The sequence below is a fragment of the Pipistrellus kuhlii genome, unplaced genomic scaffold, assembly GCF_014108245.1.
Source record: "Pipistrellus kuhlii isolate mPipKuh1 unplaced genomic scaffold, mPipKuh1.p scaffold_m20_p_1, whole genome shotgun sequence".
In the NCBI taxonomy this organism is placed as follows: domain Eukaryota; kingdom Metazoa; phylum Chordata; class Mammalia; order Chiroptera; family Vespertilionidae; genus Pipistrellus; species Pipistrellus kuhlii.
This window is the reverse complement of record NW_023425404.1, coordinates 74,450,379-74,522,467: the sequence shown is the minus strand read 5'-3', so window position 1 is coordinate 74,522,467 and position 72,089 is coordinate 74,450,379. Positions and strand designations below refer to the sequence as shown.

The window sequence follows — 72,089 nt, the reverse complement described above, 5'->3', positions numbered from 1 at the left end:
GCTTCAGAAAGAATTGCAACCTTTGCAACACAAGCGCGCACAGAGCACAACACCCCCTCTAACCAAGGCCAGGAGTTGTAGCTAGTTCATTATTACCCAGCAACCTGTGACATTAATGGGAAAGTTGATTGCTGCTCCCTGGCAGGTCTGCCTAGGCTGAAGCCTAGGTGTGGTAAGTTTTGGAAGTGCTGCAATTGATCATACTCACAACTCACTGCAGATACACCCCAGACATCTGTCTGCACACCACCAGGGCTTCGTACAGAAATGAAACAGGAAAGCCTTTGAAAATATTTAACAAAAAGTCAACCCACCAACAGCCACAATCTAGCACTAGATGGAGGCAAAGAGAACATCTTTGAGATGTATGGTAACATACAAGAACTTCATTGCATCCCTAACAGTTGCCATTAACCTTCCTGTATGAACTGTTTTTCGCCACGGCAACACAAAATTAGTTGTTGAAAATGGCTGACATGGCTGAAAACTTAGATTTTGTTGGCTGGGTGTCTGTGGAAACTTGGCGTTTGTGTTTGTGGTTCTGCCCATTGGTGAGACAAGAGAGGGAAGGAGAGGGGACTGGGGGGTGGGGAGGGGAAGAGGGAGGGACACCTGTGCCTGGGAAAGTGTGTGGGATTCTGCTGGTGTTTCTTACTTAGCTGAGTCTTGCTGGTTAGAGCTGGTCTGTGGGTCAAAGTGTTGGGGGGCAGAAGTGGTAGAATGTGTGGTGTGCATGATATTTCTGGCATGATGCTAGTGGGGAGGGCAGGGGGGGCCTGCTGGGAGGCAGTGTGTGTGCCACGTATTTGCCTCTGACCGGTAATACAATGGCCACGTAATTATCCAGCTGAAACAGGCCCACATAGCAAAAAGTTTCAAAATAGATCAACCTCCCCGAGATGAGAGGGAGCTGGTTACTGAGGTCTGCAGCCATCATCCTTTTTTCAATACATTTTAAACAAGAGGATCTGGGGGAGTGATTCCAATTCAATACACATAATCAGTTTGCAAGTCTTATTTCCATTTGAAAACAGGGCCATTTGCAACCATAAGAGCCGGACACGCTGAAAGATACCGGGCGCTTTCTGAGCAGATGATGGGTGACAGAATCTGCAGGCAAGCTCTAAATATTTCTTCAAGCCTCAGACCTTAGGCATCAATCTCCAGCCCCAGTGGTATTTTGAAGCGAGTATTCCTGTTGAATATATAACTTAATTGCTTAGAAAATCTCAACTGGAGGATTGAAGGCGGGGAGGGTAGCTGAAGGGGGAGGGGGAGACCGACAGAAATGGTGAGAGAGAAACCACATTTGTGCTTCCCGGCGCTGCTTAAGAATCATTTAGAGAAGAGTATACGGGCGCTAGATTTGATAGAAAATTCAGACTTCTTCCTAAAGTAAGGGCCGCCAGAGGAAGTTGTCGGAGGCTAAAAGGCGAGCTGCGAGCTGCAAAGCCCGGCGTGGGGCGTGGGTGTGGCAGGACCCGGCGCAGAGCTGCGACCCCAGCCCGGCGGCTCCGCGGCCTCCCGGTGGCACCGCCCAAGCCCCGGGCGCTCCGGGCGGCCCCGGGTTTCAGTTGGTTGTCAGAGGTCTTGGGGCGAAGCGTGGGCGCTGGAAACCGGCAGCTGTTTTCTGGTTCTTTCTTCGTAGAAAGTTTTGGTTCCCAGGACCTGGAAAAGCAGTTGCTGGGACCGAGCCCTCTCCACCGCGGACTCCGCACTCCCCACCGCGCTCGGGCTCCCCCTCAGAACTGGTCCAAGCACCCCCGTCCCCTCCCCTGGCCTTCCCTCCAAGGCCCAGCACTCATCCTCTCAATCTGCACCTCCAACCCCCCGCCCCCAAACCTCCCCCGCACCCATTACAGTTTCTTCATCCGGTTTCTTCATCCGGTTCCACATCCACAACCACTTCGGTCGCCTCTGGCCTCCAACCCCTTCTGGAGACCCAGAAGCCCGGTGTGCCAAAGAGCAGAAATTCCCTGTGAATTTCTACCCCAGAACATGGAGATATTAGTTCACTGGGTTACCAAGATATTACAAACCGGAACTTGAAGGAATTTTTTAAACAATCTCTGATGAGTTTTCCTAAGGCAAAGCTACCAACCTCTAACGAGAAATTTCTAGTTACCTGGAACTCAGACTAGTAATATGTGTGTTCAATGCCCATTCCATTTTTGTTTTGAAAGGGGATCATTTATTACCTCTTGTGCTGGTTTTTAGACATTCTGACAAAGCATGTTTGCCCCGGGGAGGGGCCGCTGGCAGGGAGGGGGGTTCTGCAGAAGCCCTGCTGGCTTGCTCAATTTTCTGCTAAATTTGTCATAAAAGCCCCGTTCTTTTAAACAGATGTCAAATTATGGAGACCACAAAGACCAAAGACCTCTCTCTCACCAGCTTAAACTCTCTAGATTTCCCCCCTTTCTAGAATCTATCTCTGGACAAACAAGAGTGGTTGAGGCACTAATTAATTCTGAACCAAGGGTGAAAGGTCAGGGCCCCCACCACAGAGAGTCTCCAGTCCCTATTTTCTGCTGGGGGGGGGGGGAGAACTGCTAGCACTGAAGGGAGTGAGGATGAGGCTGGGACCAGTAGGACCCAGCCTGCTCCTTGGAAGGGGAGCTAGCTCACCCACCTGAGGACAGGGCGTGGCTTGGCCGGGCAGGCAGAGGGGGCACAGGAATGTGTCCCAGAGCAGCCAGAGCCAGAGCAGGCTCTCAGGCAGGAAGTCTCAGCCACCTGACCCACCCATACCGGTGCGATGACTGCATCCATGGCCATTCTTGGAGTGGTGGCTCATCTGTGCTGACTCCTTCCCACCCCCTGGACCTCCCTAGGAACCGAGGATGCGCGAGGCTCAGCACTGTTGCTTCATCAGGAGCAATCCCAGGCAGGAGAGAAAGCAGAGCATACTCCCTGCTCCCGTGGTAGATAGGGGGCTGTGTGTCTCATTAGGGTCTACAAGGTCACCAGTAAGAGCATCATATTCTTGTACTCATAACCCGACTTGACTATATTACCTATTTTTCATTATTTCCCTCATTTTCTATTTCTACGTTTTGATGCCCACGTTTCACTTGAGTTCTTGTCCAATTCCAGCCTCATAGCACCGTCTTACTTCACAGGCAATTCCGCATCGTTTCCCTAACGCCAGATCTAGGAAAAGCAGATGACATAGATGAGCTAAACCCTAAAGAATGAAAGCCAGTAAAACCCATGTGGGAGGCCATTTGCTGGATAAGAAGGCCAGAGGGACTCCCCCCCCCCCCAGGTCACCCTGTCAGAGGACTAGCGAGAAAAATGACAGAAGCAAAGAGAAGCCACTGCACAGAGAGATTCAATTAATGTCTGTAGACAGGGAGGCGTGAATATACTAGTAGCCCGGACCTGAGGCATGGGCCTGGCCTAGTCAGGCAGGGAACAGGGATGGGGAGGAAGCAGATGCGTGGATTATAGTTGGTCTCCGAACTGGGAGACAAATCTAGCAACCCCCTCCTTCCCCTGCGGGCGGAATTTGAGAAGAGGGACGTTCTGCCAGAGCAGTTAAAGGGCCATGGAGCTGAGGGCCAGGGACAGGGTTAGCCTGCGAGGCTCCCGCCCGCGCCTCCCGCCTGGCCAGCTCTGAGATGTAAACGCTGGAGAGCAACACCTTAGGAGGAACCTGGAGGGCAGAGTGGGAAGCCGCCGGGAGGAGAAATAATGCTTTCTGGAAACTTCCGTGGAAACACAAAAATCCTTTCTTTCGCACAAATGCCTCACCCCTCCTCTCCGCAGTTGAAGAGGAGCCTTTTAGAGAAAGGAGAGCCTCTGGGTCTTCCCCTGACCCTGGCGGGTGTTCAGCGCCCCCTTTCGTTCCCGACGCGCGGCCTGGAGGAGGCGCCACGTGGAGGGAGCCCGGGGCGCCCGGGCCAGAGGCAGCTCCAGGCTCACCCTGCCCCGCCGCCCGCCCCTGCGGGTTCGGAGCCACTTCCCAGGACGGAAGGCAGGTGCCCAAAGGGCTGCCGCTGTCCCTCCTCCGGGCCCCGACTCCCGGGGCGCCCGCCGCCTGAGCCCCGCTTCTGCGGCTGCAGGGTGTCTGGTCCGCGGAGAGAACAATATAATTCTGTCCCCTCTCCTCCTCCGACCCCAGCCGGGATGGGGCTGCTCCGAGGGTGCTGGATCCCCAGGAGCTTCCCTTTTTAAGGGTCTCGAACGCGCACTGTGGATGTATTGTATCTGAAGCACATTAACCCTTTTAATGCCCCGCCCGGCGCTGTGGAGGGGGCCTCCTTCGGCGGGGAGCCGCGGGAAGGCGCATTGCAGGGGCCTCCGGAGGCCGGCCGGCGGGGAGGTCCGGGAGCCCGCGGCCGCCCGCTCCCGGGAAGGACGGGGATCCCGGGCGCGCGGCCGGCCTCCGGTTCCAGGCGCTGGCCCGCCCTCCTTCTTTAACATTCTCCCATAATTTCCGAGGCAAAAGATTTTCAACTTTTGAGGAAATTATTCCATTTCTCCTAAATCTAGAAAGGGAGTCTCTAAAAGTCTGAATGTGTGTGTGTGTGTGTGTGTGTGTGTGTGTGTGTATTATTTTTCCTTCCCAGCATTCAAATGAATGCGAAGCCACGCATCGCGCCCTGCCACTCACTCGGGGTTGGTGTCTCCCGGTATTTCACACGGAAAACAAAACTGGGTCCCTCTTATTTGCACTTGTCCTTAACCTCTGCGGCCGCCGCTGCCGCCGCGGCCCGGCCGCTCTCTCCCTAATGGATTGCGCCGGGGCCGGTGACAGAGAACCGATTTCTTTTCTGTGAGGGTTTAGCACATCTTTGTGCAAGGCCCGCGGAGTGACCAGGGATTAGATTTGCATCTCTTAGACGCCCTGTGTGGTCTTTGTGCGGAGCTTGTAACTGTTAGAAATGACTTGTTAGGAAGCGTGTGGGCTCTCGTCGCCCCGCTTTTGACAGAGCGATTGTGAGATTCAGATCGGCCCCGCAGGACTTAGCGCGCGGATCCCACCTGAACCCTCAGCAATTAGACCCTAATCTCACGGCAATCATATTTGAGTTAGGATTTGTTGCACTTTGTTTACTTCAATTAAAAGCAGGGGAACATTTTTTTCTTTCTTTCTCCAGCGTTTAAAGTAACATCTCCAGAAGTAAAAACGCCAGGACTTCTTAGGAACGGTTTTGGTGGTGATGAGATTTTTATTTTTTATTTTTTCCCTTCGTTTCCTCCCAGTCCTCCCGCCCGCCCCGGCCACGCTGAAGCCCCAGCAGGGAGATGGATTCAGCTCAATTGCGGGGGCGCCCCGAGCCCTCTGCGCCCCCAAACCCCAGGCAGGGCACCTTGGTGCTGCTCCGGAGCGCTCCGTCCCCGCAGCGGGCTGCCCCGCGTGGGCCCCGGGGGCGGCGGGCCGGCGCCTAGGGGGAGCCGGAGCCGGAGCGGCTGAGGGCGCGGTGGCCGCGGCGGCGGCGGGGGCAGCGGGACCGGGGCGCGGGGTCCGGAGGCGCCCAGCGCGGGCCCAACGGGGTGAGCTTTGGGCCTGGGCCCGCGGCGGCACCGAGAGGGGCTCACCCTCCGGGTCCTCCTCTGTGCGGTGCGGCTGGGCGGGGGTCGGACCCCGTGCGGCCTGGCCCCTCGGTCCCGCAGCCCCGGCGGCTCCGACCTCTGTCCGGGGGCCCCGGGGCCGCAGGGCTGCAGAGGCAGCCGCCTCGGCCTCTGGGTCTCAGCAGGGCCAGGGCTTTCCACCCGCGCAGTCCCGGAGGGTCGCTGGCGGCTGCTGTCACCTTAGTCGTGTTTCTTGATCCCGGGGACGTTATCGCCTTCTTATCTGGTGCGGCTCTGTCAGCTTTATGCCCTCAGACAGCTCATCTGGGAGACACAAGACAAAGGCTCTGGGTTATAGTTGTTTTTTTTTTTTTTTTTCCTTCCCTCCACTTGATTCATAACCACTTATTTGCCCCTACTGAGTTTAATTCGGTTCCCGAAATTTCGGCTTCGCAATTACGGATCTCGGTGCCATTTGTTTGAGGGGGGAAGATGAGGCACCACTTTTTAAACTTTCCAATACACCTTTGAATGGCAAGTGCTCTCATTATCACTTGTCACAGAGGAAAAAATAAGTTTTTAAAAAATTTATTCCATAAGAATGAAGGAAAGCCGGCCCACCATCTACCTCTGTCTGCCTTTGCAGCGAAAACATTTTAAATACGGGAGAGTACTTTGCTGACACTAAACACTGTATAAATGGGAGGGATGCTAAGTAGTTTTAAGGAAGTGGTGCTCTCCTCTATTTTCTGAGATGGAGTCTATTTTAAAGAAACTCCTTTCTGGATAATTCTTAAAGCTAATTATTCTTAATTTTATTAAGTATTCTTAAGACTGGGGCAGGGGAGAGGGTCTAGGATTTAGGGAAGAAGGGGGAGCAAGACTGTGGCAATCTCTGAGATCTGCCAGGAGAAGTCTCGATCTATTTGATTGACGATCCCTGCTTGAAGTCAATCCTGTTTAGTGCAGTTTTTTCATTCGTGAATGGGGGCTGTATCAGAACCTCGGTGTGACCATGACAATTGGGTAATCACACACAAGGCATCTTTGCTAATGGAGAGATTCTGTAAATATGTTTCTAGTGAATACACAGATAACAGTCACCCAGGAAGGGTCAGGTGCCACAAAGCAGAGATTACTCTGCCAAGGGTTGCCAGCCATCTGAGGCTTGGAAGGACATTAACTGCCTTTGCATCCTCAGAATGCTCTCCTCGGTTTGTGATTTCACTTACTTGACCCTACTCCTGTTATTAAAAAGCTGGCAGGCACAATCAGGGCAAGCAGGTTGGCTACCTCCTCCTGGCAGCTCTCCAATATTCCCATTTAGCTGCCAGGAGACAAGGAGAGGAGCGAATTAATCATATAACCCCGCAGTAGCATCCAGAGGTACCAGGAAACTTAGTGGCAACAGGCGGGTCTACCAATCAGCCCGTTTCTAAATTCTCTCTCTCTCTCTCTCTCTCTCTCTCTCTCTCTCTCTCTCTCTCTCTATATATATATATATATATATATATATATATATATATATATCTCAAGATGTAAAATGTTCAAACTCTCCCAATGATTTGTCATTATATATATATAATGACAAATCATTGGGAGATAATTCATTCCTGGGGAGGACAGGGAGGGGAGTGATAAGAAATGACTTCCGTGTGGGAGTGGACAGCAGTTTCCTTGGAAAGTAACTTGTGAGTGTGTTACTTGATAATTCTAGTTTTGAAAACTGTCACAAATAGCAATAGGATTCTCATTACTAACAGGGAGCAAAAATCAGGAAAGGTGTCCTTTATCAGAAAGTAGCAAAGAAAAAAAAATCCAGAGCTTTTGATGAAATCTGGAGGGTTATCCAGTGACTTCTTATCACTGGAACCAACTTCTGGCCCTTCACAATTGCTCTAGTAGAGAACTTATTGCTCACTTGCTAAGATTTAGGTGCTCAACTTTCAGAGGAATGTGAAATTGTGTAAAAATAGTTTTTTCCTACCTCAAATTGAAACATGCAGGTATCTGCCACCCAGGGACATTGTAAAAGCAAAAATACGTCTCTGTCTAAATTCAGTGTTCCTTCCTCGAGGATGTAAAAGCCTAGGAGTATAACATGAAATAACCGTCAGTGTGAAACCAGACGTCCTGGGTCCTCTTTGTTGGCAGGATAGGCCATTTCCTCACACTCTGACATTGGAAGTGGCTTTGGGATCTCGAATGAACTATCATTATTGATGATAAAGCCACACCATTTACTAGTCGTTACTGTGAAACGTAGGCTGACTTCAACTAAAGTCTTCTCCAGGGGATTTGCTTGTGGGAAAGGCTTTGCAGCTCTTTCTGAACAGAAAAGTACAATTCACTGAAGTATGAGTGTTCAGGAAGACTAACAAAGTGTATTTTCAGGAGAATATTATATTTTCTGATATGTCAGGAGGTTTCTAGATGTGAGATGTAAAAAAAAAAAAAACCGTAATTTTCCCCAAAATGATATCATCATTACATTAGCATAGTCTTAAAGAATGGAGATTTTATTACTCATCTACATTACCAAAGGGGAAAAATATTTAAGAACCAGATGACAGATTTGTGCCTTATAATCTAAACAATACTGAATGGTGAACAATCTTCCAAGTTCATTTAAGTAGAAATGCAAGAGAATCTCTATAAAAGTGAGTTAAAAAAAAGTTATTGTAGAGATATGCCTAACCCCTTATTTTATTAGCTTATAATGCAAATCATTACTTATTCTTACTTCTAAGAGCAATTTTAGTGTAATGGATTCATTTCAGTTGCTCAAGAAACTGAAGCTCATGTCTTTTTATAAGTTCATGAAGAACTTTCAACTTACCCCACCCAAACTGGAAACACACATATATATATATACTTCTTGCTTTTTAAGTTATAAAGTTTGAACATTTTACATATTGACTAACATTGCCTTTCAGAGAAGTTTTTTTTATGTGTGTGTGTCTTGTTGTTTGTTTGTTTGTTTGTTTTTTTCAAGAAAACAGACATCAAATAGGCAGACGGAATTCTAAGCCAATGTGATTTGATAGTGGTCACATTTCACTTTTTTTTGTTTTTTTTTTAATCTGAACAATAAAGATTTATTTTTTTAAAAAGAAGAGTGGGTAATCACAAAATAAAAAAGGCAGGGGCCAAATCATACAGGATGCTGTATGTATGCTCTGTACGTTTCACATTCTTAAATTAGAGCTGTAGACAACCATATTACACCCCCCCACACACACACAGTTTGTGTATCTGTTATTAGTCAATACCAGTATGGTGTCTAGCACATAAAAGTTGTTCAATAAGTTTGCTGAATGAATGAATTTACAAAACACTTTCACTATTTCCCTTGTAATTTTTTCTGATATGCAACAATGTAAAGATATAGAAGTATGGTTAATATTTTTATTTTTTAATGTGAACAAAAAATTGTTAAAATTCTAGATGGGTTGACTCAAACTGACAGAAAAGAGACCCCATTCTATGTAATCAGCAAGAGAGAATCTCTTACATCCCCCTGCCTATTCAGATGAAAACTGAGGAATTGCTGTAATGTTTAAAACGAACAACCTTCCCAAAGCTTAGATAAAACACAAAATGAGCCCTAAAAAATAATGACTTGAAAAAATCCTTAGAGTTAATTTCTTTTTTCATTCCAGACATAAACTTTATAGGGCACACCCACTATTCAAGACCTTTAAAATCCTATACTTCTTCTGAAGTGGTTAGGGGACAAGAAAGTCACAAATCCTATCATTCTTTTGGGCGTGAGAGTGGGAACTGGCCAGTGTGGTATTATATACATAAAAGCATTTAAAAACTAGTGTTGATTGTTAGTGATAATACCACATAGGGCTGCTCTATGAAAGGTAGTCCGATGGCCAAAAGGAACTCATTCGTTACACAAAAGCAATGGCTGCTATTACCGTGTTCCCAACGTCTATCCCTTAGTGGACACCCTTCACACTTGAGTAGGAGCTGCAGCGTGGGAGCACAGTGGAACCAGTGGATAGGAGTCAGGAAGGAATCAAAAGATTGCACGTAGCTTCAGAAGTGAGATGCTTTGTGCCTTATACAAGGGAGGGCAAAAGTAGGTTTACAGTTGTGAGTGTGCAAAACAGTTTGTTCTTATGTTATTATTTCTTAATTATCATATCACTTATTTGTATTCCCATCCCAAACAGCTATGGGGACCTCTCTTTATTGATCTGGGAACTAGCTCAAGATTATATACATGTTAAAGGAACACTATACTGCAAATTCTTTTATATTTTGATGTGAAGCCTTTTGTCAATATGAGGGTATTATTTCAAGTGGACAATGTATGTTCATGTATCAAGGATATCCCTGGTTTCGGCCTAGGAGGCTCTCTAAAAGACATTTGCATCCAGGCAGCATTTACTCAGCAAGATGGGGACAAGGAGGTGTCAAACAGCAATAGAACTCCAGGAAATTAAATCTTAAATCTAAATTCCATTTATGTAAGACTAAAAATCTTTGTTTAAAGCACTCACTTGGCATGATGGTACTGATACCACTTTCTGTTTACATCAAAATATACATCTGTACTCTTAGTGGGTTACAGATATCCTTCAACTTGTGTTCCCAATAAGAGAGAGCTCTGAAAGGAATGTTCTTCACCAATGTCTGAACAATGATGACTCATTATCTATTATGCCCAAATTCTCCTATTCACTCACAGGTAGGTAGGAGTTAGTATTTCATCACCAACTTCATGCCACAATCAAACCATTATAGTGAGAAAGTGATTATAAAATTGCATTTAGAGGAAATAGTTGCTAGAAACCAAAAACAGAAGTTGATACCAATAACCCTGTTGTCAATATATATTCAGTTTAGACATTACGCAAAAGAACTAGGGATATTGCCCTGAGGTGTAAAGATTGCGATAGGAAAAGAATATGGTAGTCTCTTTATTAATTTACTTATTCAGCCAGTAAATACTCACTGAGTGCTTACATCAGGCAAGACAGCAGGCATAGAGAAAAAGATCCGTCTCTGACCTCAAAGACAACGCATTTGAGGAGACAGGCCTGTACATAGACAGCACAGTTCAATGCAACAAGTAAAGTAAGGCGAGGTCTGTGCAAACGCAGTGGGACCCAGGGAAGAAAACATCTCTATTTGGCAGGAAGAGAAAAAGGCAGTGCTTGAGCTCACCCTGGAAGGAGAAGCAATGCGTTATCAGGCGTTCCAGGAGGAGGAAACAGCATGTGCAAAGGCCCACAGACAATGAAAAGCATGTCATGCGCAGGGACTCATGCCTACTTTATATTGCTGGAACGGAAAGTGTGAGGAGAGTGTTGGAAGTAAAACTGAAGGAGTAGTATGAGTGAAATGTTTATCAGACTGAGAAGTACGGTTTCATCTCATAGCAGCTAGAAAGCCATTGAATTGAAGACATTTAAACACAATTAGATGTGCATTTTAGAAAGGCCATTCAGCCAGCAGACTGGAGAATGGATTGGAAGTAGGGACAAATTAGTGACAGTGAGATGATATAGTAGTCGTTTTTACCTGCTGGCATGGAGGAAAAGTGCTATCTCACTAAATAAAACAAATCCTCAAACTTGACAAGAATGAGTGCATGAGGATATTTCCCACAGAGGAATCTCTTTAAGGAAAATCACTGTTCACATCGGGTAAAGACCACTGATAAATTTTTGTATGCCTTGTACATATCTTCTAGGTCAAGGGTGCATTACTCATTGTTTTACTTAACTATATGGTTGACATCTACCTGAGCTGACATTTCTGTTCCTGCATTGAAAGGCTGTGTAGTGATGTAGAAAGAGTGCTACTAGGAGTCAAGAAAGAGTGCTACTAGTTCAGCTTTACATTTTAGTCTCTGTAGGGCCTTGGGGAAGTCACTTCACCTCTTTGGGGCTCCGTGTCCTCAATTATGAAGTGAGGGCACAATGCAAATTGTTTGTAATGCCACTTTATGTCATGCTGTGATTTGTGACTTTGCTTGTACTTATCAATCACTCCTAATATTTATCTCTTACTGCATCATCATGATCTTCCACAATTTTAAGAGGGACAGAAATATTTGAAAGATAATACCAGGATGTTATTTAGGGCAAAAATTCCATTTTTTTTAAGTTCCATTTTTTATTGCACTATACTAAATATAGTGCCTTCCTCCTGGGGACAGTAGGGTATTGGTAGCCATCTTGAAGCTGTGGACATGGGTCACACTTATCCTCACGTGAACAAAAAGAAAACTATTTAATCACTTTCAATGTCTATACCTAAATTAAGACGTTAGCTCTGGTTTTTAGGTTATGGATTTTCTTTTCCAAAATAATTGCTTCTCAGGGCAGATAATTGTATATTTTCAGAAAGCTGATATATGGATAAAATTGTGCTTCTTAAAATTACAGAAAGTGTACAGCTTATAATAACGTGCTCCTTATTTTAAATTCTGCATTTCCTGGGAAACTTACTGTTATTTAATGCTCTTTTTCTTTTTTTCCCCCACTTAAGAGCCTGTTTACATTAGTAATATATCTTCTAGAGCTCTGAGAGTTCAAAGGGTTTGTACCTACAGAGCAGCACAGCACTGTTACTATGCTTCAGAGACATGCAGGGGTCCCACGGCAAATCAAAATGTTTTTAAATGTATGACATGTGTGAAGTTGATGAAAATTCATGAATTTTCTCTGTCAGGGCTGCTTGAGTTAAATCATCAGAGAAAGGTGAGTGCAAAGAATTTTACTTAATTCTTTTAATTCTGAAATCTTTCCTGTTCCTTGCTCATAGTCCCTTGTTTTAGCTCTGTTCTGGTTAATAGTCTGCTTACAAAAGAAAAAAGAAGAAAAAAAAAGAAAAGAAAAGAAAAGAAAAAGAAAGAAAGAAGAAAATTAGCTGCAAGCTCTAAATTGCTTTTCAGAATTTTCTGCTTAAACCATTACTCAGATGTACAACTTTTAAAGACGAATTTAAATGTGGTTTGAGAATGTAATCACGTACTATAGAACATGCAAAATACATGTGAAAGACTACAAGAGTGCTGTTAATTTAACTGATTATACTTTATGCTTTAGAAATATTTTCAAATTTATCGTTTAAAATTGAAAAGAAAATATTGCAGGAAAATGTTAAGAGATAAGAAAGCCAAAAATGCTGTGGATATTGAAATCAGCTGTTTTTAAGTAAAAATCCATTCAAAGCCAAATAAAAGGCATTGTGTAGTGTGTGCCCGCTAAAACTGAGAACACAAGAGCATCCCAGTTAATTAGAAGCAATCAACAGGATGCTTTGCAACATTTCTCACATCAGCACACCATCTGATCTTCATAATACACACTTCCCACAGTCAGTGCAAAAGGGAGTAGAAATAACTATTAATATATGAATCACTAAAATATATGATGCATTTCAATTGTTTTTTCCAAGAATTATTTTTAGTTCATTGTTATGAAAATAAGCTCATGAAAATCCCCAAATGTTGTTCTATCTGTGTTTTGGGGAGATAATCTTTATGTTTTTTGTTTTAATTTTATATATGTTTGAGGAAAAACATCTATTTTTTAAAATAAAATGCAGTGCATGTATTTTAATTATTATATGATTTATGTATAGTAATTGTACTTGTGCAATAACTGGGATACTTTTTGTACTGTGGAGCCATTTATTGTGAGTGATTAATTAATATTTTACAAAATAACAAAGTACCGCATTTTAGCTGTTTTCATATTAACAGAATATTGACCTAAGTTAACCGCATTAACATCTATATCATATCTCTTAAGAGAATATGCAATACTTAACACTATTATAGTTCTAAATTTATTCAATACTTGGTTCTGCTCAAAAGTTCTACTTTAGTTTTATTTATTCTACACCAAGAATTGTTTTACTAGGGCAAAAATGTTGCTTTTGTCAAATTTTCATGAAGTTCATTGTGAATAACATTTGTGTGTGTGTGTGTGTGTGTGTGTGTGTGTGTGTGTGAGGTTCTTTGTTAGGTTGTCCTCTCATATTAAAGGTAGAGCTCCCTCTGGGCCTCTGAGGTGCTTCAAAACAGATTTGTAAGATGGTTTGTTAAAAATGTTTAACTTGAATTAGAAATATACACATCTTGATGGTAGTTTTATCTCCCTCATAAGAGCTAATTTGTGAATGTCTAGCAGGTGCCCCTTTTAGAGGCAAAAATAGCTATGAAACTGGTGCTATTAATAAGAGAATTGTCTTTCAAATGAGCTGATGATCTACTCTTCTGTATTTATAAAATACACCTCACTGATGGGAGTAATTTCCTCTTCAGACTCCAGGCATCTCTTGCGGAAGAAAACATGCTTTAGGAGAAAACAAACAGTTCGCTTGTGACTGTTTTGTTTATTATTTGTTTGTTTGGGTCTGTATGTCCTATCCCTTCACATCACACAAGGTACTTTTCTCTCCCTGCTCTGGAAAAGTTTTTTGCTAAATGTTTTCCTTCTTGAGTGCTCATTATATATTTCCATAGGAAGCAGAAAAATAGTTTCAAAGAACCACTTCTCTACAGAACTGAACTTTTTTCTTTGTATTCTTTTCTGCACCGATTTGTCCTACCTCATTGCAGGAGGGTGTCTCTTAGCTAGGTTCTCTAGGAAATTTATTCTTTCTATTGCTTTTCAGAGACATGTAGCTTTGACGACAAATACTATAGAATGCTCACCTTACAATACAGGAAAAGGCTATGTTAGGATATAAATATATTTTCTGACTAAAGAGCTATTAAATACATCGGCATATTTGTGTTTAAAAATTTTAAATCTGATATATTTTCAAGCCTGGCTTGGAATACTAGCTGCAAATGCTCACTGCTCCAATAAGAAGCAATTTCAATAAATAACAATCCGAAATTGGCTCTGTTGCATTTAGTTTGATTTATAGGAGTTGGAACAATAATGCTGTTAAAACGCACATTAAAATAACTGTGCTTATCTCTAACGTCATTATTTCTTAAAGCAAACAATTTAGGCAGAGAAGTCATTTGATAAAAAATAATTGGTTCGGGCGAAATGGGACGCACATTCTTCTGCCAGATAATGGTTCGGCAGCTACTCTAACTTCAGTGAAACTTCATTAGACACAATTCTCATTTATCTTAAAATCCTACGAAAAAAGGCATGCTCTTTATTTGTAAAACTTACATTAATTTTAGAGAAGTAAACAATTATAGGAGAATGGAATAAAATAACAGAATTTACTGGCTGTTATTCAATTCTTTAAAAAAATTTTTTAGGAGACAGGAATGCCATATGTTTAGTTTCAGAACAAAGGCACCTTTTAAAATGAGGAGCTTAAAGAAAATCTATAAAGAAGTTGGTTTATTAGAAAGTAGGTGAACTAAGCTTTTGGTTCTAAAAGCTATCTAAATTACAAAATTATAAGATAACCAATATTTAATGAATGTTATAATCAATATTAAGCTAGTCTTTAGTAATGGCATCTTAAAAATAAATAAAAGCAATTACAAGCAACTTCTGTAATTCACTTTGCATAATATGTCCAGGAGGCATATTGTATTGCTGCTTATCTATGGTTTTCTGTGGTAGAGCTGATTTAACTTGGGAGTTAAGAAAACTTATGTTTTGGAATGTTTAAAGGTAGCGGTTCTATGCACAATTAGTGCTATGTAGTTAAAAACAAAAACATATACCTTAGCATCATACAATATTAATGAACTCATTTGGCAATTATTATTTTGTTGAAAAATTACCAAGCTATACAGATTGGGAATGAAAACAATAGAAGTTCTTATCAATCTTATAAAGTGTTCTTTCAATAGTTAGGCAATTAGTTAAAATCCCCATGCATGTGATTCATTAATATTCATTTATATATTTTGAGTCATATGTATTTAAAAATTTCAGATCATTAAATTCTATTAGCTGAGTATAGTGTTAAGGCTTTAAAAATTTATTGTAAACTGGTTGAGTTCATTTAAGAGTATTTACACTTATGCTGCTTTTCAATTTTTTTATTTAAGAAACAAAGCCGCTAAATTTAATGTCATTGTTATTTTGCTAAAGTTGCAAACATTTTTTTAAAATGTGTTATGTGGTAATGAAAATACTTTCATAGATAATAAATCTTCACTTTCTTGACTACTTTCTATTCATTTTAATTTCTTTAATAATATAAATATATTATTTATTTTTAAAAGAATGAGTTAGCATGCTTAGTTCAAAATTATCCTAATAAAAGAGTTAAAATTTTCAAAAGGATAGTGAACTATTTACTCAGCCTTAATTTGTCTGTCTTGTACATGAACTAACTAGTGAAAACTAACTCAAACCAGAAATCACAGGGAGAACAGTCGAAAGGGAAAAAGGAAGAGTTGCAGGAAATGATATTTTCCCATCAGTGGATAGGCATGCATACATTAAAGGCATAAAAGGCAGCAGGGGGAGAAACAAAGGCTGTATACTGAGGATTCTGCAAATCAGAATTAACTAAATGGGGAAAAAATGAAATAATTCTGCTTAAACTTGTTCACTAATAAAAGGAGAATCGCTTTTGTTAAATATGCTTGCTGTGATTATCAAGCAAAAATTTTCCCCTCCCAGACATCTATGAATAAAACATGTGTTTGAGCATTAGGTAAACAAACAATAAATGGATGAGTTCAGTTGCAACATAATAACATTTTATTTAGAAAACATATATAATCATATTTGTATTGGCAATCCAAATTTAATGACTTCTTTCAGTAAAATTAAAGTGCCTCACAAATAACATCTTATGCATAAGGATTGCTTATTCTTTGCCCATTTTTTTTCTATTTTTTTCAAAGAAACAGATTTTTAAGGTCTTTGCTGAATCATACACAAGCCAGATGAAGCATAATTTCTCAAAGGAAAAAAAATTCTTTTGAATCATTTTAATTTTAGGTTACAGATGTGTAAAAATACATTTTAAAATACATTTCTGAGATGGAGGGAGAAAAATGTTAAGAAATGGTAGAGCTTGGGCTGATTTGAACAAGGCTCTGTTGTAGCTGAGACGCAGTCTTTGGCTTATTAGCCATTTCATTAACACGTCTTCTGTAAACTATGAATGAGGAGAAACCGTTTACAATAAGGAAAGCAAACAACAGAATGAATTTCCTCTGTTGGTGTTTTATAAGACTGTTAAACAGAAAGTGCAGGGAAGAACTCTCTTTAGACGATATCACTTAATTAAGTAAAGCATCCTAATCAGAGTCCCCTCCAATTGTAATGACTGTAGGGAGTCAAGTACATTTCTGTCTGTATTAGAGTATCTAACTGCAATGATTTATTGATATTTATTTTAGAAGTACAACACAAAAGCAATAAAACAGGGAGAGAGGGAACCTGCCACTGCTAACTGCGGGGACAGCCAGAGCACTCCCACACCACTCCCGATTCCTTGTGGGAGGCTTTCCTTCCTAAAATCAGAGCACCCCTCAAGATGAGGACGTGCCTTGGCCTGCATTCTCCAAATGTTCGCCATGATGTTCCTTCATCCATTGGGTCAATCATGGATTCACTTTCTTCACTGTAAGAATCACCGCAAATGAGCAGATGAGCACCTGCAGTGACATTACTGGGTTGCATTCTACACTGATTTTAGTCTTAAAACATAGCTTCTCCGTATGGGAGAAGGATTTGAGGAAGGAGAGTAAATACACTGTACGGGCAGGCAGACATTGGCTGCCCTCCAAGCTGCACACAGCATTAACCTGTTTATCTGCCACATTTCACAAATCTCAAAAACATGTGAATAATCAGGCAAGCAACTGGGTAAGTGATTCACACTAGGGAATCTAACCAGTATTCTGATGAGAGGGTACTACGAGCCTGAGGCATTGGAGCAAATAGACCTGAATTGTAGAACCTGCACATAATAAAGTTGATTAGTGGTTCAAAGGAGAAAGTATTCTATGAATTTGGAGAGGTATCCAAATCCTGTGGACTTTGGTTGGGTATTTATGTGCAAGTTGTCTGTAGAATTGAGTTAAAAAAAATATGCTCTCATCCATATCACTCCAATAATGGGGCCGTGCGTATTTGGGTTTCATGTTAGTTGTCAAGATAATTTATTTCTGGACACCTGGATTTAAATATTGGAGGCTTGTGCCTTGAAACCCCAAGTTACACCAACATATATATTTGAAATTAAATTACCAGTCATGCTTAGAACATATTCACTTTGTGGAAGCAACATTTCCTTAGAAAGTTACATTCATTTTTAAAACTGAAAATGAATTTCTTGGTAATAAGGAAATTAGTCAAACAAAGGTATAATTATTGCTATATTACTGCTTTATTTTCCTCTAAATTTTTCTTATTTCTTCCTCATTTGCTAACCCGTTAACCCTTTTTATTCTTATTTCAATAGTTATTGTGCATTTGCTTTCAAGTGGAAGTTCTTAAAGGTTTTGGGGCTAACCTCAGAAGTATGCTTTAGTTTTTAAGATCTCTTAAGATTGTTTATGAATTTCAGGCTTGGATTACTTCCATAAACCATACCTGGTTATAATCACAACAAGATAAATTATCTATTCACTTGGTATGTCTGTCTATAGCTTCTACCATCTTACCACGAAGGAAATGTAGGTTTCTTTACATTTGTAAACAAAAAATACTATTCCAGAAATATAAGCAATCATGCATGACATTTAAATTAATGTTGTTCACTTCTCAACTTTGTGTGTGTGTGTGTGTGTGCGCACCGCAGAAAGGAAAATTGCTAAAAATAAATAAATAAATAAATAAATAAAATAAAATAAAATAAAATAAAATAAATAAATAAAATAAATAAAATAAAATAAATAAACTTTTTTGATACTTGAAAACTTTGTTAGATTAGTAACCAAAGACATAATCATCTTAGCAACTGGAAGTTTTTAAAAAATATATATGTTTTTATTGATTTTTGGAGAGAAAGGAAGAGAGAGGGAGAGAAATAGAAACATCCATCAGAGAGTACATCATCAATCTGTTGCCTTCTGCATGCCCACAAGCTGGGCATGTCCCCTGACCAGGAATCAAGCCTGCAACCTCCGGGGTCCTGGGTCGATGCTCAACCGCTGAGTCATACTGACTGGGCTCAAGTGGAAGTCTCAAAAAGGTAGGTGACCTAGAAATTGATATTCCAAATGGAATTTTGCTATGTTCATGCTTCTTTCAAATAAGCCTACATTTCAGTTTATTTAAATTGTATCTGCCAACTGTGTTATTCTCACCGTGGTGTTTTCTCTTCTTCTTGCTTCTTGTCTCAGGTCTCTTCTTCAGGATCAGGCCCAGAGACTAACTGAATGGCTCCGACGATCAGGATTTAAAAACCTGATATTAGATTGACCACTTTGTGTGAGTCTGTCCTGAGCATTCCCTTCCTTGTTGACAGGACACTTGGCATAATATGGGGGCATCTTTTCTTCTTTACCTACTCCTGGACTTGTAAAACATGATAAAAGTTTTTCATGATTTTTAAGTGTATTACATGGGAAATTTTGCCAGAAACACAAGATACAAACTAAAATGCATTCCTTAAAGGATCTGTGCAGGTAAGTGTCAAGGGGAAGTTTGTGGGCAGTCAAAAGTAATATTAGGATTATTGACAACATCATCAACAGTCTGGAGGCTCAACACAGTAATTTTTGTAATCACAGCAAGTTTTACTCAGCTTTCTGTAGGAGCTGGATCTTGAGTTTATGTCCACAAAGTTGAAGTTGGTTCTGCGAACCTCAATTAAGGTTGACCATAGCTCTTTACTTAGCCATAAAGAATTCTTTTGGATGATTTTTTAAATGATGGTTATTCTGAGTCAAAAATGATCACTAGGCACTATACAATCTGTACACCATAGAAACCTAAGAAATAATAGACCGGCTGTAAGTGATAGTTATAAAAACAACACAAACAAAATTTTAAAATTTTAAAGTTCTTTCTTTCCCTCCCCCTAGCTCCCTCAATCACATTTCCCAGTGGTAATCATTAATCATACTTTCTCATATATTGTATTTTAACAGACATCTTGAAAATTCATATGTAAGCATACCTTCTTTTTTATGATCCTCTCCCAAAGATATGTTTTCATTGATTTTATTTATTTGTTTATTTATCCCCCCCCCCCATTGATTTTAGAGAGAAAGGCAGGGAGAGAGAAAGAGAGAAAAACGTCACTGTGAGGAACATTGATTGATGGCTACCTGTAGGTGTCCGGACTGGGGAGAGAACTCACAACCTTTTGGTGTACCGGGCAACACGACAACCAATGAGACACCTGGCCTCATCAGACATATCTTCTTTTAAATCACAAATGAAATCAGACAATATATCTACTACTCTGACCTTGCTTTTACCCAGCAATGTGCTTTGGTGACTGTTCCATGCCTTACACATTCTTACAGAAACTGCACAGGATATTAAATAACGTGCTATTATGAATATAACCATTCCCATATTGATGGGTAGATATTTAGGCTATTTTTTTTAGTCTTTTTTGCTTTTTCAAATAATATTTTGGCAAACATATATGTTTCAGTGTACTTTTATAAGTGGATTTGTAGAATTAATTGCCTGAAGTGAAATCAATATATAAGAACACATTGACAATTTTTGAATATTACTGCCACATCGTTGCCTCTACAAAAGAGGTTTACCAATATACCTTTCGTGAATGGTTTTTGAGATCAGTTCCGTGTTTGACATATTTGCTTGCTATTCCATCTCTTTAAAATTGACCAAACATAGTCCAGTGATGGCTGGGATGAGCTGATGGAGAGATAATTAGAATCCTCTATGGCTGTGTGCTAGGACAGCAGCACGGCTGGGGAGGGGGCAGCACGGCTGAGGAGGGGGCAGCATGGCTGGGGAGGGGGCAGGATGGTTGGGGAGGGGGCAGGATGGCTGTGGAAGGGGCAGCACGGCTGGGGAGGGAAAGAGCTGGGCAGTACCATTGCCATCAGTTTCGGACCCAGTCTGAGTTCTCACAAGGCTCCCTGCTAGCAGCCTTCCTGATAAGAATGGGGCCGCAGAGCAGAATCAGGAGCCATTCACACAGACTCTCCAGATGTGCATTTACGTTTAGTCTCTGTCTTGGGCGGGGCTTCCCTGAGTAACAGATAAAACGATAGCTGCCTTGCCACCGAGATGCTGCTTTTCTCTGACAAGGACGCCGCTCCATGGATTTCCCAGAACACCACATGACGGCGGTTTGAGGAACGATAGCAGGACAGAATTAGATTGTGAGAATTCTCTGGTTACTTCCATGAGCTGAGATTATGAAAGCGGTAGAAAATAAATAACTTGTGGGGGGGAAAATGTTGATGATGATTGGATGATCGTAAAAGACAGTGTCAGGAGATGGTTGAAGAGCAATTCGATCATCACACAAACCGCACAGGGACCGGGGAGGCTGCTGGTGGAGACGGGCGATTTTACTTCTCTGCCCATTTCTGCTCTGAATCTCCTCGCTACTGTGCTGTCCCTGCCTTCTCAGCTCATTTCAGCAAGTCTGTGCATGAGGTTATGCCAAATGAAGCCCTTCTTAGCCAGGAAGCTATTGGCAAGGGCGTGGAAACAGAGGTGGGTGAGTACGAAGGCAGGTGACGCGGTACCTTCGCTTCACTCGTTTCCTTAATTGTTCTCCTCCCTCTTGACATTGAGTCTCTCAAGTCAGTTTTGGGGAAAAGCAACTGAAAAACTCTGGTGATTTAGGAACAAGACTTCCAGATATGATGAAGTGACCACACACCATATCTACCCTCAACCTAGTATCGGTTTCTTTTTTGAAGTGTTAGTGAGTCATTATTTTATGCGATCACCACACAGATGTGAACATGCTCAGCGGGCTATTGCCAGCAACCGGGGCCACTTGTTACACAACATCAGCAAGAGGGACTCAGGTGAGAAACAACTCTGATTATGGGTATCGAGCCCAAATGCACATCAGTTGTGTTACTCCTTAAATGTGTTTCTTTTAGTAGCTAATTGAAATACTTGATCAGTGCAAGCCTTGACACAACAGATATACAAACACATATAGGAGAACATGGGGAAATCAAATAAAACTTATAATATACCCCTTAACAAAATGATGGCTTAATTTGTGCTCCCTTTGTAATTTTAACTAAATATTGTGGTGAGTAGTTCTTACTTTAAATCCTCAGTGTATGGGCATCTGTTACACACACTATGAAAATACTTCAGGAGGCTTGTGATTAACGCTGTGGTATTCAGGCGCAGTTCATAAAGACTTTCAATCAAAGACAAAAAGCCCACGTGGGTGATGGGACTCATGAAACACATGTACGTGTACCACCCAGGACTGAATTCAGACCTGCTCATCCCAGCTCAGTTCTGGCTCCCGGCTCCTCAGGAATGTCCCCAAACCAGCATTCTCTGTGCCGGCCCCTGGCTGCCATGTGGAGTGGCCTCTAGGGTTGGGTTGCCAGGTTAAATATATGATGCCTCATTAAATTTAATTCCAAATAATGAGTAATTTTGACTATAGATATATCCTAAACATTCCATGAGACAGACGTTGGCAGAGACAGGCCCTGGTGTTATGTGCTTCATCTCTGAGACAAGATGCCTCACGGGTTTGAAACTCCCAAATCCAAAATGTCAACCTGGCTCCACTGGATGCTGCCTCACCCTCGACCCCTGAGGCCTGCTTCCTCCTAGTGGAGCATTTTATGCCGATTGTATATTTTCAAGTAATTTTTTTTAAACATGAGTGGTTTATGGGACATTAGCTGCCTTGCCATTTATTGCAATACAATTTAGAGAAAATTCTAAAATCAACGTTTTTCTCTGCCAATTTTTCAGAGGTGTGTCCTTAAGATTTGATGCTAAATTTAAAAGGGTGGACAGATGTGTAATGAGATAGGAGGGTTCCTTCAGATTCAGTTTATACTCTTGGGTTGTGATAAAGGTAGACACTCAAAGCTTTATTTAAATTTTTCTAAATCAAGCTAAATACCATCATTACTAAAATCCAGCAACTAAAGAAGTGGAACAGCAGTGTGGTACAGTAAAGGATAAAAAAAAATGTAGGGCCTGCAGATTTGAGATGGAGGCCTGAATCTGTACCAGAATGAACTGTGAAGTCCCAGGCAAGTCACTTAGCCTCCGTTAACCTCAGTTTCCTTCTCAGTAAAATGGGGACGGTAGAGCAACTATGAAGAAAGATACTATATGTAGAAATTACTAGTATTTGTAAACCTCATGTTCAACCTAGATGTTTTCAGTGGTGATGATAATGAATAGGATAGCCAAGTCATAAATAAATATAAAAATTCAGTTATTAAAGACATATTTTTATAGAGATATTTTAATTCAGACTGAAAAATTTTAATTACCTACTCAGTTCACAAGAATTATATACATAAGAGTATTGTTCTTATATGGGTTGAGAAAAGAAAAGAAAAAAACACCAAAAACTAATCTAATTTATTATACTTTTAGAAGAAAGCTCACTAAAAAAATTTTTGTCTAAAAATGATGTTTTGGAGTAGGATATTGTATTTCTTTATGATCACATTGAAAAATGGATAACAGAGAGGCACACTGAGAAACATTTTTTAAGGCCTTTTATTTTGGGTCAACATTATTTTGTAACAGCTTCAGACACATTATTATTACCATTATTATTATTACTACTATTATTATTGTTATTTAGCATAACAGCTTGGCATTCTCCATGCACAGAGAAGCTTTTGTGAGGGTTGGTGTGCATCCATTTTCTCGATGATGAAGCAGAGGGAACAAAAGAGGAAATGGGACCAGAGGCCTCTTGGTGCCCTCAGAGCACTGTGTGCTCTGATCCAGGAGCAAGGTGAGGCCTGGGAAGGACTGAGCCCTCACGGCACCAGATGGCAATTCTGAATAAAGAGTATTTATCCTGTTTAATTTCACTTCATTTTAACCACGCAACCGATATATATATATGAGTTCTAGAAAATTAGAGACCGTGGGTAAGCAGAAAGGAGAAAGTAACTATCACCTCTACCTCTCAGAAGTCTGGAAAGCTCACAGGGTGTCCATTTGCATTGCTCTGTGAATGCAGTGAGGGTAAGAATTCGCCCCACCCTGTCTGAATCCCGAAGGGGTCCATTATGGTGTTTTGCACGGAGGTGTTCCTCTACAAACACATTTCAACCAAGGCTTGAATTAGAGGATTGTTCTCTCTAATTCAGGACACCAGAACAATGTAGCCACTAGATTTAAAAATTGCACTTCTCATACTGTCTGTATTTTCCTTCATAGACTAAAGTTCTGAACAAAATATAAAACTTCTCCAGAGAAATTCAGAATATGTGAATGCTAAAAGTCTGTCATCAATGGTTCAACAAATCCTGAGCTCCATCTTGTACAGGTCTCAAATTGCTTACCTTCTAATTTCCACACTTGATGTTGCATGTAAGTGAAATGAAGTCCCAGCTCTAGGCCAAAAGTGTCCTCGCCTTTCGAATTCAGTCCTCTGACCTGTCCTGAGTGGCTGAGGGGAGAGGAGTCCGTGGGACTAGCCCTGCCCAGTTACAAACCTTACGTGCTGCAGCAGAGCAGTTACTGCAAGTAAAAAATTTAAGTCCAAATAAGGGTCAGTCACATGGGCCCCGGGCCCAGATTTCCATGGATTCAGTACTGGGTCCTGAAAGAGAGAGAGGATGATGAGTACAAACCAGAAGACCCATCTCCCCCAAGCCTCTTCAGACTTCAGAGAACCGGCCATATTGCTTTGCTGTCATCTCACGAGGAGAGTAAGCGGAGAGAGGCATTCTCCTCCACTCCACCGAAGACCCCTGTGCCCTCTGGCCTGTCCAAACTCCAGGGTTTGGTGGCAGCAGCCAGCATAGCCAACAGCGGTGGTGCCAGAAGAGGGGTGGGTGGCGTGGAGCCTGTGCAGAAGGCAGTGATTTCCAGACAGGTGCCGGCCTGGTGGAGGCCTGAGGTGCAGGGTACACAGCAGGGGGACAGCCGTATTCTAGTTCACAGTAGATATGGTTGTGCTACAGGATGCAGTAATGTCCCAAAGAGCAAAACAAAACAAAACAAAAGCATAAAAATAGCATCTCCCACAATAACAAATAAGAACTATAACTCAGCACTTAGGAGACACAACCCAAGCTGCCCTACCCACGTGTGTGTGTGTGTGTGTGTGTGTGTGTGTAGGACTAGGCTCCATTTCAGCTATCTTATCTCTCTTCCTCTTCCCTAAAACCAGTCCTAAAAAGTTGTTACTGCAGTAATGAAGTAATGGTGCTTTGCTAGCATTTAGATAAGCTGTGCCTGGACTCCAAGCCCACTCTGTACTAGTTGGATTGGATACAGGCATCTCCACCTTCCCCTCCAGAATGCCTGGGCTAACAGCCCTACTCGTCTTGTAGGAGTGTTGGGGAATTAAATGATGAAATACTTCAAAGGGGCTTGGAATCTTAGCAGCAGGCACATTGTAAGTCCTCCTCAGTATCAGCTCTGATGTGACCGCTAAGTTCATCTCCCAAACAGGACCTATTTGCTGCTTAGTGGGCTGAGAGGGAGACGTAGGCTTAAGCCATGACTCACCATTTACAAGCTGTATGTCCTCGGACCAATTAACGTCTTGGAAATATCCCCGAATGCACAGCACACTGTGTGCCCCGTGTCGTGCCACGTGCTGCAGACCCACGAATGAAGAGCTTGGCCGTGGCCCCTGCCTGCAGAGTGCTCAGCCTCTGGAGGGTGGGACACAGGCAGCTAAACAGCACAAATAATACAGACTGCCAGCATACTGACTCACCTGCCCACCTTGAACTGGACCCGTAGATTAATCAAACAATTGAGTGACATAGAGAATGGTAAATAAATAAATAAATAAATAAATAAATAAATAAAAAATAAATGAATAAAATGTTATCTATATGCTTTAAATGTTCTATTTTAACTTAAAGGGGGGCCTTCAGGGGAGGGGGAGTGAGGAATGGTTACTTATTGTAGATGGTACAGCATGTTCTTCTAAGGCAGTGGTCGGCAAACCACGGCTCGTGAGCCACATGCGGCTCTTTGGCCCCTTGAGCGTTCTAACGCCACTTCTTTAAAATAGACTTGCCCAGGCCCCAAACCGACTTCTGCGCATGGGCCACGGAGTTTCAGTTGCACTGTATGTCGCGCCTGCGTGGTGTTTTGTGGAAGAACCATACCACTGTTCTAGGGTGATGAGGAAGTTTTGAAACTAGAGAGAGGTGGTGGTGGCACACTGTTGTGAATCACTAAATGCCACTGAATTTGCGTACTTTAAAATGGTTAATTGTCTGCTCTGTGAATTTTACCTCAAAAATCAAATGTACAATATTTTGACAATCGTTTGATGGAGGGCTAAGACATTTTCTTTAGGTAGGTGGCCAATAATTGAAGCCCGGGTCATTTTTCTGGCATAAGCCATACTCATAGTATGTACCTTTTATTTCCAGTTTTAATCTTTTAGAAGTTGGGACAATAACTTAGATACCTTAGAGACCTACAGTTTGAAAGGCCCTAACCAGAATACATTGCAGGAGGTAATATTTCAGGAGCTGGAAACAGCCAGAGACAGAAGAGAACACTTACAACGGAGTAACAGCAGGAAGTATGGCTGGGTTGTAGTGTGCAGGCGGGTTGTGTTGAAGATAACCGGGAAGAGAATTTGCAAGATTAGACTGGCTTTTTAGGGGCAGGAGAAGCCCAAAGAAAAATTTAAAGGAGGGCACCAACATAACCAGGCTTGCATTTTAGAAAAATCCCTTGCACCGAATCCCAGGGGATGGGTAGGAGAATGTGGTGGGCAGTGGATGGAGATGCTGGGTAACCGAGGTGGTGATCCAAGCTGGCCAGTGCTGTCAGGGTGAGGGAGAGTGCCGAGGGGGTGGAAGAGAGAGGAGAGACCTGGGTAAAGCCCAGATGTTTCTGGTTTTGGTGGTGCCATCCACTGACACGAGGAACATGGAACAGGATAGGCATGGGGAGAAGATGCAGCTTATAACATTGAATTTGAGGCGTAAAGAAGCTGTGGAATGTCCCATGAAGTAGCTGCCTCTGTGACTCTACTGCTGTCTCAGGGGTTATATAAGGCCCAAATGTCAGGGGAGGTAAGAAATAGAAAGTGTGCAATCACTTGCAGCAACGAGGAGTCTCCCGGTGACACTGGGGAAAGCAGTGTTAGAAAGAAGGCAGGCACAGGTGCCGGATGGGAACGGGTTGAGGAGTGTACAGGGATGAGGAAATGACTGTGTCTGGTTGATCATTTGGAAAACTTGGCTTTGAGGGGAGGACAGAGAAGAGCAGTGCAGTAGCTCAAGATGAGTATGGAATAATAATTAAAAAAAAAAAACCCACACATTAAATGTTGCTGGAATAAGTCAGCAGAAAGGTAAATGTTGCAAATGAAAGCAAGAGGGGAAATAGGAGGCATTAAGTGGAGAAATCCACACTGGTGACGGAATGCTGTAGTGAGGGGGCCAGTGAGTAAGCTCACATAAAGCCACAAGCATAACGCATGCAGATAGCTTGTTAGCTTCTTCCATTTTCTAGCCACACTTCACCCCTTATTTCATCTTTGTTTTCTATCTACAACCTGATATGGCTACTTTGGCCTGTGCCTTCTTGGTTGCACACTTAGAATATTAGAAAGCTCCCAGGTAATTCCGGAGGAGGTGTAGGGACTATCATACACTGGCATAATGTCTGGCCTGTCCCCTTCCCCATATAGCTCCACAGAGCCTATAATGAATCCCCATTTGGCTAACGGCAGATGAATGGTGGCTAGCTATAAATATATGAAAGCCATTGGAGAAAGGACTTCCCAGAATTCAAAAATAAAAAAATAAAACTAAAAAGCATAGAAACCCTCGCCAAGAAATGTTAGAAAGGAATGGCAAATCGGAGGCCCAGGGGCTCCTCTGGACACCTTATGACTTGTTACTGTTTACCCTCAGGAGCCCCGGTGCAGTTGACAGGGGGAGGGGGGGGGGAGCTAATTGGCTTCCTCACAGATATGGGAGCTACACACGCAGCGCTAAATACAAAACTAAGCGAGAAAAGTTTAGCTGGAGCGATGGTTACTGGAGGGATCGGGCAATTACACAAACAGGCGTTCCTTCCACCCCTAGAGTGCCAGCCCGGGGATCAAAAACGTACGCATAGTTTTCTCTACAGGCCAGACTGCCCCATTCCATTGTTGGGCCGAGATTTACTTTGTAAATTGCACGCACAAATAACTTTGCCCCTGAGAAGCAGCAATTATGCTGAGGAGTCCCGCTGCGACATGCTCTCCAGCTCCAGATACTCCTGACTTGCCCAGAAGGACCTGGAGGTGAACTCCGCCCACCGGAGATCCGTGAGCAGGCTGATGAAGCTGTGTGGGCTGTGGAACCCCAGGTAGGGTGGTTAGCATCTAACCCATAAAACTAAGCTAAAGGAAGGGGCATGGATCCCACAGGAGAAATATTGCCCCCTTGAAAAGGAAGCTTTAGAGGGAATTCAACCACTAGTGTCTACATTCTTAAAAGTAGGACTAATTCGGCCATGCCAGTCTTTCTGTAACACTTCCATTTTGCCAGTCAAAAAGCTTCAAAGACCATTATTCATGTAAGATCTCTCCCAGAGGATAGGACAGATACTACGGATTCAATTGAAACATCTTAGAGACCCCAATCTATGGGAAAGAAAACGAAAATGAACCACACAATAAAGAAGACCCTGGTGAAAATATGTCAAGAAATGCATTTGAAATGGGACCAGGCATTGCCTATGGCCTTACCCTGGATTAGGGTAGTACCCCGAAGCAGACTTAAATTAAGCCCTTTTGCAATAGTTTATGGGAGATCCTTCCAAGTTTCTGTTTTAGGAACACACCCTTTAGATTTAGAAAATAAATTAAAAAATCAAACACTATGGCCCTGGCTGGAGTAGCTAAGTGGTTAGAACACTGGTCTGCACACCAAAGGATCAGGTGTTTGATTCTCAGTCCAGGGCCATACCTGGGTTGCAGGTTCATCCCTGGCCCCCCAGTTAGGGCATGTGTGGGAAGCAAGCTAATGTGTCTCTCTCACATTGATGTTTCTCTATCTATCTCTCCCCCCCCCCTCCCCTGCCTCTTCCCTCCTTCCCCTTCATCCCTTCTTTCCACTCTCTCTAAAAAGCAATGGCAAAAATATCCTCTGGTGAAGATTTAAAAATTTTTGAAAAATCAAACAATATGCACAATGATTAGGGTAAACACTAACAACTTTGCTCATTACAGGTCTATCTACCTGTCTGACAAGCCCTTACATGCATTGCAGCCAGGAGACCGGGTCTTACTAAGGACTTGGAAGATTCAAGGTCCTGAACAGCAGTCAGCCAAGCAAGAGACTTATGATGTCCTAATGACAACACACTCTTCCCTAAAGCTCACCGGAATAAAGCCGTGGACCCATCACACACGGATAAAGTGGGTGCCACCTCAGGGGAACTTGTATCTTGCTGCTGCTATTGATACTTATGGAAATTCTGGACCTGCACTTCTGAAAGATATTTAAAATTCCTCTTTTTGGAAAAGGACAGTGCCTCCCAAAGCTAAGTGAAATGCTACTTTTTATTTTATTATATATTTTTTATGGCCATGCTTGGACTGATAATGCCTCTGTCTGCCTTTCCCACACAATGGCTTCCTTGGTAGACTTATTCCATTGTTGAGTGCACTGCTCAAAGCCCTACTCAGGATTAGATCATGGGGATCTGTTAGTGTCTCCTGCTTCTCATTTCACTACACTTCTCCCTGCACTACTAGGCAGAGCCCTGACTAAATCCTTGATTATTTGTCTACACAATAGGTCTCACTTTGGAGGCCCATCTGCCATACCGTCTCTTGAAATATGGAGCAGTCTACCAGCTTCACTTGCCCAGCAGTGCCATCCTCTGTATGCTGCCTTCTGAAGACAGCTATCCTTTTCCATCATGTAAAGGCTTCCCTTCAGGCTTGATCCCCCTCATCCTTTAATAGATAGCAAGACTCTCTGGACCTTGGATACATAAGAATATGTATGCCCTCTGATAGCAGGAAGAAATTATAGAAGACTAGAGGCCCGCTGCATGATATCATATATCAGTGGGGTCCCTCAACCTGGCCTGTGGGATTGGGCCAAAACCAGCTATCTGACATCACCTGAGGGGTCCCGGATTGTGAGAGGGTGCAGGCCAGGCTCAGAGACCCCACCGGGCACAACTGGGGCTGGAGAGGGACACAGGAGGGCTCTAGGGCATGTCGGGCCTATCTCACTCAGTCCCAATTGGCTGAACCCTAGCAACAAGCTAACCTACCGGTCAGAGCATCTGCTCCCGTCTGCTCCATAGTGGTCAGTGCAAGTCATAGTGAGCAGTTCAGCAGTCTTAGGATATCATTAGCATATTACGTTGAATGAACAACTGGACAACCAGACACTTAGTACCGTATTTTTCGGACCATAAGACGCACCGGACCATAAGACGCACCAGTTTTTAGAGAAGGGAAATGAAGAAAAAAAGATTCTGAAACAAATAGTGTCCTAAAATATTTTATGTGCATTAAAACCCAACATCACAGTCATAAACACATGTAATCAATCCTGTAAAGTAAACAGCAGCATTTAGAACCATTTTAGAGCCGGGCAAGCACACAGAGACCACACAGAGCCGGGCAAGTAAAACAACTTTTTTTTTAAAGTATATGTGTAGGCTATATTTGGACCATAAGACGCAGGGACTTTTCCCCCCCACTTCTGGGGGGAAAAAAGTGCGTCTTACGGTCCGAAAAATACGGTATATCAAGCTTTTATTATATACCGTATTTTTTGGACCATAAGACCATCCTATATAATATATAGGATGAAACCTTTGTAAGGTTACAGGGTCCAGAGTTTTTAAGGGTGAAGCATCCGGGCATCTCCCTCATTGGCCAAGATGGCTTTGGGAAAGGTTCTTTCACAGAGTATGCCAAAAGCTAGAAATATGAATAGATAAGGCCTGCACTCACCAAAAGCTAGAAAGATGAATGGACAGTTCCCAAGCATACCCAAAGCTAGCAAGATAATTGGATAGAAAACAAAACAAAAACAAAAACAAAAGCCTTTCCCTCCTTATCCCTATAAGAACCACAGGCTTGAATAGAAAAAAGAGATGGTCTTTGAGATGGAGAGAGATGGTCTTGAGACAAAGAGAGATGGTCTTTGAGATAGGAGCCCACCATTCTCCCAGGTCATGTGGCACCTGAATAAAACTTCTTTCCTTTTGCGCCAACACTTGCCTCATGAGTTTGGCTTTGGCTGCAGCAGGCAGCCAAACATCCATTTTCTGTTCAGTTACAACTTCACTCAAAATACCTTAGCCTTCCTGAGTCCTGTGTTTTTCACTAAGTCAAGATGGGAGGCTGCTGTTCATTGTGGAAAGAGACTCTCTTCTCTCAGTGGCCTTGTTTCAATTCTTATCTTTAATTATTTAAATAATTATTAATAGGGTTAAACACTTAGCCCAATGCTTGCACACAGTAGGTGTTAAAAATGTTAGTTTTCTTTTACTTAGTTCCTGTTTCCTCTTTGCTCACCTCTAAGCCATTTTTTCTGCCATCACTGCCCACCCACCCCCGCTTTTTTTTTTTTTTAGCACTTTAGTATATTTCTTTCCAATGTTTCTATGCATTGAAAAACATAAGTTTGTACTTTTTCACTTGATTTTTTAAAGTGAGCATTTTCCTGTTAATATTATTAACTGTGATTTTTGATGACTGCTAGACATCCTATCTTACTAAGCTTTACTTGGTCACTTTCCCATAGCAGGCATCGAGGTGCTCATGTGTTTACAAATAAGTCTTTGTTCATATCGCTGGTTATTTTCACTAGTCTTCTAGAAGTGGAATTACAATGGTACAGATTTTAAGAGGAATAAGAAAGCCAATTTCAGAATAAGAATTGGAAGTGATACTGCTGTTTTTGCACCAGCACAGTACTAACATTTCAAGTCCCACTGGTATTACTATTATTACACTCATCTGTTATATTTTTTATTAGCCTCATCTTCATCTAACTCTTTATAGCGTTACACGCTGTTCAAAGAGATCTCTGCATTGTGAAAGTTTACAGTCCAGGTCTGGCTTGTGAGACTCAGTTGTTTGGGCATCATCCATGCACTGAAAGGTCACCGGTTCAAACCCCAGTCTAGGAACATACCTGGTTTGTGGGCTCAGTCCCTGGTGGGGACATGCAGGAGGCAGCCAATTGATGTTTCTCTCTCACATCAATGTTTCTTTCTCCCTGTCTCCATTCCTCTCTCCCTAAAAACCAATAAACATATTTATTAAAGTTTACAGTCCAAGAAAGACACATAGATGCAGGCAGTCTAGGGCAATCGCAGTTAAAGGAATAGGACCCAAGCACAGAGGTTATGTAGACTGAGGAGACTATCTGAGACACCCAGCTTTCACCTGGACCAAAAGTAAAGAATAACTGTGTGGTCTGCTCATTTCCTCTGAAGGTCTCTTTGTACCCTGTGTTCTGCTCTCTTCAGTACATAATAACAAACGCCTGCTGTCAGAAAGGCACTGTAACCTCCACATGCTTGGTTCTTTAACTTCTTCCCCTCTTCCCTCTTGATCCACCTTTCCCACATTATCCAGGTCCCCAACTAACCCTGCCTTTATTGAGGTGGTGGGTGGCACTGGTTTGAAGAGCTTACTGGATCTCTTGTAGCTAGTCAGCTTAGAGTTGTGTTTGAAAACCATGGGACCTGTCCGTGACTGTCAGGACTCCCAAACACCATCTGCTGCTCGTCAGTCATCATCATCTTCAGGTCCTATGCTTGTCTGGCTGGGCCTCCTCCTACCACCCTCCACTGCAGCTGTCCCACGAGTGCCCCCTCCCTGACACCCAAAGAGAGCCCATCTAGATTCCAGGAACAAATCAATCCTTGTCTGTGTCATTCCCACCATTGATAAAAATAACATTAATAGCAACAACAAATATTTAGTGAGTGCCTACTATTATTCTTTTAATTGTTGGCCCTTCCATTCCTGACCATGATGAGACATGCCATAATTTACTCCTGAAGAGATATGATGACACATGTGGACAAATATACTAGCACGTTATCACTGGCATCAAAACGAATTCCCCCTGTTTACCCAGACAGGCCTGCGGGAGAGGGAAAAGCAGAAAACGTGCTTGTCAGCGCTTTGTGCCAAGTCCAGGAATGGTGCTTGATCCTGCTGCATCCAGCAATCCAGCCTCAAAGAAGGAGGTCGTCAGAAGCCAAGATGTTGTTAAGAATTAAGAATATTCACTAAAATAAAGAAAATAAAGACTTTGTTGTTGGGCAGATTCTTTTCCTGTGTAGTATCTAATACTTTTACCTAGTTTTTTGTTCTTCATCTGTATTTGTTTTACTGTGTCTCAGCTACACAGGTAGTAGAAGAAAATTAGAAAGAACTTTTAATAGGTTTTTTTTTTTAATATTTGATTCATGCTAAAGTGAATGATTTTTTTTTTATTATTATTTTGTGGGTATGCAGTCATCCATTTTAGCTCTCTTACCACTAACTGACTGAGAGTCAATTACCATCAAATATTCATCCACCCAGGATGAGTTACAAAATATGGCATGTGTTTGGTGAGCAATGCTAATGCAATTTATTTTACTGTTTACTCTCTCATCTTGGAGTAATCAGCTCAGCTAGTAAAATAAAAAAAAATTATAGAATGGTGATTAAATATTGTTTGTAAGGCTTCTGTCCCATCCATATTAGATTTAAATTTATTTTCAAATTTATTTTACTAATTATACTTTTGTGTATAAATCATATGACAATGATCTTTGCTCATTTATCCATTGGTATTTGTAGTATTCATAAATATGTTCAAATACATTTTTCATATGCTTGGAGATAACTGTTTTTCATTTGTGGTGAATATTCTTTTGATTTTATTGTTAGTTATTTTTATTGCTTAGAAGTTAAAATATTTTGTAATTATATTTGACCATTTTATTTCATTTCTTATTTCTCCTTTTGCTTTAATTATAAGAAAACTAGAAGCCCAGTGTACGTGGCCTCCCTCCCTTCCCCCTGGCCGGCCCCACCCCTTGGTCGAACTCCTGGTCAAGGGGACAATTTGCATACTACGCTTTTATTATATAGGATTATCACTTTAAAGTGTACTAAAAACCCTATTTTTCCCTCAGGGTTCCATTCCCCACCATTCTTGAGATCTACTGACATTCTCTGGGCCTCAGAGCCCAGGCTCCATAAATGTTTAATTCAGTATTTTCACAAAAGTTGAATACTTGTATTATGACTACAACTGAGCAGTAACCTGCAGAGTGCTCTGTTTATCTGTTTGTCCTAAATTTAGAATTATTTTCCATGTTTTTTTGATGCCTAAGTGGTCTGTGGCTTACTCCTTTCATACTTAAGTTGCTACTCAGATTCACTCACTAATTCATTTGTTCATTCATTCACAGGTACATTAATATATTCACTTATTACATTGATTCAGAGACTAAATGTAGCCACCAATGAGCCCTGCTTCCTGGTGTTTATCCTTAAGTGTGGGTAGGACCTGTGACTTGCTTCCAATTGATAGAATGTATAAAAGTCGTATGTTCCTCTTATGATTGTGTTACATAATAGAGGACTGTCTTACTAGAAGATTCATCCTAAAGACTATTCTTGCTGCTTGATGAAGTAAGCTGTCATGGTGAGGAGCTCTGAGCAGCCTCCAGCCAACAGCCATGAGGAAGCTGGAATCCTTGGTCTTAAAGCTTCAAGGAAATGAATTCAAGAATGTGAGTAAGCTTGGAAAGGGTTCCTTCCCCATTTGAGCCTCCATATAAGAACACAGTCCAGCTGACACCTGATTGCAGTCTTGTGAAACTCTAAGTAGTGGAACCATCTAACCCATGCTCTGACCTGCAGAAATTGTGAGGTAATAAGTGGGTGTCATTTTTAGCCACTAATTATGTGGTAATTTGTTGTGCAATAATAGAAAATAAATACACTGTATTATGCTAACTACATTCTCTCAGTGCTTGAAGTAAGTCCATGATCTGTATACTAATCTTATTCCCATTTTACAGAGGAAGAAACTGAGGATCAAAAATTTAACTGCAGAACATTCTTCTCTCAACCACTGCACTGTCATGGCATGTTTCATTAAAAAAGTAGATGCTCTCATAAATTCAACATTATAAGAAACTTTTAAAAACTCCTTTGAGTTGTATTATGCTATGTCTCACAGAAATAATATTGGATTCATAAATAGGAAAAATTTCTCTTTTGTGTTAAAATAATAGTAGACTTTGAACTATTTAGATGGGAGAACAATTATGGATGGTACAAAACCCCAATTCTTGAAAATTGATATGAAATTAGAACTCCCAAGTCAATTAAATTAGAATGTGCTGGGTCTTGGGTTCTGTCTTTAACTTTGCTGCAAAGACTAAAGCATTCTATCGCAAGTCCTAACTCCCCATTTCTTAATAGGTTTAAGGAAAAATTAAGAATGGAGAGATTTTAAAATGCTCTTCATTTTAACAACTAAAGTCCTGTTTGATTCAGTATTCTGAGGAGCTGAGATGGTATTGTGACCTCACTATTGTCTTTTTGTTTTTTTTAATATATTTTATTGATTTTGTACAGAGAGGAAGGGAGAGAGATAGAGAGTTAGAAACATCGATGAGAGAGAGTCATCGATCAGCTGCCTCTTGCACATCCCCTACTGGGGATATGCCCACAACCAAGGTACATGCCCTTGACCAGAATCGAATCCAGGACCCTTCAGTCCCCAAGCCGATGCTCTATCCATTGAGCCAAACCGGTCCCGGCTCACTATTGTCTTTTAATGTCTTCTTCCTACTCTGAATTTATCAGATGTTAATTATTCATACTGCATGTTTGGAAATTTTGGAGTGAGAGATTTACCTGCAATATATGGAATACCAGTGGAGGTCTACACCAAGACAGACTTTATATATCAGCTGGTGCTAGTCAAAGCTAATGATGGAATTTAGTTTAATGAAAAGTCCCCCAGCTGAGCATACCATCTTGAAAAAAGCATACTTATTGAATAGCTTTCAATCTGTTCAAGAGAGACTCCTCTTCCTTCTATGAAATCTCTTCTTTTAGTAATTCTTTAATTACTGTTAGGATTTCAAGCTCCAGGAACAAAATAATAGAGGAAATTAAAAATATTTTAGAATACATCACAAATATCTATCTTCATTAATTGTAGCTCCGCTAAGAGGCAAAGCCATGGATGAAATGGGTTGTTGTTTTGTTTGGAGTAACTGTACAGAACAGAGCCATGCTCCCTCGGGCACTTACTCCACTAGATGATGTGTGAACAGACTGACAGCACTGGGGCCTAACTTTAAAATCCAAAGCCTCTGGCCGGGACCGGTTTGGCTCAGTGGATAGAGCGTCGGCTTGGGGACTGAAGGGTCCCGGGTTCGATTCCGGTCAAGGGCATGTACCTTGGTGGCAGGCATATCTCCAGTAGGGGGTGTGCAAGAGTCAGCTGATCGATGACTCTCTCTCATCGATGTTTCTGACTCTCTATCTCTCTCCCTTCCTCTCTGTATAAAATCAATAAAATATATTAAAAAATAAATAAATAAATAAATAAATAAATAAAATCCAAAGCCTCTGGCATTTAGAGAATACTATAAGTCAGTGGGATACTTTAAGATAATTTTCCTCATATTACATATTTATTCATCCATTAAATCAATACATTGTCACTGAATTTCAGTGTGTGTCAGCTACCATGATAGGTGTTGGGGTTATAGTATATTGTCCCTAACTATATAGAGATTATGTCTTAGTGGAGGAGATAGCAATTAAATAATCATACACATAAGCACATAATTACAAATTTTTATAAGTGCTAGTAAGTACATCAACCCGGCTCTCTGAGATCATGTGTTAGAACACACATGGTAACACCCAGCTGTAGGGAGTATAAATGACTTGTTCTCTCTGTCTGACCAGCTTGGCTGTGGCAGTTGAGGCCAACAGTACAGGCGAAGTGATGGAAATCAGAGATCTACGAGCTCTTTTCCTGACTTCCCCACTACTTTGCAAATGTTGGGCAGCCTTTTTAGGGGCACCTACATACTAAGAATGGAAGCTTCAAATTTTATTTTTATCTTTTATTTTTTAAATTTATTTTTTATTTTAAATTCTTTATTGTTTAAAGTATTATACATGTCTCCTTTTCTCCACCATTGATCTCTCCCAGATCATTCCCACCTCTCAGCACATGCCCTCACCCTGCTACTATCTGTGTCCATGGGTCATGCTTACATGCATGTATACAAGTCCTTTGGTTGATCTCTTACTCCACCCTGACCCTCCCTGCCTAGTAGCTAAAACAAGACTACTAACTAGTAAATTTTTGAATTGCAGCCAGGTTCAACAGCTTCTTCAATCTACTCTGTTGTGAGACAAGTTGTTTTCATTCTATAGAAGATCCAGTCCAAAATATACATCAATTACCATTATAAACCTTTACCCGGATAGGTTTGCCAGACCTATCAATTACAGGGTGAGGGATGTTGGTATAAGGTCCTCTAAATCCTCTGGTTTGGCCCTGCCAAGGATTAGGGATGAGTTAATTAAATGAGCAAATATAGCAAGCTAATTTTTAAGTTGATAATTTTGTATAGCCCATGAATTATGTTATAAATATACAAATGGCCCTTGGCAGATAAAAGTTTCCCCACCCCTGAATTAGAAGAAAATTCAAGTTAACCCATATTTATTTAAATTTCATTTTTGTTAGTCCTCACCCAAAGATATATATATATATATATATATATATATATATATATATATATATATATTACATCAAGTAAGAAACATCAAGTTAGAAACATTATCGATGAGAGAAAAACATCAATCAGCTGCCTCCTGCACACCCCCTACTGGGGATGTGCCCGCAACCAAGGTACATGCCCTTGACTGGAATCGAACCTGGGACCCTTCAGTCTGCAGGCTGATGCTCTATCCATTGAGCCAAACTGGTTTCGGCCAAAGACATTTTTTGAGAAAGTGGAGGGGAGTAGGGAAGAGAGAGAGAGAGAGAGAGAGAGAGAGAGAGAGAGAGAGAGAGAGAGAGAGAGAGAGAGAGAGAGAGACGGAGAGAGAGAAATTGGTTGCCTCCCAAATGTGCTCTGACAGGAACTGGGGATCAAACCTGCAACCCAGGTACGTGCCCTTAACTGGGAATCGAACCAGAGGCTCTAACCACCATCATTATTATAATTATCAACTAATAGCAACTATTAACAACTATTATTTGGGATAGCTTTTAGCTCATTTGGATAGCAAAGAGGTTCAGATAACTTTTTCTGGAAAGAAGCCGAAGAGTAGGATGTGGGAGGGTATGGTTGATGGCAGATTCATATACTTTGGAAATACAAAACACACACATTGAGAAGCTTGCCTGTCTACATGGATGCTATCTACTTCTGGGAAGCACCTGCTGTCAGGTGATGACAGTGTGAGTCTTTGCTATGTTTGGTGGGATAAGTGGTTCACAGGCCTCAATCTGATGTATATTTTAGACTGGATCTTCTATAGAATGAAAACATCTTGTCTCACAACAAAGTAGATTGAAGAAGCTGCATTAGTTTGGAATGTTTCATTTGCTTTTATATGATCAGATTTGCATTTTTTATTATGCTTAGAAATTATTTGAACATATATACTATATATAAATCTTTGCATTTAACGAATAAATTGGATTATTATGTTGGAGTTATTAGTGCAGACTATTTTTTCCAGCTGCCAGCACCTCCTCCCTCCCTGGCTTCTTCCCCCACACATCCCATGCTATCAAACTGGCTCGCATCTATCCATATTTTTAACCCATGCTCATATAATTCTATCTGTAATAATAAAAGTATATTATGCTAATTAGACTGAACATACTTCCAGACAAGCTTCTGGACAAAGCCGGGGCTGCAAGGAAGCCCGGGTCCTGGGTGCCAGAGGGAAGCCGGTGCTGGCAGCTGGGGGAAGGAAGGCCTACTCTTGCACAAATTTCGTGCATTGAGCCTCTAGTGTAAGTATAAAACAGCACATAAAAGTATATATATATATGTATATATATATATATGGGTTTGGGGGGGCATTTTTTAGAAAAAAGGGTCATATTATATACTACTTTCCTACATTTGTCTTTTTCACTGGAAATAACTCAACAGAATGTATCCACATCAACTGGTTTAGTTTACTTCATTTTCTACGAATCCTGTGGTGTAGCTGCACCGTGACTTGCTCTATTTTCAACTTTCTGTTTGAACAATGCTGTGATTAACTGCCATACATGTGTTCTTATGTACTGGCGCTTTTATTTTTATAGGGTAGCTTTCTAGAGCTGAGAATCCGAGTCAAAGGATGCGGCTATTTAGTTTTAAAATGTTGCCAGATTGATTTCCAAAGTATATTATAACAATTCTCATTCCCACCAGCAATGGTAAGAGTACCATTTCTCCCTGCAACCATGACAATGGAGCTTATTGCCCTTTTTTATTTTTTCTAGAGTGATGGGTTTAAACCTCACTGTTGCTTTATTTTCCATTTCCCTAACTCCTGCTGAGTTTAATGTATTTTCATAAATGTATAGGCCATTTGGTTTTGCTCCTCTGCAAGTTGACAATTTACTTCCTTTTATTTTGCATTGTGTGTTGGAAGAGCTAGTTGTTTACTCTTGTATTTTCATCTACATTAAAATTTCCCCCTAAATTTCTTTTATCTATTTTTGTTACTTAAAATATATTTTTAAATAGCTAAAATTTACATTTTTATTTAATAGCTTCTAAGTTTGTTGTCTTAGCTATATAAATTTTCCCATATAGGTACATTTTTGGATAATTTTTATTCTTTTATTTTTATGTTTAAATTTTTAATCCATCTGAAATTATTTTTGTATGCGAATAGTTTAACTTAATTTTTATATATCACTTAAAATAATTCATCCTTTTCCTCTGAATTGGACTATTACCTTTATTATGTGTTAAATTCTCATATATGTATTTTATGGAAAGAATACAATAATAAGAATATTAAAATAATAAACTCTGTTTTTCGAGTACTCATAACTGTAAACCTACTTTCACCCAACCCTATGTGTACATATATTTCTGGATTCTAAGTCCTTTTCTACTGATTTGTCTATTTCTTTGTATATACCTGATTTGTAATTAGTGCCTTTATGAGATCTTCTAATGTTTGATAAAGCATTTCACTCCTAACCATTCTTTCTATTTAAAATACTATTGGGTTACACCTCCAAGGATTTGTCCCTTTAAGTGAATTTCTGAGTGTAAGCACAAGTAATATGTGTCTCTCTTGGACAGAAGCTTCAGGAGCCAGAATATGCCTGGCCTCATCCTCTTTGCCTATCTTGATGATGGCAGAAGCACTTGTTGAGATGAAACTTCTTGCAGCCTGCGTTTCTAAGTGACAACATTGAGCAGAAGCACCTTCGTGATCCATGTTGGACATGTAGCATGAGGAAGAAATAAACTTTGGCTATGTTAAATCACAGAGATAGTGAGTTTATTTGTTACTGCAATAGTACCTAGCTTATTCTGACTAATATAATTGTGAGGCTTGAATCAAAGAATACATATAAAGCCACATTCCAAAACTAACAGATCAGTAAAATTAGCCAATACAATTAACATTACTAGCACATAGCAACTATAGTGAAACTATTCTTATGTCCAGAAGAAATGTCTGTCCCTCCTGCTCCACAATGTAGTTCAAACTTTAATGCCTATGAAAATACAAACCATTTTAGATTTATAAGATGATAGACTATTAAAAAGTTGTGGCATTAGAAAGGTTGAGAGCCACTGCATTAGAAGATTTATATCTAATAAATGGTTTATATCAGGGGTTGAAAACTGATGGCCCATTGTACCAAACGTGGGGCATAGATGTATTTTACTTTGATCACAGTGCATTAAAATCAGGGAAACACACACACACACAAACACACACACACACACACACACACACACACACACACGATTCTGGCTTATCTTAAAAAATTGGAAGACCTTGTAACTGTGTGGTTATATTTCTGCATTACTCAAATCTTTGGTACTGAGTAACTGCACTGTCCAATTCACCAGTGTCCTTGCCCACCCCTTATTTTCTTATATCCCATCAACCACTTTGCCCATTTATAGTTTCTCCTGATCAAGAGTTGTGTATGAATTATGATCCGTGGGTATTTGTAGAAGAAGAACATTTAATTATTTCTTGAGTAACAGGTAGAGTGAGCTCTAGGTATGAAGAAGATAAAACACTACAATGGAAGGAAAAGTGAGGTACTGATGCCTAAGTCATTTTGATAGAACCTGTTAGTGGAGGAAGAGACATTTCTTTTCCTGCAGAAAAGAATCAAAATTGATCTTTGATACCTCAGCAGCAATTTTATCATCAAACCAGTCCTAGACTACATGGGATAATTAATTCCCTCAGCCTCTTCATAGGATGAAAATTACAGAAATACCAATAGTTAGAAAACAGAAAAACACTTATCACCTTGGAAGAGTCTTAATACAAGCTACTAAATTGTCTCTAAAACTTGAAAACTGAACCTCCCCTGTTTTTTTCATTTAATAAGGGGAATCCAACAGGAAAAGGATTGGATAGAAAGGTCTAGAACCTAGATCATTCAGTGTATAATTTCTATGCAATTGCTTGAGCATATCTAAATCCCTTCATGTTCATATCCCTCAAAATCCCTCCTATATTAATCACATTCATTTCAGCTTCATTTCCATTAAAATAAAATAATCTTCATACCACTACCACCTTAGAATCTGCTAACTGACCCCATTTTCAAAGTTAGACTCTCTAAATAAAAACATGCCTCTTGTTATATGTACAACCATTAAAACCAAACCGGCTTGTCCAATGTAATGCAGCATCACTGTGGTGTTCCATGGTACCTATCACTATTTTATTATTGTCCTAATTTAATTCAAGGTATTAGCACCATGTTGGGTATCAGATTGCTCCAAAGTAGTGACTGAGTCTTCTGAATTCCTGGAACTGACAGTAGGTTTGAGAATAGGGCATTCTTGGATCTGTAATGAGATACCTCTGTCAGTGTCCTGACTTTTTTAAGATCATGATGAAGAGTTGGTTGAAGAAGAAGTGTTACAGAAGACTGGAGAAAAACTAAGCAATGCTTAGAGAAATGGGGTTACATTTTATTATTATTTTTATGCATGGGCCCAGAGAAAAATGTCTTTCAAATTCTGAGCAAACACTTTGAGGAAGCTTTCTTTATTTATATTTTTTCCTAGTCCTTTGTTTCCCAAATTTGAAGTGAGACTTTTGGACCTTCTGAGAAAGAAGCCCTGTGTGCTGGGAAGGGGCCATGAGACCATATCTCAAGGCCTGGCCTAGTGCCAACAATGACAACTCTGACTGGGACATAGTTTATGGCCTCCCTGGAATGGGAGTAGTCTTATTTTCTCTATTATTTAAGCAAGTGTTTACAGAAGCCAATGTAGCAGGGTTAAAATTTCAAACAGCAGTTTTTATATAAGATGGAGGTTACTATGCTTCAGAAGGGAAGATGGAATATCTGGTTTCAGGTCATCTAAAACTGAAATTTATCTCATTAACAACATGTCACTTCAGTTTTGCTTATTTGTTGAATAGGAAAGAGGTGGAAATTTTAAAAGGCCTAGAATAACCTTGTGGATCAAGGGAAGACCTTAAATCAGAGATGAGGACTTTCTACCTGCAGTTTTCAAACACAGACTTTTTTAAAAGATATATTTTTATTGATTTCAGAGAGGAAGGGAGAGGGGGAGAGAGATAGAAATATCAATGGGAGAGAATCATTGACTGGCTGCCTCCTGCACGCCCCTCACAGGAGATATGCCCTGACCGGGAATCGAACCAGTGACCTCTTGGTTCTTGGGTTGACACTCAACCGCTGAACTATACCCGGCTGGGCTCAAACACGGACTTCTTTTTTAAATTAACTTTTAATTTCAATACCTTGAATACCTTAGCAATTGCATCAACACTGGTACCTGGTTAAAATAACTTCTCTTCTTCAAACATAAAAAAAAAAACTATTTTTATAGAACTGTTATATAGCTTCAAATGGTATAAATACAATAGGTAAATGAGCTTTCTATTTTCATTCTAGTTATAGTGAGGATTTAAAAAAAAAAAAAAGTCTGGATGTTAGCAGCTTCCTTCAAAAAATGCTCTAGAAACCTTCGATAAATGAAAGGAATGCACATAGTATGTAAATTCAACGTGTGCTCTCCTCATTTACCCAGTGGAATTCAAAATAAGCCCCAACTTGTGAACATATTAAAGCAGACTGAAATGGAGATTAGCAGGATTTGTAAAGAGAAGTGCTCCAGGCAGTCAAACACGCTATGCACGAGAACTCTGATAATGTTGTTTCACTGATAATTACCTGCTGGCGGTCACCTCAAAGCGGGATTTCATGCAGTTTCCAGTATTTAAATATTATATTCAGAGCCAAGCCTGCAGAGACACTTATACCAAACTGGCCATGTCCATTTTATTTCACAATTATGTGTCTTTCCTCGTGAAAAGCAATGCAGTTAACTCCCTTTTAATTGTGTTTGATCTGTGTGGGCAAGAGCACATCAATATCACGCTCCCACTTTCCTGGTCCCAGGCAGGTCCTGCCTTCCCTCCCTCCCAGACCTCAGCAGACGCCAGCCAGCGTTACTGGAAAGCAGCACTCTCAACTACCATGAATATTCATCTACCCTCAATCTAGTTCCTGGGGCAAAACAAACACCTCCACCCCCGCTTCCATTAACCAAAGGTGGCTTCAGTGGGAAGGACCAGCGTCTGGGGTCTCCTGGGCGGCTGTGCCTGCCGTCTTCTGCTCTGAGATCCCTCCCCTCACACTGTCCCCCTCAGACTGAACTCCTAATTAAATTGAACAGTTACAAGAGTTTAAACTGTATACCTTTTTAATTGTGTCCTACTTTATACTGGCTGATGCACAAGTCTGAAAATGGATATTACAGCTTTTTATGATATAATATCATCCTAATTGGTGCTTCATAGGCCGTGGCTGAATTCTTTTCAATTAAGCTCTAACATACAGTAACTGTTTCTCTCTGCAAATGCTGGGAAGCCATTCACAAGAGAGGACTGGTACTGCACAATTCCGAAGTACCTTAATGTGTCAAAAATGTTTTTGTGCAGAAAGCTACACTGTAAATGCAATCACCTACATTGGTGTTCCCATTGTTCGCGGGGAGTGAAAGTATTGCTAATTGTCCTGCGTTTTAGCTGGGTTTTTAAAGCATTATGTAGTAAGTACACCGGAGGGTCAATTTGTGAAGTGAAATACTTAGCATGCAAAGCGTAATACAAGATGCTGTGTAATACTTGACCTCTCAGCATAATAAATGTAGCACTGAAACGCTGTGCATTCAGCATTCACTGAATAGAGCCTTCGCTGTGGAACAAAACCAGAAAATGTTCTCTTCATTCCTTTTTTTTTTTTTTCTTCACCGAGCGAAAATTATTCTTTATAATGGCCATTGCAGCAATTAGCTGGCATTTGGTGGAATAAATGTGCAGAAATAGCAGTTTCTTATTTTAAACGAGATCTTGTATGGAGCCTGCAAATTACTTGAGGTATATGAATAATTGTGCCTTAGCTTTATGTTGCAGAATAGGGTGTGGGCGGGTATAGAGATTTCCTATTTGCAGTTAAATGTTTAGACATTTTATTATTTTAATTTCACTCACTGTCTGCCTGGATTGACCCTACTTTCCCATTGATCATTTCACGTGCGCCTGGAAACAAGTATGCAGATGGCGGGAGACGCCCAATTAGGGCACTGTGTTTTTTATGAATGTGTCATGTGAGTGCAATTAGGTCTCCTCTGGAGGCAATGGTGGTGTTTAGTCTCTGGGACCCCAAATCAATACAATTTAATCATCTGCTTGGGATGAACTTCTATCAGTATTCTCTGTGGTCAAATGCAATTAGAAACTTCATTAAATTTTTATCCAAAGTTTTCACCTTATTGAATGCATTCTTCCAGGCATTTGTGATTCATCTAATTAGCCTTAAGTAGGGGATGTTTTTTTTCTCTCTCTCTCTCAAAGTGATTCAGTTAATTATGCCCATATATTCATAATTATAAGATGGATGAGTTGGGTACAACTGAAATTATGAAATCTGCAGAGAGAGTCTATGAGGTTTAGAAATGTAGACTAGAAAAAAGGGATGAGGAGAAGTCAGAGTGATGAAATGCTTGTTTTAATCCTCCTCTACTGACCCCACCCCAATTGCTTTACAGGGTTTTCTCTATTTAGTTATTCACTTACCATTGGCAATCCCACAACGCCCCAGAATTGATTTGAGACAAGCACACAGTTAATAATAATAAGAAGAAAGCAAACACTGCAAATACTAAGAACACTTGACTAATGTGTTGAAAGTTATTTTTAATTTAAAAATTATATAGTCATTTAAAAGTTAACTATTAAAAAAAAATAGGTTCTTTCACCTACTAACCATACCTCAAGTTCTCCTGCCATATGTAATTACTTTATCCAGCTTCTTACAGTTTCTACGTTTTAAGCCCTTTCTTCTTATTCCAGCCCTTCACACATTTTACTTACATGTTCCAATTTTACATATTCTACATAGTATCTTACACTTCGAGAATTTCATTTTCCCCTACACAACTTTTCTAGCTCAAGAACTTTTGTCTTTAAAATTATGTTTTGGGATTATTCTTAACTAAACAAAAAGGCAGTCAACCCTAACTTTTATTTTACCTAACTCCTAAGCACAGACAACGTTTTTAGTCAAAACACATTTCTTTCTATCACTTAGTCAGGTCAGAAATTTTTCTGCCAAATGCTACAATGAAGGCAGCCCATTATCATATGATCCAGCTCACATTAAATCCAACCAACCTGTGATACTACAAAACTGGAAATGGTCCCCATTAGTTATTGTTCATCTAATCCGGGAAAAACAACGTTCTCACATAGCAAGTAGTTACCAACCCTTCTTCATTCTACAAACAAGACTGGTCAGCTCTTCTTCACAGCAAGCAGCAGCGAGGGGACGGGGCCGTTACGTTGCAGGGAGCGCCCAATGGCCGCACTCCAGATCGAACTGCAATGCCACTGGCCAGAGAAATTCTACGTGGTTTCTGTCCCATTTTAACTCCTCATGATCTTTTTCCCCCAAGGGGGCAAATAACAAGTCTCAATCACAGATTTAATATTTAAAATAACTTACAATAAACAGTATATTTTGTGGTTGACTACAGAATAAACTTAATTTTCTAAATTGTATAGGTCTTTCTCAAGTTACGATAGTATTACAATAGGATAAACCCATGGGAAGTTGAAAATATCCTAAGGTGAAGATGCATTTACTACACCTAATCTATTGAACATCATAGCTTAACCTACTCTATCTAAAACGTGCTCAGAACACAATATATACAAACAAAAAAACCCACAAAAAAACAAAAACAAACAACAACAACAACAACAACAAAACCCCACACTGGCAGCACAGCACACTGCAGAGTATTGGCTCTCTGCGCGGTGATGGTGTGGCTGGCTGATGCCCAGCACAACAAGGAGAATCATACCATGTATCACTTGGCTGGGAAGAGATCAATATTCAAAATCCAAAGTTCACTTCCTACTGAATGTGCTTTGCTTTCATGTCATAATAAAGTAAAACAATTGTTAAGTCCAGCCATCATAAGTTGGGGACTATAAACAAACAAAATGAAAGAATGCCAGTCACAACATTTTCTTAATTATCAATTTCTAAAATGTTCTGCCTGAAATTAAGGAGAACATGGTGGACTAAGGGTAAAGCTTCATCCACATCTTTGTGGACTACATACAGATGCCATATAAATAACTGTGTAAGTAAAAATATTGGTATGTTAAAGCAGAAAGAAATGCCAATTGTGTTTTCATGTTGCTACTATTAAAGAATAATGCCTGGTCATGGTATCACCTGCATAATTCTTCTTATAAATTATAACATGTTATTGTGATCATATGACAAATCTTCAGTACACCATAGAGGTAAACAGAGGGCTTTTATAAGTGATAAAAAGGGGTGGCTAAATAGTAAAAATCTGTTGTATATTAAACTATTAGTCTCAGCATCATTAGATGCTTTATACCATTGCCATAAAATCTAATGACAATATGTTCACCTGAAATAGTTGCCAATTTTTTGTTTAAAAAATTGAGTAGTGCCTAGGAAATGGGTGGTACCTATATAGGGGATGGTATGATTGTTTGTTTTTTATTGATTTTGGTGAGATGAAGGGAAAGAGAGAGAAACATCAATGTGAGAGAGAAACATCGATCAGTTGCCTCCTACACACACCCTGATAGGGATGAAACCCATAACCTAAGTATGTGCTGGGAATTAAACCCATCACTTTTTGGCGTACAGGATGATGCTTCAACCAGCTGGGCAACACTGGCCAGGGTCAGAACTGAGTGTCTACATCAAGACATAGCCTTCTTTTCCTGTTTCCCAAGGTAACGTCCAAGAAAACACTGAGAGTTTCCTTGGAAAACTTCAATGAAGAGAGCGGCTTCATGCAGTTCACTCAAACCAGATGATTCTTCATTTTCCCAATCCATTTTTGCTCTCTTACATCCTGCCTCCACTTGGGATGGGTCACTTAGGGATCTTCTCATTCCCACTTCTGGTTATTCAACTCCTTCTCCTCTTTCAAGTTCTAGGGCAAATGTTCTCTCCTCCATGAAGCTTTTCCTGCTGTTGTACTTAGAAGGAATCCCTCCCTCTTCTGAACCATGAGAGCAATTTACCTCTCTAACTCTTGTTTTTTATGTACATTTCATCACCCTGTTGGACGGTAGGTGTCCTGGCAGGGGATCATGTCCAAACTAATTCCAGTGCCTTACACATTGCAAGCATACAATAAATACTTCTTGAGTAAATTTTACCGGTAAGACTCTGATTGGTTCTCCATTATTACATATGGCTAAGAGTTCAGAACAACCAAGAGAATGTTAACATTACAGGAATGACCTACTCTACACTCTAGAACACAGCATTGAGCCTTTCTGATATTCTCATGAGTTTCCAGATTGCAGGCAATTTCTGGCTCTTAGATTTGTCCGGATCAAAGACAAACTAGTTCTCAATTCAGCTGGGGTCTTTTGCTACTGCATGTCAGCTGTGCAAAGCAATTCAAGATATAAGTTAGCATTACTTCTCAATCAGCTCTCCATCGTGAATATCATATGCATGGATCTTTGTGACCCTGGAAAAGCCATATCATTTTTCTAAACCTCGTTTTCCCCCATCTGTAAGTTGGGGGTAATAGTGTCTACCTCACATGTTTGTTTTAAAGATCAAATATTTAGTATCTACTGGATAAAAAAATGGTATCATTGTGACAAGGCTATCAAGAGTCATGTGATTCTCTTTGACTTTATTAGAAAAAGGAGCTCTTTCTCATCTATCAGAAAATAATTCTAATAAACATATAAATCAATGATGTCTATGATTTGACTGCACCCCCTTAGAATGTGGTACCCTTTTGCGCTATACAACTTTACACAATGACCCAGTATCTTGCTGGTAATAATTATGACGATGATGGCAGGTCCTTGTTAGTTTTAACTGACAGAAAGTTTTGGCACTGTTCCTGTAACCTGAAAAAGTTCTGAGAAATCAGACTACTTTAAAACACACACACATCTTATTGTATTATTATTGTCTGAAAACAGTTCTACCTCCATTGGTAGGTATGACATGAGGGCAGGGGCCAACAGCAGGCCTGGCACATAGTAAGTGTTCAATAAAAGCTGGGTAAATGAATGAATAGTTGAACATGAATCTCCACCACACTTCAGCTACTTGTTCTGAAGTGACTGGTTGAGATATGGTATCAGAAAAAAAAATAATTTTCTATACTTGATTTTCCTTACCTTAATATTTCAAACATTTTATAAAATAATAGCTTCATACTGAATAACCACAATATAAAATTTTAAAAAATATTTTTATTGCTTTTTTTTACAGAGAGGAAGGGAGAAGGAATACAGAGTTAGAAACATCAATTAGCTGCCTCCTGCACACCTCCTTCTGGGAATGTGCCCACAACCAAGATACATGACCTTGACTGGAATTGAACCTGGGACCTTTCAGTCCACAGGCTGATGCTCTATCCACTGAGCCAAACCAGTTAGGGCCACAATATACATTTGAACATTTAAAAAATTATTTTTTAATGCTTATGCTATATTGGCCTGATTGTTCACGTTGTTTAAAGTCCAGAAACTTCAAGGTACTCATAAAGTCCATTGTGCCTCTGTCTGTCTCATTTTTTTAAAGAAATGGTCAGGTTCTAACAGTCTACTTCCTCCTATAACAAGAAAGTTGGTGCATAATATGAGGTGGCATCACAGGACTTCTTACATTGTCCCCATGTCTGGTTAAAGATAGATAAACTCTAACTAACCATATCCTATTTTATGGATGTTTATTTGCCATTCTGCTTACCTGGAAGGAAAAAAAATCAGTTTATTTTTTAAAAATCAAAAAAGCTAACTAACATTTTTTAAGGGTTGTGTGCCAGGAGCTACAGCAAATATTGTCTTGTTTGATCCTCACAGCATCACACAAGGAGGAACTATTAGTACCTATTATTGAGCAATTGGATGGTTTTCTCAAGTTACATTATGATTATAGGAAAGAGCAGAATCAGGACCAGGTCTGTTTAGATCCATAATCTGAGCTCTTAATCCTTATTCTTCCTTCTTCCCAGCTTCACCCTCTCTCCCTGTGAACGGCCCATGCAATAGTGTAGCTGAGGCAGTGTTTGTACACCTTGATCAGAGCTGTGTACCTAGAGCAAACACACTCCAGGGGCTGTGGGCAATGAGGCACCGTTGTCCACCAAAAAACACAATTTTTTAACCAAAATAATTAACCAAAGATCCCATTTCCCACAGTTCTCTGTAGTGTGGGTTGTGTGGGGTGAGACAGTTAAGGAATGGAAGGAGGCCCAGTGAAAGCACAAGCATTTCTGTCACTTCGAAGGGAGGGCACTCTCACACAGCTAAGCAAAGCAATGGCCTTGTACCAGGGAGGTCAGAGGTGAAAGAGAGGAACCCAGCCCCCCTTGAAGCTGTGGCTGTGGGCCTGAGGCACAAGATGCCCCGAACCTCACTGTGTGCAAGATCCCCAGAACCCAACTCATGGTGAAGCCTACAGCTTGGAATTGGGAGAGAAAGAACAGCAATGCCTCCCACCCTGACATAAATTTCCAACATGAGGGAAAGAGTGAAACTAAACAATTTATTTAAACAAACAAAAAAAAAGGTGAAACCCTATCATGATATTCTCTTCAAGTTTTATGTATTCAGCATTTATACTGTTAGTTCTCAAATTTTGTGGTATAAAATCATCTGGGGGATTGTTGAAATGTGTATCCTGAGATCCTCTCTCCTAAAGTTCTCACCCTGTGGGTTTGGGGTGAGTTCCTGGGCCCTGCATTTTAGTCCACACCAAGAGAGAGTCTCACGTCCCTCATTAGAGAAGCAAATTCTGAGAAAACCAGCCTGGAGTCAGGCAAGTGCTGATGTTCTGTGGGGTTACTTAAGGTGAAGCTTACTAATAATACTCTCCACGGATTCTCATCTTTGGAAAGCTGAAGATGGCTGACAGTGCCTGAAGCTATGCAAAAGTGTCCTGTACTCCTTCAACACCTGCTTCTAGGAAACCTTCAGACAGGAAGGGGGGGTGAGTGAGGGGCAGAGCAGCTCCCCCTGTGTGGGGGCAAGAGGGCAGACCCCACACTCCCTAGTGGTCTTGCTGGGCAGGCCTTCCAGGCACACCCTCCAGGAGGCCAGCAGAAGGACCTCTCAACTTCAAGGAGAACCCTCTTCTGAGAGAGTGCTCAGAGGATCTGAAAATTTTCTTATCGCAGGTCATTCATTCATTGGACAGCTGTAGAGGTCTCATGGATCTGCTTTAGGCCTGGGCCTTGCATATGCTTTTCCTTCCCTCTTCCTGCAAGGCCCTTATCCCCCGACTTTGCCTGGTTAATTTGCCTCCCGTACCTGCCCCCAGAGGAGTTCCGCTCTCCCAGATGTGCCCTCATGGCGTCACTAGCCTGTGAAATGGGGTTCCTGGATTCATGCCTGTCTCCTCACTTACGTTTTGTTTATAACTCTGCACTCCTCATGAACATAATTTTCTGAAATTCAGTTTACTGAATGGCACTCTGTCACATATAGTAATGTACAAGTCTAACAGAGTGGATTATTTTTCTGTCCATAAATGATACATCAAATTTTATTGGATAGAATGCTTTAACAGCTTTGATGATTCCTATGAAGGTTTAATTGATTGGTTTCAAGTTTGTCTTTATAACAGCATTTTAAGGAATGTTCTATTGTTAACAACTAAGGATCATAGAATGGGTTAGCTTTTCAGAGTATATATTTAAAATTAAGGAAAGAGTATTTAATAATCAGTAACCAAAACTTTACTTAAGATTACTACCATAATTCTGACATTCATCCCTTAAGTATGAAATTGCTAGAGAGAGAGATTTAGAGCAACTGAATCAGTATGAACTGCAAAAATTTTAGACAGTAATTGCTAGTCATATAAAATCAAAGTTGATATGCCATTTGAGTCATCAGTAAAAGAATGGAAAAAGAAAAATTCTAAATGTCATTCAGAAAGATGGGGGGAAACACTAAGCCAATTGAAACAGTCTCATTCCATGTGTAAGGCTAAAATTTAAAAATTAAGTCCATCATGCCAATAAGAAATTATAAAATGAATGAGTATGTTTATAATTTGAAAAAAATAGAAATTAGAAGTAGTCACAGATGAAATGCTCAATTTTTAATTTTTATTTTCAAGCTAAGATAAGTTGAAATATTTTTACCTAGTTGTATGTTTGAAATAAATGGGCAAATATGCTCAATGGTGCATGAAGGATCAGAGGATATTGGCATAATTAAATGAATTATTAAACTTCAAATTTGATTTATATGTAATCGGGAAACTAAAATTTGCACAAAAGTACTTAAAATTGGTTTAAAATTCTAAAAATGCTAAATTTGAAATAAATTAGGAAATAATTAAGCAGCAACATCATATACCAAGGCTAATATTCATCTTAGAAAATTGGCAAAAGCAATCTTGTAAGTATTAAATAGTTAACAAAACTCTAAATGACTTTTTAAAGATCTGCATAAGACTGAATATTTCTAAAGAAAATAGCTAAAACTTTGGGTAAAATATTTCCATAAGAAGACTAACTACATTTATCTTTGACAAATTAAAATTCCTCCAAATACTGCTATAAAACAAAAATTGAAAATTGAGCAACTAAAATCATCCTATACAAGTTGTTGCAAATTGTATAAATATTTAAAAGACACATGTTTTTGATAAATAATTACATTTGGTAAATTTGACAAAGTAGTTATTCAGTTTATTGATTTTTGCCCGTTGGCTAATTTCTTTTATTTGGGGTTTCTTTCACTAACCATTATATCTCCAAAGCCTGCGGCAGTGATGGCATGCAGTGAGTACTTGATAAGTAGTTGGTGAATAAATGACTGAGTGAACTGTGCTGGGTGAGGAGAACAAGGATAGCGAGACTCTCGGGGTTCCTGGCTTCATGGAGCTCACATTCTAGGGTAAGTTGTAGATCAGCTAGTTTCTGTCCCACAGTGTAACTACAGTGTGGCTTCATCCATGTGTTGAACTTGTGCTTGGATTCTCAGGAGCAGGCTGACGTCACTGTTTCACTATATCTGGGCGCCATTTAAGTGGAAATATAATGTCATTCCATAGAGAGGTGAAAAAACTTGACAAGCAGGTTAGACTGAAGCGATATTGCACAGGGTTGACAAGTACAATTTCTAATAAAATGAGCGGAGCTCTATAGGTCCGTTCTGGTATATGTGACATTCACAGGGCACCTCATTCTGAAATGACTACCAAACCGATGTGGGGGGTGAAAGCGAGCAAAGAGCAAGGAGGAGCCAGGCCCCCACGCTCCCTGCGAGTCAGGGCGGGAGCACCCACAGGGATATCATCCCAGAAACTCACCCGGGCCTGGCTCCCCTTTTTGTTTTGTTTTCTACTCTTTCTACTCACCTCCTTCTCCGTGACGAGAAGGAAAGGAAATAAGGTGCAGGCAAGCCCCCGTGGCGCTCCCCTGAGCGGACAGCAGAAGGCGGGTGTGTGAGGCAGCCGCAGCGCGCCGGGCCCACGCCACCGCAGGCTGTGGAAGGGGTACAGTAGGAGCAGGGGCTTTTCCTGTGCACTGAGTTGGAATTAAACATGCTAATTTGAGGTCTCTTTCAAGTATTTTGTTTAACTCCATCGGCCCTTAATTCCTTTATAGTGCATCATTTAATGCAATGTTATTTATATATGAAGCACGTTATGCTTATTAACCAATGTGCAAAAATCCAAAGTACAGATTTTCTGTAATGGGCTAATTACAGGACTTTAAAGCCACCTACTGAGTTTTGCTGAGCTTCACAACAGGTTCACTGAACTGGATAAATTTATTCAAACGTGTGGAAATGAACCCCATTCTATGTGCAACGGTACTGGGAAAACACACAAATTATAGCTCAATACCAGTTTAATGGGTCACACAGTGAACCTGAATACTGAACTTATGTACGTCTTAAAGTAGGGGAGCCGCGGGAAGAGAGGGGAGTGCCCATTCAAGGGGGTTTCTCCCTGTTTGTAAACAGCGCGGTAAGACAATGAGCCCTGCGATTAGGAGCAGGCTCTCCGCGCTCAGAAAACGGGGGTGGGTTGCCTTCCAGTGACCTTGGAAAATACACAACTTTCATAACACAACTTGAGAGTGGAGCGGAGTGACGACAGCTCGGCAAACACACATCTCAAGCGCAGCCCTTTAATCTTTCCTGTCAGGAACAAGAGGCACATTTTCTCGTGGCGTGCGTGGTTTAGGAAGAATTCAGCACAGAGTGTTCAGAGTTAGAAATACAAATAAGGTGTAAATATGTGGTGAAATCGAACACTCTTCAAACCAGCTCCCCCCCCCTCCCCCCAGAGCTTGGTCAAACAACAGGGATAGCTTGATCATGTTAGTATTAATTCTTCATTAATCCATTCTCAAATATTCTTTTTCATTTGGAAGTTTCAGAGGATTTTGGACTCCAGCTCCATAGCACCATATTTAGAACTATTACCTCATTATAAAAATACAAAGGTGGGGGTGGGGCAGGAATGGAGGCAGGGAGAAGTTTAAGAACCTTGTCAGAGACAAAATGGAAAGAAAAGCCCCTATTTCTTATGTTGCATCATTGCCAATGGAAGTCGTGTTTTCCAATAGATAAACACACACAAACACACGTGTGTTTCATGCTCGATCATTTCTATGCCTTCGATAAAGGTAGATGCTTTTATTCTTTGACTAGAAGCCCGATGCAGAAGATTCATGCAGGAATTGGCCTTCCGTTCCCTGACTGCTGGCACCGCCTTTTCTCTGGCCCCCGGAACCCGGGCTGCTTTGCTCCGGCCACCACTGCCACCCACTGGGGGCATGCTCTGAGCCACGCTGCAGCTGCTGGTGTGTGTCCGCTGGGACTGGGGCAGCACGCAGTCCCCTCCCGCACATCCACGCATGCAGCTCGTCCTGAGCTGGTTGTGACCATTACAGCGTCCCGGCCTAATTTGCATATTATCTCTTTCTATAGAGAGATAGCTCCCTGCCGCACAGGTAGATCAATTAATTTTGTCACAAAACGGAATAGAATGTCATTTCCAAGCCCGAACGAGCTCCAGTCTGGTCCTCAGGCCACCTTGATTACCGTGTGCCATCCGACGGCGGCTGGTAACCTGACTCACGCCCATCTCTGCAGGGAGATGCCGGTGTGCCCGGCTCTCAAGGCACGAAGGCCGGCAAGTGCCACAGTGCCCGTAAGAAGAGATTCTCCGGGAAATGAGGTGTGGTACGGGCCAGCTTTGCCAATACTCTCGGACCAAAAAAAAATTAAGAATTTAAATATGAAATACTAAAATTTAACACATGACGGAAACAAAATAAACGGTGTACCGCTGGAAGCATTTGAGGTAATTAATCGATGCTGTGTTTGTACATATCATTAAATATATTATACTCCGTTTAGATTTGATTTCTATGCTCCATTTATAAAGAGTTAAAAGGAAATACATTTGAATTCACGCTGATACTGAAAACATGCTCCTAGCTTCTAGTTTTTTGTGGGGTTTTTTTTTGGACTTCACATCATTTCCATTAACACAGCTTTATTTGCCCTCTAATAAAATATGTCATTATGCTTTATTCACACCGCACAAAAGAATCACTGAAAAATCGCCCCAATGATGGCCAATAATTACACATTTTGCTCCTGTGCTGGCGACGAAGAGATCTGTTCATTGGGGAAAGCAGGTGCTGGGGCATCTAGCTAATAGCCGATGTGTGCCGCGGTAATTAGCCGCTGCGATTGCTAAAATTAACAATTAGCTAACATGCAATTCTCTTTTTTGCAGGCTGCAGTTTACTTTGTGTAATCCTTACATGTTCTTAGTAATTATTCTGACAGCTTATTATTTTTTATTTTTTCTGGTTTGAACACAGCTTTAACATTTGCATCGGACGACCCACATGTTCAACAGGCAGGGAGGGGTGAGACAACTGCTTGACGAGGCATTTTCCGGCGTTTCCTCGAGGCTCACAGTTGGCTGTTTTCTTAACTTTTCATGGTTGGGGAGGGGAGCGCTGCGCTGAGCGCAATGATTCTTTCTGGGCGATTGTCTTCTCCCCTGGGGCCTTCCTGAGGCGCTCAGAGGAAAACTGCCTGGTCAGCAGCCATTTAGACTCAGGGAAGGACTCCAGGGATGAAGTGCCGCCGTCAAGCTGGTCAAAACATCTTTTCTTTTTTCTCCTCTGGAGTGTGTGTCTGGTTAATGCGTTCACTGCCCCTCCATCCCCCACTCCACGCCCCTTACTGAGGGAGAAAATGCAGCATTCTGCATGGGCTGTTCCTGTGTGGGACTATATGCTGAGATAATTTTTCGCTACAGCCTTTTCAGTGCAATAAGCCTGAATAAGCACCAGCCTCCATGTGGAAGAAACAAAAAATTAACAGGCAAGGGAGTGATTTGTTTCCAGAAACCCTCTGGGGGGGAAATGCAATGGGAGCTCTCAAAGCATTCAAGTAAGTTCAATTGTGGCAACAGATTCAGCAAACTGCTATTCCAGGCTGTATTAGTTTCCGGCGATGGCCAACAAGTTACCAAAAATATAGTGGTATAAACAATGCGAACTTTATTATCCTAGAGTCCTAGAGGTCGGAAATCCAAAATGGGTCTCCTGAGGTTCAACTCTAGGTGTCTCCGGGGTTCCTGCCTTCCAGGAGGCTCTGCGTCCTTTCCCTTTGCTGCTCCTAGAGGCTGCCACACTCCCCGGCTCAGGGCCCCTTCAGAGACAGCACGCTGCATCTCCCCCGCTGTCCTTCAGTGGTCTCAGCCACCTCTCACCACAGCGGGGGAAGATTTTTCAATGTAAGGACCTACGTGGCCCATTGGGCCCACCTGGGAAATCCGGAGTGCTGTCCCCGTCCCCAAGACCTTAATCTAATGACATCTTCCACATCTCCTTTGCCAGGTGAGGGGGCATACGTACAGGTTTCCAGGATTAGGACGTGGATAACTTTGGAGGACCATTATTTTGCTTATCACACAAACCAATGGAAAATACGCATACTGCAAGTCTGTGCTTCTCTACAGTTATTAGTGAATCGTTGCCCATGTAATGTCAGGGAATCAGATGATTTAGGAGTGGTGGAGGCTGAGACAAGGGGCAGTGGGTTTCCATGGTTCCCATAGACCAGTGGTCAGCAAACCGAGGCTCAAGAGCCACATGCGGCTCTTTGGCCCCTTGAGTGTGGCTCTTCCACAAAATACCACGTGCGGCCACACACGTATAGTGTTATTGAAACTTCGTGGCCCATGCTCAGAAGTCAGTTTTTGGCCTGGGCGAGTCTATTTTGAAGAAGTGGCCTTAGAACACTCAGGAGCCAAAGAGCCGCATGTGGCTTGCGAGCCGCCTTTGCCGACCACTGCCGTAGACAATACCTCCTTAAGGCCCTCATGCCTGGTTTCTTAACCCACACAGGATAGGCCATGCTTGGTCCTGTCGCTCCCTGGCTTCTGGGTTTGCAGGTCCTTCTCACCCTGATGATAAAAGTGCCGCCTTTTAGAGCGTGGGTTTGGCTGGGTAAGAGCTATCCTAACTGTGTACCAAGCTTTATTCTAGCGTGGGGCTGCAGCACACTGCCTTGCTCTGCGAATGAGTGACATGGATCGCTGTTCTCCGAAACTCTGAGTCACATGAAGAAACACAGCCCCCTGCAGCCCTGACTTAACATGCCGGGATGGGGGAGGCAAAGCACTGGGCTCCTGAGAGGGGCTGAGACCTTGTCCATGCACCCGTGCGGGCCAGAGGTCAGGACTCAGAAGGGCTTCAGCAGACATCCAGACAAGCCTGGGGAACTCGCTGCAGGACCAGCCGCAGGCTGCAGAAGCTGAGAAGGGCCCAGCTTAGCAGCAGAGGTCAGGAAGGTGAGCGATGGAAGGGGTTGGGGCCAGACCCGTGGTGGTAAAACATAGCAACAAATTCTGTTTGCTTAAGTGGGAGAGAACTGGAATGAACAGAGTCTGCCCAGGAGAGCTAGGCAGGCAGGAGCCACGCAGAGAGTGAATCACTACTGAGTTTAGCTAAGGGGAGATCTGACAGGGTCCAGGTGCTCTTGCCCAGCAGCAGAAGACATGGGGATAGGGAGGTGTGCCTTGTCTTAAGAAAATATACTCTCCAAAATGGCATGTGCTAGGTTCTTCACTTTACAAAAATAAAAAAATAAAAAATTCATCGGCCTAAACCGGTTTGGCTCAGTGGATAGAGTATCAGCCTGAGGACTGAAAGGTCCCGGGTTCGATTCCAATCCAGGGCATGTACCTTGGTTGTGGGCACATCCCCAGTGGGGGGTGTGCAGGAGGCAGCTGGTCGATGTTTCTGGCTATCTCTCTGCCTTCCTCTCTGTGAAAACATCAATAAAATATATTTTTAACAATTCATCAAATGAGTTGTTGATATAGTGACTCCTCTTTCATACCAGTTAAAACAGAATTGTGTATACACACACACACACACACACACACACAAATGTCCTGTCCACCCCCAACAGCATATCTATTGTGTAAAGTGATTTGTGGGCTGAGGGAGCTGTTGGGAAGCATGGAGTCAGTTTAAAAATGCCTTGTTAAAAATCTCAAGGTGCTTGCCTCAACTCAGGAGGCTGACTGGGATGTGGGAATAAAGTTTAGGGAAGTTTGAACTTCTCCAGTGATGAGGCAAGGGAATCAGAATGATGGCAATAAAGCGATATGTTCAAGGAAAAGTGTTTCCTGCAGGAAGACATCTCAGCAGAGGGTTTCCTTACTGCCTGTGAGAACAACTGTGGTTACACAGACCAACCACACTGGCGTAGTGCCCGCACCCAGCTTCCTCCCATATCCAGCATCCAACTCTGTGCCTTCACTATATTCAGTATTCTGTATCCAGGTCAGCATTTTTTTTTTTTAATTTATAAATGCCAAGACGCATTGTGTTGGAAAATAGTCTGGGTTCCCAGAGGCAGACCACGTAGAGTTGGGAATAGAAACTAGAATTCGTCAGTTGGTCTCTTTGGGCTGGGTGTTCACACTATGGGGTGGGGTGAAGTGAGGAGCTGTTGGGGGTGTGGACATGGCAGGTGGGGGAGTGGGCACCTGGGGGGGGCAGTGTCAGGGGAGAGGAAGAGGCAGGTGAGCTATCTATCTTCTTACGGGGCAGAGGGCCATGCAACCCCAGGTCACAGACACAATAGAAGATTCTCAAAGTGTTTCTGTGCTTCAATAAATAAAAACGATTAAGCAGAATGCTACCTTGTGGTCAGGGAGGGGGAAACTGTCAAAAGTCACTATAAAGGAAATGAAAAGCCTGGGGGCTAACTATCCAGGAAGGGACGACTATTCCCATTCTAGATGGTTCTTTTAAGTGGAGCAAGAAAGAGTCACGTTTATTCAAGCTAAAATTATTTAACTAGCCTACCTATCCGGTGCATCACAGAACAGAAAGCACAATCCCTAAGTTCTTCAGTGTAGAAACGTTATGCCCAGCCCAGAGGGTTGTGTGGGGAAGGCCATGCTCCCCAGATGTGTAATAAGAACCACTCCCAGCTTCGCCCCTCCTCCGAGCTGCTCTGTGACCATCCCCAAGGTCTCACCGCTCTGCGCCAGGAGGCAGGTCACTGTTAGAACACAGAGTGGCATCTGCGGTTGGTTAGGGCACTTTAGGGAAAGATGGCAGCATCCCAGTAAATGTATTATAGGTCCATTCAGATCAGTTGTATCCAGAGTAGGGCAAAATATCAAACAGAAAGAATAAGAACACAGAGGATGGAGAGAGAGACAGAGAGAGAGAAGGAGAGAGAGAGAGAGAGAGAGAGAGAGAGAGAGAGAGAAAGAGAGTGAGAGAGTGAGAGAGAGAGAGAGTTTCTAAGGACCCAGAGAAATGCATGCTCTTAATTCTTCTTCCCTTGGTGTCAGTCTTAGTTTTTATGGGCGCTCAGTTTCCTCTGCTTCCATTAGAACATGGATTGGTGAAACTGCGCTTGTCATTGTGTAGCTTGATGACAGGAAAACATCTTGTCTATTGATTTAGATTTTCCAACATGGTCTTTGCCACTTTCTTCTCCTCCTCCCAATCACCACTGTCAGAACAAGGTGTCAGCACTGTGCCACAGACTCAGGAAGGTTTTGCACATCTGGAGATTTCTGGGTGTGGAATCAAGGTCAGTGAAGGTCACTGGGTTCCTGTCTGACCTTTTAGCATATTAATCTTAGACTCCCCCCCCCCCCCCCCCCAATGTATAGTTCATACAAACAGTGTTCAAGAACCCCGGATTCACTGAAACCGGTTTGGCTCAGTGGATAGAGCGTCGGTCTGTGGACTGAAAGGTCCCAGGTTCGATTCCGGTCAAGGGGCATGTACCTTGGTTGCCTGCACATTCCCCACTGGGGATGTGCAGGAGGCAGCTGATGGATGTTTCTCTCTCATTGATGTTTCTAACTCTCTATCCCTTTCCCTTCCTCTCTGTAAAAAAATCAATAAAATATATTTTTAAAAAAGAAAAAGAACCCCAGATTCAGATGAAGACACATTAGCTTCACAATAAAGCCATATTAGAAGGGACATCATTGCGAAACTTGACCACCTTGGAAACAGAAAATACTACTTGCATTATATCAGGAAAGAAGTTTATGTAAAAAAGGTAGGTTTGTAGGCACTAACTCCTTACATCTTCATCAGAGACCACATGGGATATCTGACCTAAGCTTTCCATAGCGCAGTGAGAAGCGGAGTCCTGTCACACAATAAAATGCCACCTTTCAAAATCTTTAGGCACTCAGGGTTATTTTAAGACTCCTAAATGTAGAAATTTAATTTTAATTCTTGCCATTGAATCTCTCCTCACTGGTGTTTTGTATGATTTAACGAGTGGCACCATTTATAGGACTCATGTTTATCATCTGAATTTATGAACTGTAAAGAAAGTACCAATACACTGAGTAATGAGCTTTTTAATGATGAGAAATAGATAAAGCTTAAAGTGCAGAATGCTTATCAAGGACCTCAGACAATAGCATAGTGGAGCAATTTAGAAGTACTCACCAGGGCGACTGCTGTGATGGTGAGAAGTGAACTATTTTGTTTCATTTTAAAGCAATGCTTTTCATACATGGGAGTAATTTCTATATTTTCAAACTCACATGAAATGTCCTGTTGCAAGCCTCTCTTCAGTAGAGTTCAAAATATAAATAACCTATCGACACCACTTGTGATGAAGCAAAAGAAAATACCTCTCCAAAGGGGAGCAACGCCAACGCGAGAGGGCGGGATCCTGGGTGGAGAGGAGGGCTGGGGCTGAGACATGACTTGGGGAAGGTTTTGCCTGGAGCAGCCTTACACACGGGCGCACTTTTTAGAGCGGCTGGTGGGGCCCTGGCTGGGCTGACACAACATCGCCATCTCAAGTGATTTGCTGCAAGTCTGGACTTACAGAGAGCGTCTGAAGTTTCCTGGTGGTTACCTTTTTTATGCTCCGGGGCATAAAAAGAATGAATAAAATAACACTTACCTCGCTCTAAGGGCTCTTCATCTTGGGACCTCTAGAACGCGGTACTCCTGGCTCGCAGTGCCCCCTGGGAGAGACGAGCTGTCAGAGTACACAGGTCCACAGGTGTCCCCGGGTTCTAATCCTGCCCCCACTCCACCCCCAGTTTTAAAACTCCAAGTCTAAATTCCTTGGGAATAAAGGAAAGGCTGGGCTACGTCGTCACTATGGGGCTTTGCTTTGTTGTGGCTGCCAGGGCTGTTCTTGTTAATAAAGAATTGGATGGAGCGTGTCTTTTCCTTCCCAGGAAGTGGGCTTTATAACTGGTTAACTGGATTCTCCCCCTTGGACCAGGGACAGGTCCCTGGGGAGTGTGGCCTTCATAGTTTCTGGCATTTAACACAAGTATGTGGGCCTATGATTTAACCCTCTACGGTAAACAGGAAGGGGCAGGGGGCATTAATTATTCCTTAATTCCTTTGGTGTGTCAGCCCTGGCTGTACCCCCAGCTCTGCAGCTTCCCGCAAGTTGCTTAATATGCTTGGGCCTTGGTTCCTTTATGTCTGTGAGGTTTACAGGGACCCTTCTCTGAAACAACATTGTGCTCACCTATTTGAAAATAACCTGAGCGGAGTGCTGGTCCGGAGAGAGGACCGAGGCACCGAGTGAGGTTCCGCCAAAGCCAGTTTGCCCTGGATTCTCCTCCGGGATCACTCCCTGGGTTTGTCTCCAGCTCTCCTCCCTCCAGGGTTCTGGCTCATCCCATTTCTCCTCGTCTCTTAACTTCTCATCTCTTTACTCCCCTTTCAATCCTGAAAATCCTCTTTGATTTTAAAACACCACCAAAAACTTGTTTAGTTCAAATTGTTTGGCCGGTAAAACAAAAGTTCTCTCACATCAATTATTACCTCCACTTGGATTTACTTGCCTTCCTTACACTATACATTAGTGGAGGATTTCCAGATAAAATACAGAACCAACAGTTTAACCTGAGTTTCAGAAAAACAAGAAATACACACACACACACACACACACACACACACACACACACACATATATATATATATATATATATATATATATATATATATATATATAGTATAAATATGTTCAAGTGGTATTTGTATTTTTATTTACTAACTCTGACAATCCCGGTTAACTAAATGTGAGCGTAGTTTTTGTGGTTAATATCTTTGCTTTGTTACTTTTACATTTTACCAGCCCCCAAGAAGGTTTTCTTTATTGAATTGTATGTCTTATAATCAGACTCAGATAACACAGAGAGGCACAATGTACGGGCTTGCTTTAGTTTGCTTCTGCCAGGCTTCCCCTCTGCATGTACCTATGGTGTACAGCCTTGTCTTATGTAGACAGGAGTTTTATATTTGGGGAAACACCGGGAAAAGCAAAAGTCTCCGGAGGCATGGTGAAGTTTAGTGGAGTCATATGTGTGCTGGGTCAGATCCAGGGCACCAACAGCTGCTCTTCTCTCCTGCCTTTCAGAACTATCCTGACGGTGGCGGGGCCCCGATGGAGCACTGAAAGAGGCTGTGGCTGCAGCAGCCCAGGGTCCTGTGGGCTCATGGGTAGAATTTAGGGGGTCCATGGATTTGGGTGGAAAAATACACGTCATTATTTTGACCCCTTTCCATTACAGGTGTGGGCAACATAAACAGCAATATTAGTACCCACGATTGAGTCACCAAGAGAAATCACAGATAGTTTTATAAAACATTAAAGTAATTATAGATGTTAACATTTTAAACGCTCATTATTACTTCCAAATTACAGGAGTTGCTAGACCTATCCATAGATCTTATTATTTAAACCAACACATTTGTTAATAATAAAGAATAAAGAAATAGCTACGTAGAAAATTGTTTTTAAAAATATTTTTATAACATTATTTTCATATAACTGATTTTCTTTGTCATCCTGGGAATTTTATTCTGTGCATTTAACCACTTCGGGAAGAGGCCTACGGGATTCACCCGATTGCGAAGGATTCCGTGCACACGGAAGAAGCGTGAGGAACAGGAGTACAGAAGACCTGGGCTGTGCATGCAGAGTTTCCTTTCCCAAGTCAACCATCTCCAAAGGCAGAATGGGCAGAACCATCCTCGCGTTCTCGGAATAAATTCTTCACGTTGCAGGCGGCCCCGCCATGACTTCCAGGCTGCCTTTCAGATTCCACTTAACCTGAGCCGTGACTGCATAGACCTTTTTGTTCGAGGGGAGTGTGATTTCCGGAGAGGCACAGAGACCCGTGGGGGTAAAGTGGTACAAGAGAAAGAACTAAGACCAAAACACCCAGTTTACCTTCCCTGCGTGGCTCCATTTTCAAACGCTTGTCAATCATGATCACCATGAACCCAATATGCAAAAACTACATGAAATATCCGATTAAATCTGTGAATGTGTTGGGTAGGATAGCAAAATTGGGTCTGATTGACGTTTTGATGCAGACCCTGGTAATTTATGCTTTGAATGCAGCTCCTCTCTACAAGCGAGTGGGAGGGTGCGGAGCTCAGGAAAGATGGGCCCCGGCTCAGGGAGGAGGTGACAGATGCAGGGAAAAGGGAACCTTTTATCGCCCACACCCCTTTGTTCAGAGCTTCCAGGGGCTCTGGGAAGGTCGTGGGGAGGGAAGGGGCCTAGAGGTGGGGGACTGCGCGCTGGAAATGGGTTGCTTGCTGGGTGGGAAGTGGGGGTGCCTGATCCTGGCTTGGAGCGGGAAGGGGGGGCACTCGCATGAATACCTGGGGGGTGGCCTGGGAGAATAAAGCCGTGAAGGGACCATTCTCATTAAGGAATCCATTTCCCGTCTTCAGCAGTTCGCTACATTAACAAGCTGAGCCCTGAAAGGATTAGATCCGCTGAGTGAGTGCCTGCTCTGTGCACCATTGCAAAAACACATTTCAGAAAGCAGCGGATTCGCCTCAAATGAGTATCTGCTGAAGGAGCAAAGCCCTAGGAAAACAAAGGGGCGCGCCAGGGTAAGCTAGTAATTCCTGCTGGGCTTTGAGGGCGATGAAGTGACTGCAGCCCTGAGAACTTTCCTCCCTCCCCTGCGGTTGGTATAAACATAAGAGCCATTTTGAGGATCATATCTACACCTAGGCAACAAGTGCTTCCCCGGTGCCAACAAAACGTCACTCTCCAAAGGGTTAAAGGAGCCCGAATGCCTTCACCTCCAGTATCCTCTTCCTGCTCCCATGTCAGGGTGCACGCCCATTAAGCAAACCAACGGGCAGAGATTCGCATCCTCTCCACAGACCATCGAGGGAAACAAGAACAAATCCACCTCCAGCTGCTCCGTCCCATGCTCCGCTTTGACTGGGAGGGGAAAGCCAAGTTTCGAGCCAGGGCTCCGGCCTGACTCAGGCCGTAACTTGTGAGTCCTGCTATTCTAACCCTTTCTCTTGATCTGCTTTTCAGCCTGTCTCGCAGCACACAGCTCAGAGCAGCGGGGAAGTTGCTAAGCAAAGGGCCACCCACTTGCCTATTATTCCTCCCTTGCCTGTGACATGACACAAGAACAAAGTAGACATTAACCGCTACATTAAACCCAGAAAGAAAGTAATCAGTAACCTGCTATTCCCTTAATAAAGGGAAACACATGCAGTGTGAAACCCAGAAGACTAATCAATAGCCGCAGACAATGCAACGTGCCAAACAAATTGCAAATCAATTAGAATCCTTGTTTTCTTTGAAACGGTTCACTATATCTAAAGCAATTACTCCTTCATTAGACCTAATTTAACAGCATGACTGCCCCGGCTACAACTGGCAGCGTCTGGCTATCAAATGGAAGAATGGCAGCCTATTTCTGTCTGTCTGTGAGTCTAGCACCAATCAAAAAAAAAAAAAAATTGAATTCCTTTATATGAGAGAAAGTTTTAATGAATGGGTGGATATTTGTCTTAATCCAAATATCAATACCAGAAGGAGGATACCTCTAAGGGAACTCAAAGGAGAAAAAGAGCCATGAGAATTACTAAAATAAAAATCTGTAATTTGAAACATGTATTTCTTTTCTTCTTTTATGCTAGCTTCAAAGAGATAAAAATGGCATTTAAGTATATAAGGCCCTTTTAGCTTTTCAATCTATAACTCTTGGGTACTAAGAGTTTAGGACATTTGAAAAAAGAATACTCCTGGCCCTTAAAGAAATTTGGAATATTCTTGTAAATGATCACCCAGAAAATTCACTTTTTTTTTAAAGCTACTTAAAAAATAGCTTTATTGAGATATGAATTTTGACAACTGTATAGAGTCATGTAACACCCCCCCCCCCCCCATATAGAACATCACCCAATTGTTCCCATGTCCCCCTTCCCCCATCCCTTACTCCAGGCAACACGGACCTACTTTCTGTGAGCCCATTTCACTTTTAAAAACAGTTTCCCATCATGTAGAAGTATGGGACTGGAAAAATAATTTAAATAAGATTCTTCGATCAGTTCAGGAAAAATGGCTTTGTCCTTGTTTGAGGAGGCAAGCAACAATCTCTTAGAACTGAAGGTGATAGCAAAATTTTTTGAAAGTAGGTATGATTAATGAGACCAAAATCTTCCTGGCCACTGCAGTAAACATTCTAAATGAACTGAAAATAGTTTTAATATCTATAGCTTGCTATTACATTGCTAAACCTGGTGGGCTGATATTTTTCTTTTCTTTTCTTTGAGAAGAGTCACAGCTCCAATAATTCTTTTTTAAATTTAATATTCCTGAATTGTTTTCTGACTATAAAATCAATTCCATTTTGATTATAGGAAATTCCAACATCACAAAATTACAAAAAGTATGTAGGAAGGTCCTCATAATTCCTCCCAATAATTTTTAAAAATACACAAATCTCCATTTCTAAGGATTTTTTTTTATAGCATTGTGGTGATAACAAATTATTGAAAGCTCTGGGAGTTTGTGACTTAAGTCACACAAGTTCCTACTTCCTTCTTCCTTCTTTTGCTTCCCTTATAGCAGCTTTTACTCCCCTCTCCCTCCCCGCCCCCTCCCCCTAATCCTCCTCTCCACCTCACATCAAATGCCTTTCCATTCTCTGCTTCCTTTGCCTTTCTTCTTCTTCTTTTTTCTTTAGAGCTCAGTGCAGGAAAATTCTTGCACTGAAGATATCTATGTCTTTTGCAGACCAACCAACCCATTTCCCATCTCCTACTCCTCAAGAGAAAATGTTATGCCAAAACTTTTACATCCTTAACATAAATTTGTACAGTGTATCTCATCTTGCTCCTTTTAACCTTTCACTACTTGCAGTCACTCAGTCAAATTATTTTTATTTCTATTGGTTAGACTAACACTCATAATTTACTCTAGTCAATCAATCACTTAATCAACGAGCATTCATTGAAGGCCTTCTCCCCAGTAAAATCTGACTGGCTGACTCTGAGAGTTGATTTGTAACTCTAATGCAAAAGCATTTATGAAGATGGGGGATGGGATGAGGAAGTTTTGAGGTGATTTACTTGGCCCTTAGGCTAAGAAAAAGCTGGGGTGAAAGTAAGCAAGAAAGAGTGCCTTCCTCCTCTTCATCTCTGTGCTGACCTTAGAGTGGAAACGGCTTTATATGGACATTACCCCTGCTCCAACCCCAGGGCTTGGTTAAAATGAAGAGGCCAAGAAAGATGCTATAAATATCTGAAGCGTATTTCTTATTTTTTATTTAAAAACTTCCTTTAACCTAAGGCTACTTATGCTCTCCAAAGTTGTGTGTGCAGAGACTGTTTGTGTAGAGACTATATGCATGCCACTATTCAAGTGCACCTCCTCCCAGTGCTTTGCCATGTCGATTGTTGGCTGACAAGTGAGTGGACTGAGGCGGGCCTGTGGGAGTCATGTGGTGGAGGCTGAGGAAGAGATAAGTATTGGTCTCTGAGCAGCAGCCTGGTGACCACCGAATAGGTAAGTTACTGTGAGTTTTTTACAGAGTGGGGTGGCCCACTGCAGCCTTTGTGAGGCAAGGAGACAGGATCTCCGGGGTTTCCAGGTAGTTTTACAAGAAAGATAAAAATAAAATGTGTTTTAAAATGTCTTGCTAGAGAGCTCTGACAGAAAAAAACCTTCACTCATAATTTAATATCCTGCCATATTCACTGGTCAAGTCATTGTTGACAATTTTTAAATGATGAGTTGTTTTCAAGGCAATGTCCAGCCAAAATGAAGTATCTGGTAGTCCATGCCATCTCTGCACATGGCATGGAGACCCGGTTCTTGCCGGTGCACAGGTAAAAGCCATAACAGAATGGTGACAGAACAAATGAAGCCTGTCCCTCAAAGCAAACATGGCCCTTTTGTTTGTTCTGCTATAGAAAAAAAAAAAAATGAATAGATAGGTATTTTACAAATTTCAGGGCACTAACTTTTTATCTTATATCCCTATTCCTGTGGATAAACATTTTGGTTATTGAATCTTTTTCTTTGAATCTCTTATTGACTAATAATATCAGGATTTTACCCACCATGGATGAATGTTAGCTAATGCAGTTCCTCATATAAATGCAAACGTCCTCTTTACCAGCCTCTGGTGGCTCGGCGTCTTGCACCAGTGTGGTATCATTCAGCTTCAGTTGCTATAGCATTTTCAAGAACCTCTCTGTTCTCATTATAAATTATCTTTAAGTGAAAAAAGCTCAGAGGAGGTCTGAGGCAAACTGTATCAAATAATGAATTTCTAAGCGGGAGAAGAAAACACTTATCTTACTTATGCTCTTCTCACATCGATTGTTCAGTGACCCTTCTTTGGGTTACAGATGAGCATAACCCTGAAAAAACGTTTGTGTTGTCTTTCTCTAACTGGCAGTGTGCGGGCTGCATGATCTAATAAATATTGGCAGGGCCAAATGAAATAATATAGAAGAGCTTCTCTTCTTTAAAGTCCACGGACCAAGAGACTCTTGTCACTTGTTAATATCTCCATCAAACACTGAAGTGTTAACATATGTGATACGACCACGCAATCAAGTAAGGACCGATTTGTTGACTAATTAAACCAACACAACAAGCTCTTTAGCACCTACAAGTGACAAGTTTAGAGCAGGCAAGTGGAAACTCTCAATTGAGCCCCCTTTTATGAGACTATCATGCCAAATTCAATTCTGACTGAGTAGTATTTGAATGTACTTGACTTCCACCATGTGCTGACATGCTTACAATAATTCATCATGGGTTACAATAGCCCAATATTAGAGATCTATGATATATACAAAACAGTTACAAATGAAATGTAGCCCTAATATGGGTCTGTTTTTCTTACCCACTGCCTATTGATATTATAATTAATGGTCAATTACTTAGGGAAAGAAATAGAAAATAGTCATTACTGGTTTCAGTCATCATTGATTTTTGGGGGGAGGGTAGGGGAAATTCTTGAGGGAAATGAAACCATTTTCACAGTGTTTGAGGGTTGATTTAAAATAATAAACAAACATAGAAGCCTGATATTCATGTTTCATTTAAGCTATGAGGATGAATAATAATATTTTAAAGGAAAGTGGCAGTAAATTAAGTTGCCTGAAAAGTGAAAAGGCATTCCATGGTGTATTTTTGTGTAAGTAGATAATAATATACATGTTATATCTGTGCGCATATATGTACCTTCCCCCACCTACCACATGGATGTTTTATTTTCAATTTCCATATTCCAAACTAAAGCAGTTCCACTAATTTATTCCTAATGTCCTTCCAACCCCTAACATTTCAAGGCCTCTAATCTGACCTCTCCATATCCGGATTAGTGAAAAGAGAACCCTTTCTATGTTTCTGGTGTGCAATCAATCTCCCTCCCTCCATCTTCTTCCTCTACTCTTTTATCTTTTTGTGCACATATCCAAATGTTCTATACTCAGCTCCAACCCTCTTCTGACTGACTCCATCTTTGCCAGGTAGATAATTTTACTTGCCAATAACCAAGAACTGAGTGTATTTATATAAACATTAGAGGCCTGGTGCATGAGTGCACCAGTGGGGTCTCTCAGACTGGCCTGCAGGGATCAGGCTGAAGCCAGCAGTCCAACATCCCCCCAGGGGTCCCAGAGTGCAAGAGGGCACTCTGCAAAGTTCCTGTCACTTGGCAGCTCCTGTGTTGAGTGTCTGTCCCCTGGTGGTCAGTGTGCATCATAGCTACTGGCCGGTTGGCCAGTCAGCCAGGTGGCCGATCACTTAGGCTTTTATATGTATAGATTACATATACAGATACATGAGTCACATTTTCCAGTCACTTCCTGCTTACAAACATATCAGCACATAAAGCACATTAGAAACAGTAGGACCCCCAGGGGCTGTGAAATTAGCAGGGGAAGCTGCAGGTTATGGCTACTTACTCTAGAACTGGTCTGTACCCTGGGCCCAGCTATAGACAGGCCCAGGTTTTATGCATCCCAGAACTGTAGGTAAGTAGCCTGTAACCTAAGTACAAAATGCCTTCTGTATCCCACTAGTGAAGGAGTAACTCTGGGCCCAAATACCTGTTTGGGAATGAGGGTCAGAATAGGCAAGATACGAAATAAGTTCTCGTATCTTTGAGGTTGACCTCCAGACTCTAGATGGCCACATCCTGTCCATCAAAAGAGTTGCTTGATAATTCCCCCACCTTGTGTTGAAAATGACTGACACAGAGCTACCTGCAAGTCCTTCTGCCTCCTGCCTCCCATTCCTTTCAAAGAGACAATCTTCCTATGTTTTCCTTAGTTTATGATTGGATTTTACTTATTCAGTAAACAATATAATCACATAGTTCAAAAAATTGAAATGATACAAACATATATTCACCAATGCAGGTGGATTTCTTTTCTCAGTCTCTGATTCAAACGCTAATGCCTTCCAAGAACACCATCACAGACACACCCAGAAATAATATTTTACCGGTTATTGGGCATCCCTTTGCCCAGGTGAGTTTACACATAAAATTAGTCATCACAGAGAAAGAGTATTGATGCCAGTATTCCCAAACTGGGTTACATTTACCACTGTTTTTTAGTGTTATATGCATAAATATATTTATTTAATGGATATAACTTTATTTTATATCAGAAAATTAATGATCAATATATCAAAACCATAATATTATGAACATTATTTCTTCAGATAAGTCTTAAGTTAAAAATATTAGCAAAAGGGAAAGATTTTGGTTGAAAGATTTTTAAAAGAAAATCAAAAAGTAAATGATGAACCACTAATGTGCAGATGTGGCAAAAATATGTGATTTACAAAAGACTGAGATTTGGGAGATCCTGCTCCCTCTAATAGATCTATTTCTAAAAAGTACAAAATGTTTTCAAATTAAATTGCTTTACATTTTTCAGAGGTCACTAATTTAAATGACCCTATAATGAATTATTTTATTACTTGAATCATCACCATAATATAATTATTTTTATTGTAAATGTCTTGAAATTTTATGGTTTGGGTTCAAGTTGCTTCAAGAGAAGGACATATATTCTAGTTTAAAACTTTAACATAAAATTGGAGGGACTCTTAATTTCTGCACATCATAAGCATGTGATAATTCTTTATTTAAAACTATGCACATTTTTTTAAAGGGTATGCATTTGGAGAAGTCTGGGTTTATGGATTGATGAGATACTTCTCATCAAAAAAGAAAATCTTATCATGTATGAAATATGGCAATTCTCTTTAGTAAAAAAAGAAATAAAAAAGTTCATCACAATAGTGAAGTATTGGAATTTTTAAAATATGTGTAGACATGCACACTTTCACTTTTGTTTTTAGATGCAAATTACTGGGACAAGGGATATATTCATGTTCAAAAAACTGAGAGCTTATATTTTCAAAAAAATCCATTAATTTTAGTTTCTTTCAAGGTACAGTGGATTTTTTTTGCAGGTAGCTACTGAGATCAGATGGTCTCTAAAGAAATCAGTCCAATTTCAATAGAAGAGCTATGCTGTGTTGGGATTTTTAATATCATCCAATTGCTAAATGATATCAAGGCTACTTTGATTTAAAAAGAGAAACACAAGACAGCTCAATGTTCTCAAGCCTCTACAATCACACATGATCAACTGACTAAAAACCCTTCCCTACAGAGAAAGAATGCATTTCCCATGATCACAGAAAATCAACATTAATGAAATAATACCTGTACCAATATGAAATGTTATTTATTAGGTACTACTAAACATAGTGCTAATGTGCTAAGTGAAAGCCCCGAGAGTAAGGATATGAAACTTATTTTGGTACTGTTCCTGCAACTCCTGAGACTTACAGATGTTTCTTTAGCCTCTTGATTCAGGGAAACCCATAATTACACTCCCCAGATTTTGGAGATAACAAGAGAACTAACTCATGAATATAGAGGGCTATAAGTAAATCCAAATCTAATGATGTGCTTCTATTGCAAAAGAGAGAGAGATGAATTCTCATTATTATAAATCCACCTCAAGAAAAGTTTTAGAGTGCAACCTAGCAGATGCAACCAAATCTCTTATTGACATGATGTTATGCTGGTTTATACCTAAGTTATAAGGACAAAAAAGAAATGGCTTTCTATTTTCCAAATTGCTCAGTTACAATTTCCATTAACATTTCTTCACCTTCTTTACCTCTGTCAGTCCTTTCCTGACCACTCCAATGTATTTAATCAGTCATTGTAAAAAGTACTTTCTAGAAAGCTCTTAATGATGGCAGTGATTTGTAATTTTGAAAATGACTAGATCAGGTTTCACAAATTGGATTTCTTAGAACCCCATTTCTTGATTATGTTATGGTGTTTTTTGGGGGAAAATGTTCAATCTGTCCCTGAAACTAATATAACATTGTCAACTATAATTGAAAATTTTACATTAAATTTTTTAAATGTCATTCTGAGACCAAGGATGACCAAAAGGCATCCCTCAACTCCCAGACAGACACAGTAGTTGAAGGAACCACTTAGAAGGGTCTCAGGGTGCCTTTTGCTAAGATCCATCTTGCCTAATGTCTGGTACAAAAAGTAACTTTGTCATATTTGTGTCTCTATTAATTCTTGTGTTGAGCAGTAAAAATTACACAAACAACATATGCTAATTATACACATCTATAAAATATAGATACATTTTTAGAATAAAGTTCCTATATTTCACCAATTATAAATAATTACTTTACATTTAAAAAAATATATTTTATTGATTTTTTACAGAGAGGAAGAGAGAGGAATAGAGTGTTAGAAACATCGATGAGAGAGAAACATCAATCAGCTGCTTCTTGCACACCCCCTACTGGAGATGTGCCTGCAACCAAGGTACATGCCCTTGACCGGAATCGAACCTGGGACCTTT

General features: G+C 41.2%; 1 long non-coding RNA gene across 2 annotated transcripts; it reads left to right on the top strand.

Annotated features, from left to right (window-relative positions):
- Positions 1 to 38,540: 38,540 nt before the first annotated feature.
- Positions 38,541 to 40,072, top strand: LOC123652316. Of its 2 annotated transcripts, none has more exons than XR_006741665.1 (2): positions 38,541 to 38,590; positions 39,891 to 40,072. It is a non-coding gene; the product is annotated as an uncharacterized LOC123652316 (long non-coding RNA). The 2 variants fall into 2 exon arrangements; XR_006741618.1 differs by having other exon boundaries at positions 39,888 to 40,072.
- The last annotated feature ends 32,017 nt before the right edge of the window (positions 40,073 to 72,089 follow it).